This window comes from Toxotes jaculatrix, chromosome 3 (genome assembly GCF_017976425.1).
Source record: "Toxotes jaculatrix isolate fToxJac2 chromosome 3, fToxJac2.pri, whole genome shotgun sequence".
In the NCBI taxonomy this organism is placed as follows: Eukaryota; Metazoa; Chordata; class Actinopteri; family Toxotidae; genus Toxotes; species Toxotes jaculatrix.
Window position 1 is genome coordinate 23,275,892 of NC_054396.1, and position 70,118 is coordinate 23,346,009.

Sequence of the window (70,118 nt, forward strand, 5' to 3'; positions counted from 1 at the left end):
GTGGACACTTTCATACTGCCTCTATCTTTTCTTTGTCTTTCTTTAATCTTAATTGTGCAGCACTTTGTGATGTCTGAACTGGAAAGTTGCTCTATTAATGGAGTTACAGTAATACCAAAGAATCCCCCTGAGAATCATGAATGTCTGTACCAAATTTCATGGCAATCCCTCCATTAGTTCTTGAGATAAACATTTGCGGGGGGTGGTGCTGGAGGAAAAGTCAGGGGGTCACCAAGCCCTTAGAATATAGTTTCTTGGTATTATAAATGTCTGAACAGAATGTTGTACAAATCTATCTTATAAATATTGAGATATTTCCCTGAACAAGTGAAAACTTTGACCTGTTGCTGGCACTACAGGAAAAGTCAGAGAATCTATCTATGGCAAATTTAATGGCAATCCATGTGATCACCAAGGTCATCAGGATTCATCTTCTGGGGACCATAAATGTCTGTACCATAGAGATATTTCAGTCTGAACCAAAGTGGTGAACCAACTGACCAACAGACCAGCATTGTCATCCCTAGAACTATGCCATTAGCATGGCTAAAAAAGAGGGAGCATGCAGTTTGCTTGGCTTAGCAAAATGTACATGAATAGAATTTTAAAGTATTCAAAATATGTGGGAGATTGCAGGTTGCATGCATTTCTCTATACGTGTGTATGTGTGTGTGTTTGTTTGAGTGAGTGAGCGTGTGTGCGTGCGTGCATGTGTGTGTGCATAAGTTTTTGTCCCAAATCCATTTCCATTCTTCACACTTGTGAAAAATGGAAATGGATAATAAATGCCAGCCCAGGAGAAAACAATGAATTGTAGGTGGTGCTCCATTCCATGCTCAGTTTGAAAAGCAATAGAAATTCTCATTGGAGTGAAAAAATGACGGGAACAACATAAAACAACATAACAAAGAGAAATAAAGTATCAAGACTGTCACGAATATGAAGGTACTTTGCAAGTACAAGTTGTTTTAATAACCTCCTGTACTCAGGCCTTTCCTTTCCCAAGCCCTTATACAAAGTCAATAATAGCTCCTCTGGGAGTTTAGGAGAAAGGCTCAACCAGGACTGACCCCTGAGGGGTTCAAAAAGCTCTCCTTCAGGTGGTTGAGGTAAACAATGTCTGTTGTTTAAGTAAACCGGATTTCTTATAGCTGCAACTTCAATATTCAATTGAATAATGCCGATAAATCGGCTAATGCAGGATATCAGCGTCTCAGAGAGCATCTTATCTCTTAGCGTGCAGACATTATTCGATATCCTCTTAGGTCACACATACTATAGGGCCATGAAGTGAATTACTCCAGCCTTGCGTGTGAGCTGAGCACATGACAGAGGGGTGGAGAAAATATGTAGGGGCATGGCACTAAGCCTCCCACAGCCAATAAGAACTTGACTGACCTCAGCATTCAGCACCATGGTATCCAGATCGTCCAGCTGTTTGATCTGGGCACTGAATGAACTCAACTTTTGAACTTAAGTTTAGTCACTGGAAACAGATGAAGTCTGAAGCTGAGGTACCACTGGCAACTTCTGGACTGTCACAGTGGATATAAACCCACAGATTACTTCTGGACTATCTCTATCTGTGAAATATTTGCAGTGATTTTTTAATTATTATTATTATTATTATTTCAGACATTCAGATTCAATGTCTGCAGTGTGTTAATTTGCCTCAGAGACTGCTATTTATTTGCAGAGCTCATCTAGCCTTGTTCGAGAGCTCCTGGCAAGGTAAGATGCTTGACAAAGACACAATGCACATTCAACACATGCCAGACCTCACTTTAAAACTAATAACTCGCACAAGTAGTCTATTTTCAGCTGGGTGTTCATGAAAGATGTATTGCTTTGTTACAATTATAATTATTTGTTACAAGAATAATTATTATGTGAGTGTGCGATTTCCCTGAATAAATATTTAACCCACTAATCTCATCTATAATTAATCAGACAAATTCACTAGATCTAAACTATTCATCTGATAAGTGGCATTAGAAACCTGAGGTCAGACAAGATACAAATAAAAAATCTTTTGCCAGAAGCACAAAAACAAAAATGTTAATTCAACATTATTCCAGCTACTTTTGTTGTGAATCTAACCAACGTATTACTCCAAAATAGATAATAGCTCTATATGACCAGGTGCTGTGCCTCAGTTGCTCCTCTGTTAACCCAACATCAGGGTTTCACTGCTTCACAAACTAAACCCAGGGTCTTGACAGTGCTGTGACTAAGTGACCCATGTTAGTCAAATTAATTCCAAGGAAGATTCAGGCTTGTATTCTCTATGCACTGACTTCAGTTCCTGTTGTCCTTCTGCTAGTGTCCTCTGCTGAGCCCACCTTGCTTTGTGCTGGTATCTGTGTGTTATCAAGTGGCATTTTGAGGCTGCCCACTTTGACTGCTTTATTTAGACCTTTATAGTGTGAGGGGGGTTAGCCTTGATGCCTCTGCCCATTTATCTACTCATTCTCCCACACTTTTTTTACTGAATTGTAATGGCTTTTCTCTCCATTTTAGAACCAAACCGATCCCTATTATGAAATTATCCATTTAATTAATTGTTTCTACTCTTTTGCCATTTTTATCCCATTAGTCCATCCCATTTAGTCCCATCTGTCTTAACTCATTCCTCTGTTTATGATCTTATGTCAACCACAGAATTTTTCATTCTTTAAAAATACTGTCAATGCTGTCTCTGCTGCCAGTACAGAACATTTCCCCAGCAGACTGTCCTATTTGAGAGGCCGCCTTGTGGATGTGTGGTGACTATTTTAAGACAGTGAAAATCTTTCAACCGACCTTTCATGTAATTGTGCAGATCTTCCATTTTGAAAAAAAAAGGGGGTGGCAGGTGTGAAGTGAAATCCAGAACATTCACCCCTTCTATTTATCAAAAGTGGTCACAGTTTCATAACTGTTACACTGAATGTCCACATGACAAAAATCATATTTTTACTTAACAACACTGACATCAAGCAAAGGTAGCAACTGCAAGTTCTCAAGTTCCTCGAATATTCAAGAAAAATATCCTATACTAGACAAAGAATTGCTTTGTCTGTGCATTAAGTATGGAGCGTGGGAGCATGGGAGTATGGGGAAACAGCTTGCTAATTATAGTTCCAGAATACAACTTTAATATCCCATCCTTGTTTACAGGCTAGCTGTTTCTCCATGAATCCAGTCTTTATCCTAGGCTAGGTTAACTACACCAGCCCTGTACATAGTACAGAGTACTAGCTAGTACTGTGTACTAGCTAGTACTCTGTACACAGCTGTAGTACTCTGTACACAGCTTCTCTTTCCATTCTTGGAAAGTTAACAAATAAAGTAGTTATTTTTCCCAAATGCTGAAATGTTCTGTTTGCCATTAATAGGTGTAAATATTGGTCTGAAAACCTCTAAGGAACTCAAGTTGTTCATATGATGCTGTGAGCATCATATGAAGTAATCACCACTGTGTAAGTCTGTTACACCAATAGCACGTTAAGCTCACATACAACTTTATGTGTTACCCATATGCAAATTTAATTTCTTGCACCCAAGTTGTTACTATCTAATTATTCCAAGTGACTCATAATGTCTTAATGAATAAAGAAGAGTCACAAGGTCCATAATTGTCTTCCATAACCTATTGTATCTGTAGAATAATGCAGGAAGTACATTTACAGCTGCATAGCAGCTGCTAAAATCCCAGCTCAATAACAAAAGTTCTTTAACACATTAAATATTCAGTACTCACAGAACACAACTGGCTTATCCAATAAGTTTTCAGAGCACTAAACCAATTCATCAACCAAATCAAGTCCTCCTTGGCTGAAAAACACTATATCATCACCCACTCCCGAGCATAGCCCTGAGCTATTGAACAGTGTAAATTCAACCTGTTTTCACGGTCTGATCGATGTTCTCTCTGGATAGTCTCCCCTGTGTAAACAATACAGTAAGTTGTTTGACTCTGCAGATGGACTCTTATTCATCACTTCTAGAGTGAGACTGTGGAAGATCAGCAGGTGAACTGAGTGAGAACATGCAGAGAGCAATTCAAAACAAAGCAAGACCAGAAATGGTGTCTTTAATCTTAAACTCTGTTATCAAGTAAGGGAAGTATTTTTTTTTTTTTGACAAATATGATCTTTTGAAATACAAATGAGGTGTCAGCAAAGTGCTGTATGTTGCACATCTTGATGGTGAGTTTATACAATGAAATAAAAAAGAAATGAAATAAAAAAGGCCATGAGAGAAAAAGTCAGTGTGCGTAAAGCATTAAGAAAGACAAAGATCAGTACTGTCACACACCAATCAACATAAATACTGTAGGGGTTAAATCATTTCTCAAAAGTTCAGATGTGACAAGCACTTACTGGTTGTTAAAAAGATATAAAACATGGCTATAATTGTATAATTTAAGGGTGAAAAGGGTTGCACTTTTGCGGTTGCAATTTTGTGTTTCTTTTTCTATTGTCTGTTTGACGTGAACACTGTTTCGTCCTCAGCTTTGAAACATTTGACTCCAACGTCTCTGAACAGTTTTGTATCAGATTTGCAAATGAAAACCTTCATCAACAATTACACTGCACCCACATCCTCCCACTTTCCCACCTTCATAAATGATTTAATCAAAATCAGCAACAGAAAACATGTTTGAAAAACAGGTTTCAGAAGAAGCTAAAGGGAAGATTCATGACAATTTACAAATGGCAAAAATGAGCCATATCCGAACCACGTCACAGCCAGAATTCACTATCATTGAAAGTTCAAAGGTGAACATGAAGGTGATTACCAATTGGAGCTCCTGTTATATCCCCAAATAGACAGTAGCCTGTTTAATGATACAGAGTAGGCAAAGGGGGAAGTAAATGGGGAAAAAAACTGATCATAGTTTCATCTGCTCAGACCATATAAAATCATAGTTTTACTTCCTTTTTTGAAACTTTTATAAAATGTCTTGATTTTGTGTTCAAATTGTCATAAAAACCGATACATTTACATTTAATGCACACTTTCACTTTAAATCCTCTTTTCATTGTCCAGTTAGGTCCTGGTCAATGAAATGCCCTAAAACCATTTACATTCCTTACAAAAGTATGCCTTGTTGTACATTCACAAAGGTGATACAAAAATGTTAAGAGATGTTGATGTCAGCTGTTTAAAAGCTGAAAATAAAACCTCAAGTTGAAGTCAAAATGGCCATGAAGGTGAACAGGTGTATAACAAACAGCTGAAAGTTTTATAATTTAATGTATTTATTGATGGATCTTTATATTCATTCAAGTATTTTTCTTTTATCAATCTAACCATTTATTGCACAATTAACTCTCAGTCAATTCACTTTTTTCAACAATAACAACATGTTCTCCAAAGTTCTGCTGGCTCATAAATGGTAACAGAATCTGGAAAAGTCTTATGTACCAACAACTAATTAAGCAATTTTCTGTGCTGCTTTGTTTTCTTCTGAACAGGTCCTCATATTTGTAAAACATCTTGAATTTGAAGAGGAGTTTTCTGAGCAACAATGCCGCCTGCCATCGGTGGTCCTCAAGGCTACACACCACCTGAGGGTGGCTGGGGATGGATGGTGGTGATTGGGGCTTTTATTTCTATCGGCTTCTCTTACGCATTTCCGAAGTCCATCACAGTATTCTTCAAGGAGATTGAGGTGATCTTCAATGTGACCAGCAGCCAGGTGTCCTGGATCTCCTCCATTATGTTAGCAGTCATGTACGGCGGAGGTGAGCTAAGACCCAAAATACAACCTGCCGAGCGTGGGTCTGTTAACACTTGACATTTAGCACATCAAGAAGATTTATAGATTGAATCAATTTCTGCCTCTTAGCGCAACTGTAAAAGATTTATTCCTGCAGTGTTCAGCTAAAAGCCAATCCATTGTTTTTTGCTCTAATACAGACTTGTAGACTGTAGCCTTTCAGCCAGTTTGTCCACAAAGAAGCCACAGATTCTCAGAATTATAGTGCTGCTTAAATCAGACGTTTCATACTGAGATAAAACAATACTGTAGCTCGTCTATTGAAGTGTTGTTTATAAAAATGGAACATTATCTGTCTGTGGAGCACATGAATGGGTTTTAGCCCTGTATACCCCCTGATTGTTTTCCCCCTGTGCTTTGAGAGCGAAAGACCACCAGGGGTTTTGGTTGTGTTCCTGCACTGATGAGATGAATGAGACGCTGGGTGATGTCATACAGGTCTGGCCAGTCCGGTGATGATAAGGCTCTATTCTTGTGCGTGATATTGAACACGGAGAGAACAGAGTTCAAAGGATCTCTTCTCGTCCCTCTGGACCGTCTGCACGGAAATCAAACCACTGCAGTTCTCTTTACTCTAATGTGTGATAAACTGGAAAAATGATGACACAGGCATCTTTTTCTAATCTCAGGGAAGTTTCAGGAAAGTTGCTTTAGTGTGCCAAACTGATGTGAAGTGGAAACTATAACACCATATAAAACACTTGATATTGAATTTTCTGTTATGGCATGAGTGTGACACTTATTTGCAAGATCGGCAAGCAATCTTGCTTGCCGACGATTAAAAAAAAGTGGCTAGCATTGCATCCACTGCATAGTGGTGAACATTTTACATCAAAATTTACCCTTATATTTTTGATACATATATTCTATAAAACCAAGTTGTCAGATATATCCTATTTACTTACAACAGTATTATACGTGAAAGGCAAATGAAACATCCCATCCAAGTTAATCCCTCATTACTGTGCAAGGGAAGTACAGTGTTCCCCATAAAGGAATCAATGCTGTTTATTGTTCAGCAACACATTCCATCAACAAGCAGTTGCAGGGTGACCTGCAATCAGTAGAGGAAATAGTTAAAGGTTACTGGTTACTGAGTTATGCAGTGAATGTTTGTTTATGTGTGTTGTGTTTTGTATTGTGTTATGTAATATTTCTTACCAGAAGCAACACATAATTGATCTAAGCTTGTGTGGGTTTACCACCTTTTTTCACAGCTATAGAAGTGAGACAGGCATCTGTCCTAACAAGCCACAGTAGACTCAATATCTCTCAATGTTCAGGTTTAACATTGTTAATTTATGCAAATGTTTAGATGTAAATATACACAGATGAGAAGAAGCTTTGCACAATAATTAAAAGAAAGAGGTAAAGGGTTTATCAGTGCTGTGAATAGATGACTCTGTTTCTGTCTCTATGTTAAACATTCTGAGCACATCAGCAGGAGAAGTTCATTAACAGCCTACTGTTGCGTACCTCTGTACTCCTTCAATTTTTGATTCATTACATTCATAATATTCTACATTGGTTTGTCTCCAACCTTTTTATCCTAAGCAACTCTCCCTGCAAGGCAGAAGGAAAGAACTCATTGTTAGTGTGGAGACTCCCTGTATTACAATTTAAAAACCCTTTGTCTTGCGCCGTGCTGGCAAATGAGTCTGGACAACCTCTAAACAAAAACTGTCAGTTTTTATTTAGGTTCATTTGGTAGTGCAGAGATTTGGCAGGGAAGCACAAGTGTCTTCCATGTGGATCCTCATACCCATTTGGCCCAGTTGTTATAAGCAGTAGATGGAGATGGTGTTTTGCGACCTGAACCCTCCTTGCATTTTAGGCATTTGTTTACAAGTCATAGTGATTCTCTTGAATTGATGTTGAATCCAAGGTGCATGCATATTAATAAGTTGATTTACTGTTTCCTGATTCAGTCACTCTGTCTTTGGAGCTAGTGTACCAGGTGCCAAAACTGGGGAGAGAAAAAAAAGTAGAAATGAAGATTTCATTTGTTATTTTAACCCCCACCACCACACTGCACTGCACACCACCCCACCTCACCCCTCACCTCACACAAAAAACACACAAACATCCATTAATACTCCCACCCACTTGTCTGAACTGAGGCACTTCCAATAATCATTTCAAATGCGTTTAGAGTCCATTTAAGAAGAATTCACAAACAAATTATTCCTCTGTCAATTTTTAGGAATCTCTGAACCAAATAAATGATTATTTCATTACAGCTTTCATGGTTTTTCTGACAGATCGCATTATTAATGGCACGAGAACATATCTACTGCAGTGCAGCACTGACAAAAATGATTGCAGAAGTTGTTTGAATTTGCTGAGCCACAGCTGTGGCGCCAGAGCCCTCTGGTGGCTAAATGTAGAACTGTACATTGATGATTGGATAGGAAACACCATCTCTCAGCTTTTAATGTGTCTGTGTCTGTTTTTACTCTTTAGGTCCTATCAGCAGCATCCTGGTTAATAAATATGGGAGTCGCCCTGTTATGATAGCAGGGGGATGCCTGTCTGGATTGGGCCTTGTTGCTGCCTCCTTCTGCAACTCTGTTGGGGCACTGTACTTTTGTATTGGTGTGGTGGGAGGTACTTAATTTTAACTATCTATGTTTTAAGTTTGGTCATGACTCACCTATTTTTTCTTGTGCGCTGTTGCCATCTAGTGTTTTTAAAAAATAAAAACACTCTTATATTTAATATTAACACAATTATTTTAAAATTGATTCTTTTAGGTTTGGGATTAGCCTTCAACCTCAACCCGGCCCTCACCATGATTGGAAAGTACTTCTACAAGAAGCGGCCTATTGCTAATGGGATTGCCATGGCTGGAAGCCCTGTCTTTCTCTCCACCCTGGCTCCTTTAAACACCTGGTTCTTTGACAAGTTTGGCTGGAGAGGAAGTTTCCTGATTCTTGGTGGCCTGCTCTTCAACTGCTGTGTCGCTGGTTCCCTCATGAGGCCAATAGGACCAAAACCCAAACCGGTAGAGAAGACCAGAGAGAGGAGAACTGTAGCGCAGACCATTAACAGCTTCATTGACCTCTCTTTGTTCAAGCACCGTGGCTTTTTACTTTATATTGTGGGCAATGTTGTCATGTTTTTTGGCCTCTTTGCACCACTGGTGTTCCTCAGTAATTATGCAAAGAGTAAAGAAATCCCTAAAGAAAAGGCAGCTTTCTTATTGTCTGTGCTGGCTTTTGTTGACATGTTTGCCCGGCCCTCAATGGGCATTGTGGCCAACACCAAATGGGTGCGGCCCAGAATACAGTACTTCTTTGCTGCCTCTGTGCTGTACAATGGCGTGTGCCACGTTCTAGCTCCAATTTCAGTAGACTACAAAGGCTTTGTTATTTACGCCATCTTCTTTGGGTTTGCGTTTGGCTGGCTAAGCTCAGTGCTTTTTGAGACCTTAATGGACCTGGTCGGAGCTCAGCGCTTCTCCAGTGCTGTTGGGCTGGTCACTATTGTGGAGTGTGGTCCTGTATTGTTGGGGCCTCCTTTGCTTGGTAAGTACATCACCTTCCAAGTTGACTGATATTGTTATTAACCTAATTGTGCGTTGTTAACCACAAAATTCTGAAATATGGCTCTTTTTGTCTTCACAGGAAAGTTCAAGGATATCTATCATGATTACAAGTACACGTACCAGGGCTGTGGGATCCTCCTCATTGTCTCCAGCTTCTTCCTGTTTGCAGGGATGGGACTCAACTATCGACTGCTGGACAAAGAGAAAAAGGAGGAGGAGAGGAGGGCCAGGGTGGGAGGTAGAGAACAAAAGTCCAATAGGGACAATGCTGCCAAAGAAATGGCAGAGGCAAGGAACACAGAAGATGCTGTCTAATATTCTGTACTATGTTAAGATACATTCTGTATGGTGGATGTTTGTGAAAAAAAAAAAGATGCATGGGTGAAACAGTACAGGCAAACATTCTTCTGTATCATTTATGACTCCTCTTCTGTTTCACAATGCATTGTTTTTGAAGGCCACTACAGAAATCATACTCTTTTTTGCAATTCCATGCAAAATATTTACACACCTATTAAAGCCCTTTAAACTCTAATGAGCAATCCACATAAAATACCTCTAATATTCTTGTAGGGACTGGTATATGAGTTTGGTAGACTATTCAAGTTTGCTCAGCCTTTTATGGCTCCATATCTTAATAGGATATAATGTTTTTCTTTTTTGTTTTGTTGTTTTTTTAATCTCGGATGGTATCACTATAAATATAGCCCTTTGTCTGTAACTTTGCTGCAGCACATTATATATAGTATATTAACCTTCTAAAATGTGCCATCAGATAATCGATAATTTTTCACCAGGGAACATGTGCAGTGCAGGGTTTATTTTTTAAAAGAGACTGCAAACATTCTCTGTGAAAATGCATATTTATAGTACTCACTACAATTATACTATCCACTTTGCTTGTCACACCATCTCTCAAAAACATTTATAAAGACTTTTCTCTGTGTACCTTACCAAGGACCCGATCGCACCATGCAGTTTGTGAAGGTTTGAAAACACCCTTGGTGCCACTATCACTTTGTATATTCCACAAATATATTCATACTAATTCTTGATTTCTCTTTTAAACATGTTTTCCTGGTCCACTTTTGATGATGGATGCCAGGACTTATCAGTAATTCTGAGGGCAGTAAACTTAGTTGCAGAGCTTTGTGTATTCACATGATAGAAAAATGTGTCACCAACTCCAAGTTGCTATGACACACATATCAGAAAATCAAATAAAATGTCATTTGACAAGAATATAAAAGTTCTTTGTATTCTATGCTTCACTGAAATCTGAGAAAATCTTTACTTCTTTAGAGATGCATTAACACTCTTTTTCTCAGAAGCTACATCCATATTGGAGTACCCTTTATCAAACAGATTGGATGAGGGAACTGCATTATTAGATTTAACAAATAATCTGAGAGTTGCTGTTTTAGACAAATGCCTCCACACCATTGAGTCATGTTATCAAATGATGTCCTTGCCAATGGCTAGACTAACACAATCTCTGATATCATTTTCACTGGTTGAACATTGCAATGTTCAAAACTGTTTATGTGTTGTTGATGTTTTCAAAGATAGAAAACAATGCAATAATCAACTTATCATTAAACTGAATGACATTCAGTCAGCAAAGCCATGGCTCCTTGTACTGAAGACCAGTGTATGAAATAAGTAGCAGCTTTTCAGCATGAATCAGGAGACTTTTTATCTTTCCACATAAATAAGTAAGGTTTTTAGAGAGGGGTAGTAGTGGTAGTACAATCTTCCTTTGGAATGAAATGATGTGAAAGGACCTGAGCGTCATCCTGGAGTTGGTCCTCTGAATCAAAATATCACATCTGCAAGCTAAGCGTTCAAAATTAAATCTGAAACAGTGTTCTATCCAGGAACAGTTTGTTCAGTCGTGCTTTTTTCCATCTCAGAAATTTTCATAAATTAGATCTGTACTGAATTTCAGGGACACAGAGAGGATTGCGCACGTTTTCATTTCATTTTGCCTTGCATAATGCATGTCCTGTTCATATGCCAAGGAAACCCAATGTGTTGAATGAGATCATCTGACTCTGGAGCCTCTACCTCTTTTTCTTTCAAATTTACTTAAGGCTTTATTGATCAGTTTCTACTTGCATGGCCTGACTTTTCCGAACTTAGGATTCCTTAATGAACCTGAATATCTCACAGAGTGGCAGAGGCAGTTGCAATATCTTTTAGTGTACTTAAACTTACAGGACTTATTAAATATTGTGTTTGGAGGTAATGATAAGCCCATATATTTAATCAGTGACCAGCTTCTCAACTCTCAGTGTCTAGGTATGAGTCGCTTGATGAACAGTTATTAGTTATTAGGTGGCCCACAGGTCTAATCTTGGACAAAGTGACTATTTATGGGCATGCGTACCATCTGTTGTTCTGATCCAACAACCACAAACTATTAGTTGTGGGTCTAGGGCTGGAAAAATGAACATCTAGCTAAACAGATGGGGTGAGATTTATATGTCATCCTACTTATATAGCATTATACAGACAGATCTGTAAGAAGGGCTGGAAGAAGTAAGTAAGTAGCAGTAGCAACACCACAATGTAGAAATGCACTGTTACAAGTAAATGTGCATTCAAAAAGTGACAGCAGATAATATATAACAGCAAAGTACATTGTGAATGTCTCCCAGGGAAGCAATAGAGTCTTAACTTATGATAGTACATCATTTATTTAAGTATATTATTTTATTATTACTCTGAATCTACAAATTAACTAAAACTATCATACAAATGAAGTGGAACAAAAAAGAAAAGACGTTCTCCTCTGAACTATGGTGGAGTAGAACTATAAAGCAACAGGAAATGGACACAGTAAGATACAAATGCCTCAAAGCTTGTGTTGACTTGAATATATGATTAAAGTTACTTTCCATCACTGTATGTAAGTATTTCACCGATATCTTCGGTGTTTTGCTGCAAAGAAAAACGTGCATATCGGTGTAAAAACTTTTAATAAGCATCACCTGTGACATTATGCTTCATGTTGTCCGATAATGGATGCAGTATTCCTGATGACCGTTAACAAAATTTTAAATACACTGTTAACGGAGAGTTGTTGCTCGTGCCCGAATACGTCGTTAGACTGAAAAACAGACTGGAAACCGTTAACAGTTAACGTTTATATCCGTCGTGTTAAATATTTGATATTTAACATTATCAGCGGTAGGTAGGTAAGACTCGGCTGTTGTTTGTCAAAAGTCACGTCGTGAAATTTTTTAGTGTTTTGTTTTTGCCTGGTTTCTTTTTTGTTATTGTTTTGTTTGAATTACCGAATGCAGTTAACTAGCTAGCTAAGTAAGCTACCGTAAAATGGCACCGGTTAACTTGTTAGCCCTTACATACTGATCATATTTAATGCCTTCACAATTTTGACCCAGACCAAGAAATTCCCTCATAGTAAGTTTCTATACCAAATTTTAAACTGCAGATCTATTCAGAATGTCTAAATAGCCTATGTCTCATTAATACATGTGTGATTAATCCTTAAGAAATGTTTCAGAGAGCAGGGAGAGTTGTTTTAGGGAGCGATTTTTTTAAGTTTTAAAACATTCGTTTTTGGAGGGAAACATCTACTGTTACACATTATCGTGTCCTGTTTTAGATAAAACATAAAAACATAAAAGTCATAATGATTTAAATATATTTGATTGAATTTGAAAATGGCATGATCATTTTGGAACTGTTGGAATTCATAATATAACCACGTTTGATCATTGCAACTATTAGACGCTGTCTTCACTGCTATATCATAAGAAATCATAATTATCGATATCAAGTCTTAATCATTAATTCTATTTTGTGTCACAAAAGTCATCTAATTTCAGGGTAAAAGAATTACGTTTAGGGTATTTTACTGCTGTCAAAACGGGTCAAATTTGACCTGAACAGTATGTAAGGCTCAGCTAGACTGAGTTAACATTAAAGCTAATTAGTTGAGACCTAGCCAACGGTTAAAGTAATGTCAGGTCATAGAGAGAAGGTGAATCATGATAATAACAGCTGTATGTAACTGTGTTGTCATTTCAGGATGGAGAAAGACCGGCGTTTTAACTTCAAACTGTTGGTGCCCCCCAGGGTGAATACCAGTCAGGTATCTGCCGTTAGACCTCAGGAAATCATTAAGAACTCTGGTGGTTTCATGAATACATTGCAACAGGTAAGTTAAATTAGCCAATAGTTAACCAACAGTATATATTAATGAATAAAGTAAAGGCAAAACACTTAGATGCTAGCTCAGCACTGACAGTCTTTATGCACAATAATTAGCCAGCTTTTTTTTTTTTTTTTTTTAACACACAGTATGTACACTTGTGGACATTTATGAATGGTGGCAGCTGTAGTCTTTAGAGGCATTAATCATTAATGTCCATGATGACTAAGCATAATTGCTGTTTTTCCCAAGGGTTACACTATGGGTTTTGACAAAGAGCGAAACCCACCTTTCCCCAATACAAGCATGGTTACACCAAGTAAACCAACCAGACAAGGTATTTTCTATCAAACAAAACTGGCTACATAATTTCAACACAAAGAGATAGCAAGTATCATACAAGTTATTTTAAATTCATAATTGTCTCTCCTCTAAAGACCTTCCAAAGATGACAGTGGTGCCACCAATGGAAAAAGATGAGGTAATATATTCATTATATAAAAATGTGAAGCTTGAGTGGCATATTCTTGGCTTTGCAATGAGTTTATTCTAAAATACCTCAGTTTACTTCCCATCATTGTGACTGTTCCACAGAATAATTGCAGTCCTGTACGGCTTTATTCCAAGCTGTTTGATGAAGTTGAGAAAATTAAGAGTTGGAAGGTCAACATAGACTCTGACATTGTGCAAAAGGAAAGAAGACTCCAAGATAACAAAAGAACAATAGAAACTCAGCGCAAAGCCATTCAGGAATTACAGGTGTGTGCCTCGGTGACAAGTTTTCTTCTTTCTCTCTCTTTAACCACATGTATGTGGTATTCTCTTTTTTATTAAAACATTATTGATAATCAAGAAACAGCATACTGTCACCCTGTGACATCTATAGTGTTATCTATTTCTGTGTGTTCTGTTTTTACAGTTTGGAAATGAAAGTCTCAGTGTAAAGCTGGAGGAACAGATCAGTGAAAATGAGGATTTGAAAAACAAGTATGGGTTTTGTATGAAAAATTCTCTTGAGACACTAGAAATGCTCTGTGAAATCCAGATGGATGTGACAATCAGATTTTTAAATGTGAATGTTTTGTTTATATAAAATTCTAAATGTAGAAACAACGCAACCAGGAACTTGTGTAATATTCTCAAAGATACTTTTCAGCGGTCATCTGAGAAAATGCATCTGTGTAAGTAAAAAGTGCTTTCAGTTTTTCTGCCCATATTTGTGTCAGCCATATTATTAAGGTGCAGGAAATATTGACACATTGCTGCATATTTTATACTGAACTTTTACATTTTGTAGTTGATTCCGAAAGAGAGGAAACACATCACCTCTTCATGGAAAATAGTGAAAGTATTCAGGTAAAACACCTCTAAATCTGTGAATAAAATTATTTTTATTAATAATTATTTTCTGGACAGGAGCCAGTAGAATGGTAGGACGTGAACTTTGTTAGTTTACAAGTTACCTTTTCTCTGTAGAAACTGATTGCAGCATTTGAAAGCCTACGCATTAGAGTAGAGGCTGATCAACAAGAGATGCAGAAAGGTATATATTTTTTCTGTGCATGTATATTAGGCTTTTCACTACAGTAACATCTTAAGACATTTTAATCCCTCAGAGATACCATAAAGGACTAAATGTACCTTAAATGACATAGTATAAATTATTGATAGATTGACAAGCAATATAACATGTCCACCAGCAAGAGAATTAATCATTTTATCTTTTTCCAGTGAAAGAGGGCTTGCTGCAATTCGAGGAACTAAAAGAGAAATATCATCAAGAATATGACCTGAAGGAGGAAGAGGTTTGTTAAAATAAAAGATCAGTTTGGGAGTTTGGAACATGTAACCACAAATTTTTGAAACAAAATGTAAGGACTGATGCTGCATTCACAGGTTGCAGGGCTTCAGAAAAAACTTAAGAATAAGGATAATGAACTACAAAAAATCGTGCTTGATCTCCTTGAAACCCAAAAGCATTGCAAACAGCTTCAAGAGGCAACAAGTGAGATCATGATTAAATTTCAAGAGGTGTTTGTAGGTGTATTTGTGATTTTGAGGATACCAAAGATTATATCATTTATTTACTACCTACATTTATTTACAGATCAACAGAATGAACTTCTCAAATGCTCAAAAACTGAACAGGACTCCCTTCTTAAAAAGTTGCACATTGCTGAGCAGCACTGTGAAGAAACCCAGGTGAGTATGTTGAGGTTCTTGTCGTTTTCAGTGAAACTAGGCTCTGTTATCTGCTTTGATTGAGACATTATCACTCCTTTGAAGAAAAGCCACAAAGCTATCGCTGCAGCCTTGGAACAAAGTAAAGAAGAACATGCTCAGATCATCCAAAGCAAAGACTTAAGCATACATGAGCTCTCCAGAGCTGGAAATCAACAAGCAGAGAAGCTTCAGACAGCCATTCAGGAGCTACAGAATTCATTAGCCCTAGAGATACAGAGGTATTATTAACTCTTGTAAAACACAGTGTTTTCCAGACCAAATATAAATTTTCTTCATGTCATAACATTCATGTTTTGACTCATTTTCAAGAGCCCAAGAACTTCAGGATAAACTCATGGCAAACAACGAGGAACTTGAAAGGAGAAACACACTTTTACGTAAGCCTCATTATGTGACATATGTGCATATTTTTATTTGATGCTCTGACAAGCTGAAAGAAAATGTTTTATTCAACAGGAGAGACCATCGAGCAGAATGCAAAGAAAGAGGGGCAGATCAAAATCCTTGCAAATGAACTGGTAAAGTGTGTTTTAAATTTGAAGAAGAGCAGCTTTTTAAGCAGTTGTTGTAATCTAAAGCCCACAGGAGACAACCTGAAGACAATCTCACTATGTTGTTGTTGTTGCTAGGACATAAAATCAAAATCCATTGAGTCCATGAAGGGTAAGATTGATATAAGTGAAGTCAGACTGGAGGAACTCACAGCTAAGCTTTCAAGGAAAACTGAAGAAGTCCAGCTATTTAAGGTGAAACAAATAGATACTTCATCTCAAAGGAAAAAGGATGTTTATTTGATAGTCAAATACAGATATTTAAAAAGCAATATATAAATATTTGCCCTTTTTACTGAGGCAGAATGAAGCAGAGATGGCCTCTGCTGAAAATGATCTACTGAAGAAGGCTTGTGAAGCTGCTGAAAAAGCACAAGAAGATTTGAAAGAGAACTATGCTGTGACTGAGGTTTTAACAGGATTTTCATTTTCTTGCTCCACTCCACTTACCCACTGTGGAAATCTTTTTTGGGAGATTTGTTTTTGTAAGGACAAAATATTCAGTGATATGGTGTACGTGTTTTTTATACCTTCAGATCAAAGTGCAGGAGCTAGAGGGAGAATTGTTTAGTGAAATGAGGAAAAATAAAGAAAAGGTTGTGAAGCTGACAAAAGAAATTCAAAGACTCGAAGAAGAAAACCAATGTTTACGGTGAGTTTCCAAGTTAGAGACGAAAAGATCGTTGACATTGTATAGTTTTTGAGGTTTTGATTTATATATTTTTATTAAAAAGAGAGGAAGTAAACTCCATTAAAACGAAAATCCAAGGGAAATGTCATGAAACCGAGACACTGCAGAAGAAAATGGAAGAAAGCGTAAGAATTCCAACTAAACCGATTATTAATAGACGCATGATGTTTCATAAAGATGCCTTTTGTTCCGAAAGTAGTAAACAATAATTTCTTTGTGCATTTTGTGTATAGTGGGAACATCTGCATGAGAAAATTACAGAAAAAGAAAAACTAATCAAATATGTGGAAACAAAGGTAATTTTTTTAAACTAAACTGAAAATTCTGTTATTGTTGACCATTTTCTGGACCTAACAAGAAGTGCTTTGGTTTTCAGCTGTGCAATCTCAGGAAAAAATTTGAAATTAAACTTAAAGCCCAGGAGGAATACCGAAAGGAGGTTCGTGATGACTATGAAACTGTAGATATACAATACTTGCGATGGATTTGCTTTTTATTTATCTGAACAGTTCACCTGTATATTTTCAGAATAAAATACTTAAGAAACAAATAGCAAAGGAGACTGCAAACTCCAGTCAACTTGAAAATGTGGTATTGTGATGTTTTTTTATCTTCCAGTTTGGTGTATTAATATAAAACATTTAAACTACTAAGTGCTACCCTGTTTAATGTAGATGTTGGTTTTTGTCTTTAGATTAGCAGTCTTCACAAGGAGTTCCAGAGCCTTAAAAGACTAAACGAGGAAGGCCATCAGAAACTGCTTAAGGATCTTGAGTACAAATCAACCTTTGCAGCAGAGTGTGAAAATGAGGTTACTTAAATTTAGTTATTTGCCCCATTTTTTACCTCCTCAGAAGAAAAAAATAAATAAAAACATCTTGGTTTACAGGTACAAAAGCTCAGATTAACAGCAGCAGAGGCCATCAAGAACAAGGAGGATGCAGAACTCAAGTGTCAACACAAGATAGCAGATATGGTCGCATTGATGGAGAAACACAAGGTAAGGTCATCATAAAGTAAAATCTTTCTGAAATGAGTCTTGTACAGCACAACTGTCAGTCCAAACACATGTTGCATTGGAAGGAACTTGTCATTACTAGAGCCAGTATGACCGGATGGTTGAAGAAAAGGATGCAGAGCTCGATGAGAACAAGAAGAGAGAGGCAGAAGCTGTTGCCCATACTAAATCACTGGTATGAGGCTAAAAAAAATTATAAATGAACATTTACTTCACTGTTTTATTACAATGAGATAATGAATCAGTTATATCCTAATATTTCCAAAAATGTAATTCCTAAAATCAGGAGTTGGAACTCTTGAAGCACAGGACAGAAAATGATCAGCTAAAGAAACAGCTGAAGACAGAAACAACAAAGATGGTATGCCCAAGTTTAATCAATTACAGTATTTACATTATAAATTTTTACTGTGACAGGATATGCTTTACCTTTTGAGAGACAGTTTTGGAAAAACGCATTTTGTTGCTATTAGGAAAACCTACAGAAGGAGCTAACTGATTTGAAGAAAGAAATGTCATCAATGAAAATCACTCAGGTGTCAGGAGCAGCGAACAAGCAGGTACAAAGTCTGTGCATCAGAAAATATGCTGCCACTCATGATGTGGTTTGTCATCCCTTAACCAAGAAGTAACCTGCCTCAAACTATAAACAGGGAACATGTTCAGAGACTCCAAAAGAGGGTTCTTCAAAGAGACTCATGTTTGACTTCTCAAAGGCCAGGACAACTCCCTCCTACAAATATGGAGGTGCTGCAGCAATGAAGCACACTGTGAGTTTGATCTCCTAAATGTTTTTAGATAGTTGAAACAAATTAGTCTCATTTCACGTACATTATTAATTGTTAAGATGAGTTGGAATCATCAATAAGGTTTTTAATCATCAAGTTTTCATAACTGATTTTCCACTCTTAAGTAATTGTTATGGGGATTTTAATTGGCATTTTCAGTTTCAGGAAAAAATAAGTAAAAGCACTGTGTTTGCTCACCTGTTAGTCATATTCAGACCATCATTACATTTTATGTTTGTTTGTGGTCCAGGAATCTGTCACTGAATCCATCAGAACACCATGTGGAACAACACCAAAGACCAAGGTAGACAACAGTTTAATCTGTTCATCAAGTAAATGCCAACTGGCTGTGATGATAGACAACTATAATATAGTTTAATCTGTCTTTTTTTTTCTTTTTTTTTTTTTATTCAAACTGACATTGACTTTGCATCGTAGGGTGTTTGCAGTGAAGACCTGAAAACCCCAAGAAGTATTACACATAGTTTTGTGGGAACATCAAAGATCAAAGTAATATACAGTATCATTGTGAAATTTTCCAAAATGCATAACAATATCAGTGACTTCTGTTAACATTTACTGTTTGAATTCCCCTACAGTCCTACAGAATAAGGACACCGCCTTCTGGTGAAAAAGTATCACCCTGGGGGAAGGGCACCATTGAGCTTGACCCCAAGTCTGACAGCTCTGATCAAAATGATCTCCTGGTGAGTAGTGTTTTTATTGGTTGATTGTCAGAAACACAAAGCATCATACCAGCTCTGGTGATTTTGTTAAATGTATTTGATTATTTGTGTAAGATCACCGCAAGAGCTGATTTGGACTTCTGTTTGTCTTCTGACAGACCTTTGCAAATGTACCCGCACCCAGTTTTTGTGCTCCACACGGGAAAATCCATGCCTTCAAAAAGGTAACTCACCGCCATAGCGGTGTAATACTGTTTAATGATCATCTTTATGCAGTTTATGCATGAACAAAGATCATTTGTTCATTTTTCAGATCCAGAGCCCTGTCACTCATAAATCACCAGGGAACACCTTGAAACTAGCTGCAATTAAAAGGATGAGAGATGCTGGTTGGACAGCAGTTACTGGCTCTGATAAGAAAAAGAAGAAGAACAATGAGAAGATCTTTGCATAAGTAGGGCTGTTCCAGGTCAGATAGACAGTATTAACAACAATAATTTACAGGTTTTGGTGTTCATATTTCAACTTAACATACATAGATCGTACTGTTCAAATAGACAGTATTAATAATAAAAGGCAAGTTTATTTCTTAACATGCATAGGACGTATTGTTATGGATCAGTTAAACGCTATTGTTGGTGACAAGCTAATTTAGCTTTTCATATTCTAGCTTTTAAGGAAGTTTGTTGGAGATTTGGAGGTAGAGTTTGAGTGGAGTCACCCTCCATGCTTTTAAGTGCTTTGCAAAAAATTCTGTTCTATGAAATAATTTATCTTTGTTGATGTTCAGATGAAATCTTATTTATCTTTCACAAGTTTATACTGGTGGTGTTTGAAAAGTTGTAGCTGATATGTATTACTGTCTTAACATAATTATCTGTCTTAGTATTGATAGTGATATAAGTAAAAGTGATGTTTGAATGTTCATCCCACCATTATTTTCCCTTCCTCTCTGCCATTAGGCTCTCTTGTAGAATTTCAATGTGAAATTTCAGTCTTGAAATTGTATTAATTGGTGAATAAGGAAAATTGGTTGTGTCCATGTCTGTAATGTATCAAACATGACATCTCAAACTGCAGTTAACTGTCTCTCCTCAATGAAGGAATTCAAGGCGAAATTGAGATTGGTCTTCTGGGGCTGTAGGTACATTATCGTAGATGGGATGGCCATCATAAAGTCCTCCAGAGATGATGAGTGTATCATCATCTGCTACGAATGCATCTGTTGAAAATTTAATAGGTATTTGTAACTGCTGATAATAAGTAAAATAGTTTGTATTGATTGTGTCATGAATGTGGAGCTCCTTACCTGTGTTGTTAAGAGGCTGATGCAAGTATTGGATTTTCTGTTTGCATCTGTGAAACATGAATATAACCAGTGCCACGGCAAACACTCCCAGTACAACACTGAAGACAATAGTCATATTCTTTTCTGAAATGTTTAGCCCCAAACCTAGTAACACAGGGAAAAGTGAAGCAGTTTGCCAGAAGTTAGATAAAAACATGAAGTGAGTAATTAAACTATTCATAGAATTCCTCAGTTAAGAACTCTTACCTTGTGTGATTCTGTCCACTGAACCTGAAGTTGTATTGACTGTGTGAGATAAATTTGCAGTTGTGATTACTGTAGTCTCAGGTGTACTTGTGTAACCTTCTGTGGTCTGGATTTCTGGCGTAGTCAGTGTAGTAAATGTTGGAGTGTGAGTGCCAGGTGTGATGGTTGTCAGTGAGGTAATATTTGTTAGAGGAGTCGAGATGGTTGTTGACTGGAATGTCTGGAAGTGACTTGTGGTTTTGTTGACTGTTTCATTGTCCCAGGTTGTGCTGGTAAATGAAGTTGTGTCATCAGTCCCATTTGAGATAAAAGTTACATGTACAGTGGAGTTAGATGACGTTACAAAGGCAGTTGTGTGTGTCACGTTTAAGCCAGGGGTTGTTGTTGTTTGAGTCAAGTTCCCTTTTTCTGTTTTTGCCACAGCAAAAGAAATTGCCAGAAGGCAACAAGCCAGAGTAGGAAAGCTGGTATCCATTGCACTCAAGTCCTGTGCTGGAAAACGAAACATGAGCTGATTAAAACCTTTGTAAACACTGCTCTGATAAAAACATCTTTCACTTAAATTAACAAAATGCAGTTTAAAACCAAAGTCTGAGTTTCCTTTATATGTGTGTCCTTGACAAAGTTATGCAGGGAAAACAATACCTTGAACATGGTGCCTTGTGTACATTAACATAGTTTCAGCAGGAAATGATTGTACACACATGACTTTGTACACTCTTAAGAAAATACACGATAGCCTTCCAACTCTCCCATGGACACATTTTTAATCTCCCTCTCATGCCAAAGCTTGACTAAGTCCAAAAAAAGGAAAACAGGCTCACCTCGTTTTGTTGTTACGACTGAAAACAATAACTTAGTTCACTTCCCTGGCAGTGAGCATGCCTCCATGTCACGGCTGACTCTCCACTTCCTACAAACTTGGAACAGCTAAGGGGTTGATTCGCTGGCATAATGGCAGGTAAAAGTGGGCAGGTCAGTGCTTTGTAAACTTCCTCTATTGTATGTTGCTAAGGAGACAAAGGACACATTTATTACTGAGACCAAAGCTCAATCTTTCTCTCTCTGTTTCTGTCTCTCTCACTCGCTCAGTTCAAATAAATTTTACAGCCTTGAGCAGAACAGAAATTGCATTGCCAAAGCATTAACTACACAGTAAATGTATTTTTATTCATGGTTTTGTATTTTCTCTTACATACATAGAAAGTCATGCACTCAGTGAAGTTTTCTGCACTGAATGTGTTTGCTTGTAGAAATGTTTTCAGTGAGCACAGTTGAACTCTGTACAGAATAATTTGTGACTAATTTGTACAGTTAATTCAAAAAGACCGAACCAATTTCTTATAAAAATAACCAAGCAATAAACAAATATTCTATAAAAAATGGGCAACAGCAATATTCCAGTGTTTCTTTCTGTGTCACCATGAAATGAAGGACGGTGTTCAGGTACAATATAGAGCTAGCAGCTGCTATCAGGGAGAACAATTGAACAAAGGGCAATAAAAGTAAAACAGTTTTGCCACATCACCGCTGAACAGGAAATGAGAGCAGAGCAATCTGGGTGGGGCAAAAGACATGGTGACCTTCAGAACAATCAGGAAAAGTACCCTTTTCCTGATTGTTCTGATAAAGATTACAAATAAAATGTAAAGATAAAATGTAAATGAATTTGTTTAATTAAAGGATTATGCTATAGAACAGAACATTGCAAAACATCTTCCTAATTTTTTTTTTTTTTTTTTTTTTTTTTGCCATTTTGCGCATTAGTTGGGTAGCGACATAAAAGGTTTTAAATTTAAATTACATTATTTACAAACTTTATGTTTTCCGAGTCATTCTTCTTAATACAAAAACTAAATAATTGTGTATTTTTATAAACATGTTTAAAACGTCTCATTCACATCAACATAAATACTCACATACTGGTAAGTATGTGTTTTTTTTGGGGGGGGGGGCAAATCAAATGCACCACATCAGTGTAGCAGCAAAATAATTGTGGTTTGTCATTTATGTGTTTATAAAAAAATAAAACTTAAAATTAAACTGTCTCCACAAGGAACGGAGAATTGTTAGAGCAGTATTACAGTTTGGTGACTTTTTCAACATCTTTGCTCATCACATCAGAGTCTGTGAATGCTGAGTTGTCACCTCCAATGTGAAACTCAGTTGCAGCCTTTTCTTTGACATCCGAAACCTGTAGTGGGTTGAAAATATGAAGTAGCATATCAGTAATATGATAAAATCTTGTAATTTAGTGAGTAATACTGGTATACCCTTCCTTTTTTAATCAGTTTGTTCTCCCTTTGTGCTCACAGACAAAAGAGTCAACATCTTACCCTTGATTTACTGAAGCAGCTGAAGCAGATCAAGTCGCTCTTCCTCACAAACAGGTCAGAGTTCAGCTTCTTTTGTTTGCATCCACCTGAGAACAGATGTGTATTCCCATAACATTTATCATTTACACAATAGCAGTGTTGTTGAGTCTCTGCAGTGGAAGTTTCCTTAGAAAAGGATGTCTCACCTGTGATCACGCTCAACAGCAGGCCAGACACCATCGTGGTCAGTGTGCCCAACAGAGAGAAGTAAAGATAGGACAGAGAGTACCAGGTGTCTGCCAAAGCTGGTCTGACACTGATATACAAAGGAAAATCATTTTAGTAATAAAGTCAAACTTTAACTTTAACTTCTTGGTGATATTAACACCTCAAGATATATAGGTATGATATTACATTATTTCTGCCACCACAATGAATCCTACAACAGCACAGTGAGTCTTGCTATATTAGATCATGTATAGTGACAACTTCATCTTAAGTATTTAGTCTAAGCCACTTTAGACCTTTATAGGATAAGATAAATGGAATATGCACAACTTACAGGTGAAGTATACAGCTGATTTAAGCACTTTGGCTGGTTGTAAGGTCTTGGAAGAAGTTTGTCTTTGTTTAGCTTGTGACTCCTGGAACCTCCTGAACAACACTAGCTTTAATTCTGATGAACCACCTGTTATTCTACACTTGTCACACTGGCACAAGCGCCACCTTTCTGATGTCATAGTTTTATACAGTAATTATGAATTAATGATTAGCTTCACTATCACTTAATCTGTTAATTATTTCCTCAATTCACCATTTACTCAGCTATTAGCTGCAGTATAAACTATATTTTTTTAAAATATGCATCTAGACTGTGTGTTTAGATCTTCTGTTTATGGATTTGGATTTTCACTCTGTCACTGGGCATATCACATGTATTTCAGAATTTATTTTTAAATGTATTTAAAGCCTAGGCAAGTGTTTATTTTTCTGAAATGTAGTCCAGAAAAGCAATGGCAATGAAATTAAGTCTTTTTAGGTATATTTTTTTAAGCCTTGGATAAGTTCTGTCTTCAAGTTTCAGTTTTACCCAACACTTTTTCAGTATGATCACTGTTTGAATATTAAGTCAACATTAATTTTAATAACCACCAGTATTCAAATTTACTGTGACCACATTATGTGCTTGAGTATCATCTGATGTTTTATGTGAAATGACTCACTCAGGCTGCGATGTCAGAGTCACTGGACTGGTCCAGGGAGTTGTAGTTGTGAAGTTCTGGCTCATTGTGCTATTGCAGCCTGCAGTACTGACATGGAGAGGATTTGTCTTCTCATCTGTTGGAGGGTAAAGCTGGCCTCCAATCCCCACCCACAGAGTCAACACTAGACCAATGATCATTCCCAGTAGTCCTCCCTGCAAAGTAAACATGACTGTAGTCAAATATTTCATGGATGCGTCACCTTTGTGTTTTTTTTTTTTTTTTTGTTACTAAGAGTGCGGTGCAGTTGTTCTAGTAAATGCTGCAGTAATAGAAAGTACTCACTATTGAATTTGATGTGCGGAAAAGCATGCCTAACAGGTAAAGACCAAGAAGAGGCCCGCTGATCATGCCAAATATGGACAGTGCTGCCTGAAAACAGAAAACTGTCAGGAGGCTTGTAGTTGTTAATGTTCAGCTCATGGTGGTGCTGTTGAGCAGTAAATGACAGATTTGCAGAAGTGTTAGTGATCTGTGTCGGAAGAGGTATACCTGCAGAACGCTTCCCATCACTGAAGCAACTCCAGCCATCCCAATACACACGGCACCAAAGAATACACCTAGAATAATGTTAAAATCAGCATTATTAAACCAAAAGAAAAGATCTAACTGCAACCTCCAAAGTACAGATTCAAATGTTTGAGGCAGACAAGCTTTTTTGTGCCAAAAAAAGTGCCAAGAAAAATGAAAAATAATGATAAATAACTGAGTTATATCATCCTTATTGGTTTTCTACACATAATTTTGCGAATATGATCGTGACACAGGAATTAAATTGCATTTTGAATCTTGTTCTGGCCATATTGGTCTCTTACTTATATTTTACTTTCACTTACTGTACTGTACCCCTGCTGTTGCTAAATGCAATTTCCCCACTGAGGGACTAGTAAAGGATTTTCTTATCTTATCTTATTCTGTGCGGTCTGACTTTAGCTTGAACCCTGAAGTAACTCGTGCCTTCTGTCTGTTTCCCCAACCTCAAATAGCAACTCTAATCAACACCCACAAGAAACAGGAACATTGTGAAACTGTGTATAAATAGCATACAGATCCACGCTAATCAATGTCTGTGTCAAATAGAGAAACAAGCTGAATTATTTTTCCTGCTGCAGTCTTCTCAGAGAAAATGACACAGCAGAACCACACCCTGATCTTAACCTTTGTAGAAACTACATGTTCCTGCTTGTGCATGTATTTCTCATTAAATCCATCTGATGAAATCTTGCACACTATTGTAACATTAACCACTGTCTGTACTTTACATCCTGTGAAGTCTGCTTGTCTTCACAAATACACTTTATCATAATGGTTTATAATTTTGTTGTTGAATAAGCTAGATTTTGTATCTGTCTATGACACGATTACATGATGTTGTAACTAGTGCATCAGAACTGATAACATGTTTAATTATCAGCTAAGAATAACAAGAAGAGATAATGTTATCTTGGTGGCTTCTGGCATGGGAGTTTGGCCATTGCTGTGATATTCATTAAAAGAATCTACCACAAACACATACTAGATTATAAAGTGTTCACAGATTTTTGTGGAAATTCCCAGAAATGTCTGTGTCTATGACCATGTTCTGAACCGTTTTTTCTTGTAAATCACAAACAAAACAAAAAAAAACCTTTCTATCATGCATGGTCATACTTGAGTTTTTACTACAGAACTTACTCAGGCCCATGTTAATCCAGGTCACTTGTTTCTCTGTGAGGTTTTTGCACACAGGGAGAATAAAATCTTCCACAGTGACAGCAACCAGGGCATTAATGCTGGAAGACACCGTGCTGAAAAATAAGCCACAGTAAACTTTTAGTCACTGAAGAGAACAGTAAGTCCGATGCATTTAAATGGTAGATTGGCTTATAGAAAAGATTAGTCTCAGGTAGCATGCAAAGGCTGGTTTCTCGCATAGTTTAGAAAAATTGACTGGAGAAGTAAATGCAACAATGAGTTGTTTAGTTTTCAGAGGAACAAGGATGTGGACTTTTCCCAGGAAGCAACATGATCCAGGTATTGCTTGCTCATTATTTCCTTTCCTCTGTACCTTATCGACCAGAGTGTTTCCTTATCAATGCTGCATTCCTGATTATGATTTTGTTTGTTTTTCAGGCCTCACCTAAGGGTTCCACTGTATGCAGCAGCCACAAACAAGCCAGGGATGCCAGGGTAGACTGCCAGGATGTCCATTACAAGGTAGGGCAGCATCTGGTTTACAAATATAAACCATTTTTACTGTTTATTAGATAACAAACAGCATGACAGCCTTGTGATGGAGAGGAAAGAGACGATTGCACCTGCAGTTACCTGGTCAGGGGTGCTTATATCACCATTTGAAAGTGGGTCACAGTTTTTGTAAATGGAGTACATGGTTAAGCCAGAAAACACAGCCAGGCTCACTGTTACCCACAAGCCAACCATGTTCACATACAAAGACCTGAGAGGTAAAAGAAGACTTGTCAGTGCATGAACCTTTGCTCACAGCTAATAATATACCGTTGTACTGCTTTGCTGGAATGCTCACATCTTGGCATGTCTCAAGGTTTTGCAGGATATGTAGCGCTGCACCTGGGACTGGTTGATTGAGTAGATAGAAATCCACATCACGCTACCACCGACTATAATGGTCCAGAAAGTGTGTCGCTTCAGAGGATCTGGGTCAAAACTGTGATAAAAAGATCAACAACACAAAAGAATACTGAAAGTAATGTTTGGGGTTATTACAGTTCATGTGGCATGTCGATTTTAAGGCAACAAGAGGTCTTTCAGCCTTGCTGTTCAATTTTCTTGTTTACTGAGTGCAGAACAGTTTCAAGTGAAGTTTCCTTTCTTGGATACAACAGCAATTGAGAGTTACAGGAAATTATGGGATGGTTGATCTAGTTCATTTCCCTCTGGCTGCAGACTTAGAAGACACTAATTCAATAGCTGTAATCCAGGAAGCCCCACCCATCTGGTTTTATAATCAGTTTAAAACAAGCCAAACTCTAACGACAAACACTAGTCAGCTTGTCTACACTTACTCAAACGCCTCTAGCCGGCCTCCTTGGCCGGCATCTTCCCAAATCCTCGTCAGGCCTCCCTGCAGTACAGCTCCTCTTGCTATAACAGCCACAAAGCCTGCCAGCATGATCACCATCTGAAGCACATCTGTCCAGATTACTGCTTTCAGACCCCCCTGAGACAAAATCCATGTTAGGGATAGATTCACATTTCCATGTAAATTCCATGTACCACTTCTATTACTGTTTTTGTTCTGACGCTCTGAAATGGAAACAGACTTCAGTCTGGGTTTGTACACATTGTACACTTCTTGTAAATTGTTTGGTGCACATGTCATTAATTCCATACAGTACATAATATGTTTTTAAATGGAGAGTACGAACCAAAGTGCAGTAGAGGATGCACACCACTCCTGTAGCCACCAGCACTCCCCACAGATCAAGTCCAGTGACTGTGTAATAAGGAAATAAAAGTCCCATCATGATTCATTTATTAAAATTATGTATGTATCCATCCTTTGTGACTTAACGCACAACTTGGGTTTTCCCCTCATTTATAACAACAGGGACACAGTCTTTTTAAGTTTGACTTGTGTATAACAAGTAGGAAAGAAAAAACATCCTCTTTAGCAATGAGTAGCATATGAACCCTGTTTTCTGGACAACTTAGGTGATTGTAAGGAGATTGGACAGAACACTATCTGTAAAGCACTGCAAAAAAAATACTTGTCTGTCCTTGTTTTGTGAGCTTTTGTGTGCTTCAGCTTACTTTGATTTAGTGCAAGAGCTGGAGCATAGATGACCAAACCGGTGTACAGAGCCTGAGGACAGAAGCCACCATTAGTTGATTAGAAAGAAGCACAACAAGCATGTGATTCATAGTCATGGATTCTTGGAATTGGCATCAAGAGTCTATTTTGCATAAAGTCAAAAAAGAAAAAAGGCAGATGCTGTTTACCATGTTAGATTTACCATTTTAATCATGGGCATTTGTTCCATTCTTCATGGAACCTTTGTGGGTTTGTTTTCAGTTATCTAAAAACAAAAGGTAAATGAATGGTCTTCTTTCTTTTTTTTAAAAAAAAAAAGCATTTTTATTTACCGTCTGTGCGATGTACATCGATGTCCCAATTATCCGAATGGGCCGGCTAAAGCGCATCTCCAGGTACTAGAAATAAAAGGGAAATTTAGACCCTCAGACATCACCAAACTGATGGATTGGACCATTCCAACATACTGGCTAAGTACACATATAAAAGGAAAAACTTTAATAGCATTTTAAAGACATGTTGCCAGCTATTGTGGATGAATTAGTAGCCACGTTAACTTTTAAGTCTATTTGTGCAGCCTACCAATAAAGCACGTTTGCTTGATTGATCTTTAAATTTTAAGTTATTACCTGCTGCACCTGTCCAGCCTTTGTACCATCAAAATAATTCAGATGTTTATGACATCTCACCTCATATGCACTGGTGATCCCTAGTCGGTAGAAAAGTGGGACAAAGATCTCAGCAGTGACAGCAGACATGATGGCATAGGAGAAGCCAAAGAGCCAGAACGCAGCTCCAAACCGGTAGGCCTCAGCAGGTGTGCCAATGACTGTGATGCCTGACATGAAGCTGGCGGTGAGCGACATGGCAACCGGCACAGCTGTCATTTGCCGTCCACCCAGCAAGAACTCAGCGCTGCTGGTCTCCTTACGGCCTCGAATGGCCTGGAAGAGACCAATACCAGCTGCCCCCAGAATCGTTCCAGCGAACACCACATAATCCCACACAGAGAAAGTGTCCACTGGACCACCTGTGCCATGAGCCATGGTTAGTTCAGCAAAAAGAAGCTGCGTTGTACACTTTACTTTGAGCTGTAGCTAAGAATGCTTAGATTCAGCAGGATTTCTCTGTTATGCAATCTTGCTAATGGTTAATTTCTTTCCTCTAAATTATCCTGAAAGTGTCCTCAAGTCCAGTTGTTCATATACCACTACCAAAAGCAAAAATACACCCTAAAGACAGCAAAAAAAGCTAAAGAAAAAAAAAAATACTTTCAGAACTTCATCTGTCAACTGACAGACATATTTAAATTGTCTGCATTCATTGTAAAAGTTGCGGCAAAGAAAAAGAAAAATCCAAAGATCTTAAGTTTTAGTCATCTGCTGTTTCTCGCTTTGCCAGTCTGTTAATGGAGTCTTTCCTACTGGCAGTAGAACCCTCAGATACTTCACCTACTCCTGGTGTGGTCCACCCTGATGCGTTCAGCAGACTATAAAGATTTCTTCACTTTAGTTAATAATCCATCAAGGACACATGGTACAGAAGTCAGCCATAATTTCTGTGATAGTAAAAGTTGAAGGATCCTGTGATGTGTCTGAGGTTGTGTTGTTCTGATGGTAAATAAGAGACAAGATGTTTCCTTATGAAATGAAGTGACAAAGTGATATGTCCAGGGGTGTCCTTTTAAAGCTCCAGGTTACTCTGTAGTTTGCATTGATTATGTCAACACTTTGAGGAGGCAGGGCAGGTTAAATCTTTAAGGTTGCGTCACTACTCATGTGGTCACATCATTTTTATGTGATTACCGTTCCTTTGCAGTGCATATTTTTATCTTTGATTCACACTTCTGTGGTGCATAGAGAATCATGTCATTTAAAATTTAGGAACATGTAGGTGTCACAGGAAAAATGTGACGATCACAGTAAAACAGTACTGCAAATGAGGAAAAAAAGTAAAGCTGCTGCCAGCGACATCCATGTTAGTACAACGGATATTAAGTGTGATTACTTTTAACATTAGTAATTTAATGAACACAGGTTTTATGGTTGATTTCATTCAAGTCTCTCTTGATGAGAGTATCAGTTCCAGTCAAATCGTAGAAAGTTAATGTGAAACATACTGTTAATGTTTGTAAAGGTGAGCAGGGGAGAGAAAAAGAGCAGCTCAGCTGGACACTGAACTTACACTGTGCTGTTTATGTTTTCGTTGTGTTGTAATAAGTTTGTGAACGGAATTCCTAGTCACTGATACACTAGGGAATGCCAACACATGTCTGGCAATTAGCCATGTGCATTCAAAAAGATAACCTTTACTAGATGAAATTATAAACAACCACATACTTCACTATTTTGACTTAATGTGTCAGAGAGACTTCGGCTATCTCGACAATCATTAAACGGAAATATAGATAAGAAACTCCCTGCAGTCTGGAAGTGCTGGGTGGAAAATTGTAACTGCGTTGTCACTTTTTAAGTCAAGGTACTGACTTGTGGGTAGTTTTTAGTCTGTATCTAAAAAAATAATGCAGATGCTTTCTGCAGCAGTTTTTATTTTGTACGTACTACGAGAAAAGATTAGATAAACCCTGTCTCAGTGTTTTCTACCCATGTTCAGCATAAGTTTGAACTGTAACAGTTTCCTTATTGACTTGTGCACATTCCTGACCGATCTTTGGTGTCAATTTTTTAACCCACAATGTACAAAGCCTCATTTGTACATGCACTTTCAGAGGTGCACTGAATTATTTTGCATTTAAAGAAGATTCAGTTAATTTTTATACAAATGAGAGGCAGATTAGGTTTGTTTTGGAAAAGAAAGTAAAACTCGGGTTAAAATTAAGATGGCGCTTCATAAAATATTCATTCTTTCCAGCAGAAACTGAGCTTTTGGGCATTGTGTGACATCGTGACATCTAGTGGACACTGTTCTTTGGACAGAATCAGATACAGAGTTGCACAGATGCTTACATCTGGTGCAGAATCCATTGCGTCATTCTTCCTGGTTACTGCATGAACTTTGTCCATGAAAGAAATCATTAATTCATGTCATTCACGTAATGGACAAAAACTTCAGTTATTCATTTTCGTCACAGATATATGATAACAACTGGCTTGGATAAAGATGGATTATATGTTTGCATAAATATTGTTCAGCGGGGACGTTCAGACTCACAGCATCATCGAGTCTGCAGGTGACCACATCTCTCACACTTTCAGAGCAGAACAAGGAATACCATATTTAAGATACCAAACATTTGACCATCTCTGTTATCTGATTGTCAGTTTGTCTTTTTTATCTTTGTTTCCCATGCAGGTCAAAAATTGATTGGAAAAAGAAGCAACATTACTTAACATGGAGACTGCCGTGTTCAACTGCTGGCTCCTTTTTCTGCTGTTCAGCCCAACTGTTCCTATGTGTTTACCCACTGACTTCACCCTGTACGTGGAGAAGCCAGAGTGTGACTTCTGCGTGGCGATCAACACTACCATCTGCATGGGATTTTGCTACTCAAGGGTATGTACTAAAAGTCCTTTGTGTTGAAAGAATAGACTGTTATTAATTCCCCAGGTGGTAAGAATGAATTGCCGGACAGCAAAAAAGAAATTTAAAAAAGACGAGGGATAATTTCTATTTGACATAAAGCCTTATCCCACTCATCATCCACTTATGTAACTTAGAACTTGTTTTGCCTTTACATAAGTACAGCCTGAAGCACATTTATTTAAATGGTTCAATGTTTTGTTTAAAATCAGGTAAGGAAAGGACATTAAAATGAAACGAAGGAAACGTATTACAAGATCCTTCATGTGCTGTTACCTCCATGTTTGTGTATGATGAGCAGGACAGCAACATGAGGGATATACTCGGCCCACGCTTCCTTATCCAGAGAGGCTGTACCTATGACAAGGTGGAGTACCATACAGCCATACTGCCCGGCTGTCCCATAGACTCCGACCCTGTCTTCACCTACCCTGTGGCTCTCAGCTGCCACTGTGGTGCCTGCAGGACTGACAGCGATGAGTGCGCACACAGAGGCAGCGTGGACAGAGCTAAGTGCACCAAACCAGTTAGACGTATCTACCCATACCCTGGCCAGAGCAACTACATGATCCCTTTCTGATTGTTCTGTTTTTGTTCTCATCATGTCTTTTATCATTACAAGTTCTGAGCTTTTAAGAAAAAAAAAAACAAACGTCATCTTTTAGCTTGTGATGGGTACAGTGATATCTGTACTGCTCGTACAGTTACCTATTGTTCCAGCCTGTTTTATTGTGCCTTTGTTGCCCAACATGTCTGTGCTGCAGCTCTGCTTCTCAGTTTACAATGGGGGTTTATCCTGGTGCGTATTTCTGACAGCGTCATTATTCATCCTCTTGTACACTTGTGTGTGTGTGTGACTCCCAGACTTATTATCTTTACTCTGAAAGGGATACTCTGAATGCAACTCAATTAAAGCTGAAGTCTCTAAATAGCTCTTTGACTAAGCTGTGCTTGAGTTAATCACATCCTGTGCTGACTATAGCTTTCTGTTTACTACATAACAAACACAAGGCCATGACGCTTCACAATGTCACCTCATGATACTATATTTGCCTCCACGGTCATTCTGGAAAGCACATGATTGTTGACACACCACTATTTATTAAATGGATTATCAGTGACGGTGTCAAACCATAAAGATTTGGCACAACAAAAAAAATCACCTTTTCATCAGCTTTTACACCGTAAGTTTGTTAACTGCTGTGTAATTTTGTCCCATCTCAACTAGAGTTTATGTGTGTAGTTTCCCATTCACAAGTGGAATTTGGGAGGACAGCTGGAGCTTATTAATAGCTCAAGGAATGAAGCTTCAGAGTAGGAGAATGTATGATAAGTCTATCATGTGAACCTCTGATCACATCACTCTTTCATCTTTTTATATTATACTCTGTCAGGTCTGTAATATTATAGTGTGTCTGTGTGCTGATGAAAAAATTACTTTGTTTTGGGCAGTTACCATATTTGTTTGTTCTGCAGCTCTGACAGTATTTCTAACATTGTTTAGAATAGAGTGAAATACAAAGTAGAAAAGAAACCTAAAGGCCTGAACTAAAGGCTAGAATATCGCAGATCTTTATGGCCAAAGAGAACTGTCCTCTGAGAGAAAGAGAAGGTCTCACTTTCATCGATCAGCAGAGGTGATCACCATTTGCATTACTCCCGATATCAAAAGGCCTTTGTGCCACTAATGCCTAATACAGTTCATAATATAATGACCTTTGAATCAACCTTGGCGCGAGGTGTGTTTTGAGGGCAGAAGTGGAAAAAAGCTAGATGGGGCTCAGTTAACTGTGTGAGGGGAAATGTGGATGGAAAACCAGTTCATAAAATGCTGACACTGGTTCACTTGTTTTCTCAGTCACTTGAGCCTTGAGGAAGCTTGTACAACCTCTGACAACCTGACACTTTGTTTAACCTTGTGAACAGTAACCTGACAAAATGGCAGATCCTCCATTTTTAGTCCATTGCTTTTCATTTGTCCATTTCTTTGTCCTCTGAGTCATTACTTATTTTCCTTATATACATGCAATAAATATATACAATAAAAGGTTAAAACTGGGTTAATTATGCTGTAAGCTTTATATTAACAGTTGACCTGATATGACTCTAAAATCATCAGACTGATGTGGCACAATGGTTTGCATCGCCTGACCAAAATTCCCTGTATAGTGGTGTTTTGAAAACCCTAATACCCTTATGGATAAAGCAGTGGATGAAATGGAATTTGCCTCCATCAGCACTCCAAGGGGACCAGCTATGTGGTGCACATACCGATCACTCTTTCATTCAGACAAACCGTACCGTTTTGTTTGTGTTGTGTTTATTCAACTAGAAAAAATGTGGGAAATTTTTTTGCTCTGCTAGTGTCATGGCTCTAGAGATGCCAGTGTCAGTCTGTCACTTGATTGTTCCGTCCACCTCTTTGGTGTGGAATGAGATATCTCTTCATCACTGTAGTGATCCCCTGATTTTTCCTTTCGTGGCAGCAGCAGGTTGACATTTTTCATTTTTACTGACATGTCTTGACAACTATTGGATGGATTGCCATGAAATATTTGCACAAATTTCCATGGTGCCCAGACCATGTGTCCTGATGACTTTGGTTGACACCCCCTAAGTTTTCTAGATTCACTGCAAAGTAACAAATGGTAGCAAGCCAAAATGCTAAACTGTGTTAGCATTTAGCTCGCAGCACCACAGTGCCTAATTACATCCTGACAGAGCACAAGACAAAGAGTCTAGTGTTATAATAATCTACAAGACCCTGTAACTGAGCATTGGTACGGCTGTAACAAGTTTACATTATGGCCACTGATGGCTCTAATAATTTTGTTTGTTTCAGTTCACTATAATAGCTAGATTAGAGAGACTGCTGATTACAGAGACTGTTGAATACATGCAGTAAGTAAAATCCAACATTCATTGCAACACAAACAGTAGTTCAAATTTTTTGTTTTGCTTTATTAATAAAAATAGACAAAACAAACGAGTGCAAGCGCATACACAGCCTTATGAGTCTTGTAAGTTTTTCTGATGAACAGAACATAGCTTTATATTATGCCAACTTATTGTGAGATCCTGAACAATGACAAAACTGTACAAAACCATTTACGAAAGACACTGTCTGCACAGCCCCTGAAGAATTCATCTGAGTCACTGTTCCTCCTTTGTCGTCAGCAGGGTTTATGATGAATGCTAATGTGAACCTTGATTGTCTGATTCCTGATCGGGCTTTACCTATTCTAAGAAAACTGGATGACTAGATGTTTGGCAATCTGACACACATTCAAATAAAAGGAGCAGTGAACAAAACAGTATAGAATAGTTATGTAACTATGAGATGCCGTCCATACCACAGCTGAATACTTGACTTGCATATCATATGTACCACCCACTGTTACACAAATCTTCAGATTCAGTTATGCATCAGTAGTAAAAGTCAGGCTCCTAATGCCTTGGAATGTGTCTAAAACCAATATCAAACCAGTTTTAATGCTAACAAGAGCTGTCATTTCTTTGTAATTTTCCATACTGTACAACTAATACTTGGTACTGTGAGCACCTGCAACTGAAACCTATTCAGCAGAACTTACCAGATGGTATGACTAAAACCAGGAAAATCTCTGACTAATTCAGTAGGCTACCTTTTGTTTTCGTTTTTTTTTAACCTAGACAAAAGATAGGCCATGCCTTATCACATAAAAAGATATGTATTATTATCTTTATTTGTGTAAGGTGTATTCACCGTGAATGCAGTTTCCTTTTCAGTGAAATGCTTTTTCATATTCATACAGTGGCACACAATCACACTAGTCAGTACCTGCCCAGCAGATCTACAGTTACAGTTCAGAAGTTCAGAATAAGCAGTGACTTGTGCAAGGACACTTTAAATATGAGTAATGAGAGAGTGATACCCAGATACTTATCTTAAATAAAAGTAGCAATAATTTAATAATTTACAATTTAAAAATGCTGCATTTAAAATTGTACTTTAGTAATAGTATGGAATTATTATCAGTATCAAAATTAAAAGTACTCATAATTGACAGTCCCTATGATATATTACCCCTCACATATATTGTAGTTTTTATATTGTTCATGCACAATTTTAACTATGTGGCTACTTTTTGGGGAGAATGTTTTATCGCAGCATCATATACTAAAAACCTATAGGCCTATGTTTTGTAAAATCCTATTCTATAAAGTTACCCAGAAACTACAGCTGTCAGATAAATAAAATGGAATAAAAAGTACAACAGTTCACTCTGAACTACAGTAGTAGCAGTATAACTGTAGTGGAGTAGAGTAGAGTAGAAGTACAAAGTAGTGTACTGCATACACTCATGTGAAGTGCAAGTACCTCAAAATTGTACAGATATATTTAGTAAAGTATTTTGTCACTTTCAGTCACTGGGACCAACTTTTAAGCACCTGAACAGAGAAGAAAAGACTAGAAGAGTAGAACACAACAGAATGATGTCATTCTACTAGTGGAGCCAACGAGCTTACCAGAGTGATCTTAATGCCATGATGATCTTAGCTCACTGACTCACAATGGGACAAAGATCATATTAACCTTAAGATCCTTTTGGTAAACGGTATCCTGGCTCCTTCGCCGACCTTAGACAAAGCTCTTCGAATAAAATCCTAATTTAATTGTCTAACCTAAAACAATGGTATCCATTTACTTAAGCTTAAGCATAATATTTCAAAGAAAGTGCTCGTCGAATATTTTTTTTTTTTCCCTCTTACACACTTCACCATCTTTGTAACTGCAAGGTTGGTCGAACATTTTGATTGACCCGCCTGTTGTCCAATGAAACAAGGGGAAGGTCAAATGTAGCGAATCGTCTCCTGGCACAGACATCCGCTAAATGGTGATTGGTTGTAGTCGCCGGCATTGTGGACATGGGCGTGCCAGCACGCCCACCTAAAACTGAGTGGAAAATTCCCGTCTTTGCACTCATAGATATAATAGCGGGCGTGAACGACAAAGCGGACGGAAACAAAAATTAACGGCTCGCAAAACTCGTGAAGACTGACTACAGGACTATCTTTTGGTAAGTTGAATGATTTGATATATACTTAAATAACTATAGCGTTTTTTTTAACGTCATGAAGTTATTCTCAATAGCTATTTTGTTCACTTTTATGAGGGGCATTGTTCTGAATGGGTATGTTAGCTAAAGCGGCCTGCTAACCTGACCGGCCGTCATCACGAAAGTAAAAGCAACGGCTCTTCACCGTTATGAGGCATCGCTTTACAGAGGTGGTTTTTGCTCTTCTATCAGTTTTTATTTTACTACAATTGATTACACATGATGTATCAGTGCAGGGTATTTAATTTCCAGAAACATAGGGATTTGAAGCCATTTCTTTTTCTTTTGTATTGACGCTATCCTCCAAAAATCCACCTTACAGCATGCACGGTACCGGTAACTGGTTTGAAATTCGGCTCTAGATAAGTATCGAGAATGTATGAAAGGCGGTAATGCCCGTGTATGCTGTTCCGGTATGTGAAGTAGAACACGCCCACGGATTGTACGACTCATATTGCAAGTGGCAGAGCTGCTACTTCGTGGCCTCCTGACTCTGAAGTAGCTAGATAAGCCAAAGCCCCTGTAGTGGGAGGGATCTCTGTACATCTGTGCATATACTCAGTTCTCTGAAGCCTGCCCATATATTCTAAGTAACTGACTCCTACCATTATCTCCCTCCAGGACTCTATTCATTAATTTAACTGAAGGACACTTGGATCTACATCTCTTCATTTCTACATCTGCTTCATTTATCGTCATTTATTTCAAAGTCATCATGTCTCAGCAGCAGATCAGGTAAGTCGCACACCTACCGTTTTCTCCATATATTAAAATTAGACTGGTGTTATCAGTTTTCACTATTGGCACTACAATTGGAATGAGTCCATTTTTAGAAGCATATCCAGCAACTATTTTGACTGTTGTTTCTCTCATTATTCAAGCAAAAATGCCAAACAGTACCTAGATTGATTGAGAAAGATTGATTAATTTTAATTAAAGTCACTCCTTTTTGTCGTCTCCTTTTAGCCTCCCAGCCAAGCTCATTAATGGCGGTATTGCAGGCATTGTTGGGGTTACTTGCGTCTTCCCCATTGACTTGGCAAAGACCAGGTTGCAGAATCAGAGACAAGGTCAGCAGGTCTACAAGAGCATGTGAGTATTTTTAGTTACCGATGTTTTACACGTCATACACGGCAGTACCGTGCCAAATCTCTTGGCATTAAACCTACTACGTCTGTGTATAATCCAGTATTATTCTTTCTAATCTCACAATGACACATGGAGGGCATCAGGATGAATGAATATAATTACAGAAATTCCTGACTTGATGGACCATGATGACTACTCATGCTTCTCATTCCTTTCCAATGTGGTGGTCCATATCCCTTAGACTGTGTTTGGAGGGTGGAAATTTATGGCTCCATTTATCCACTCAGCAGCCACTATTCCCTGGCTCCTGTTAATTATTGCTAAAAATATCTTGAATTCTTTGAATAATAAAGGTTATTATCTTTGGTAGTTACGCTTTTTAAATGTGTTTACATTTTCCTTTTTAGTCAGCCAAGTTAAATGGTCCATACCAATCATATTTCTTTGTTTTCTTGTTCTATAGGATGGACTGCCTTGTCAAGACAGTTCGATCAGAAGGCTACTTTGGCATGTACAGAGGTAAGATATATACACTTCTGAATATTAAGAACCAGTGGGCTAGAACATGTAGACGAAGATTAAATGTAGGTGAGGGTAAGGTCTTTCTGTGCTGAGGTTGAACATTGATATGATTAATACTGGGTACTCTTAACCTTAACTGAGGGTTCAGATATAGTGTATTTTTAGTGCATGGGTTGCTTCATTTACTTAAAAATATGGTTATTAGTTGAAATAGGTTGTAAAAGAGAAGTAGCCAAAGCTGTTCTCATTCAAAGTGGTTTTGTAGATTTGAGCTCTGGTATTTTTTTTTGTTTGTTTGTTTTTAAATAGCATACATGCAGTCAGTAGGAAAACACATTTCCTGTTTTTAATGATCAGTTCACTGATTTTAATGTAGAAAAGGAAAAGTAAACTCTTGTGGACATAGTTTAATATGAGGAAAATGGAGACCTTTAGTCTGGCTCTCTGCTTGTGTGAGGAATGCTGTTTGTTTGCATCTGTGTTTTTCATATTACAGACCTGGGTCCCCTGGGATATTGAAGGCTAGCCGATAAGGCGCAGCCACGCTGGAGGCAAATCATTAAATGGTTCTTACAATATTGCTCTATTTGAAACTATAGGCACAAGTTTTTGTTTTGCCATCTACTTGTTCTGTAATTTGACTACTTGTCAATAACTACTTGGCTGTCTCTTCACTGTCCTGTCAAATTTGTCATGGATCCTCATTTTTCTAGACTATTGATTGTGCCCTTTTTTAAGACTTTGGTTGAACTTGCAAATAGATCTGTGGTAAACTAATAAGATATTTGTTTGAGGTGGTCTCACAGATCAGTTTCTAAGTTTGCCCAAAGTCTGTGCACACAGTACATAGTCTGGGATTCTGTCTGTCCTTTCACTAACATCTTCATTTCTTTTGTCTGTTGCTGTCACTAACCAGTTTACTGACTTGTGTAGACACGTCATTTCTTAAATTGTTCTCTAGTTTTCTGGGTCCTGTTATCATAAACCGACTCACTGTATGTTTTATACCTGATTTTTGCATCTTCCTCTGAAACTCATTTCCCTCCTCATTTCTTTTCCTGTCACATGTTCTGCTTGTTTCTCATTTTCCTTCATAAACTCGTGTTTTTAATGTGATTTCTCTTGACATAATCCCCCTCCATCATTATTACTGAAGCTACTGTAAATTTAGCTTTTGTTTTGCCTATGTGTAGATTATCTATACAGTGGACTAAGTCCATTCTGATATTGTAGTGATAGTGGCGGGGAATGTTTTTGTACATGTGCTAAATAAAAACACGATTGTGACTTCAGTGCTAACTGCGTGTTTGTTTGTCCTCAGGTGCTGCCGTAAATCTGACACTGGTTACCCCCGAGAAAGCAATCAAGCTGGCTGCTAATGACTTGTTTCGCCATCACCTTGCCAAGGATGGGTAAGTAAAAGCATCTAACAAAACAATTTGATGAAAGTACAGTGTTTCATCACTTCTGTTAATGAATATTTCTCTGTCTATTAACAGAAAAGGGCTGACAGTGTTTAAAGAGATGCTGGCAGGTTGTGGTGCTGGCATGTGCCAGGTCATTGTCACCACCCCGATGGAAATGCTCAAGATACAGCTCCAGGACGCAGGCAGACTCAGTAAGAGGACTATAAGTTTCATATTTAATATTACTCATGTTAAGTTTTGATTTATTGGACTCACTGCCAACCTTAACCCTGGTGTCACTGTGTAGATTAATATATGTTTTGTCTTTTGTCCAAAGTGGCCCAGCAGCAAAAACCAGTCATGATGGCTCCCACAAAGCTTGTGGCCACTAACACTATGCTCAGCCGCTCCTACAACTCTGGCACGGTGGTCTCAGCACCGCGAGCTGTGTCGGCCACACAGATTGCAAAAGAACTGCTTCAAACCCAGGGCATCCAGGGGCTCTACAAAGGTCTAGGGGCAACACTGATGAGGTAAAACGCTTCTTCATTCCTGAAGAGGAAGCAGACGTGAACTTGTTTGACCAGTTAATTTGTATGCGAATTTCAGTCTGAAACAACATTTTGTTTGATTTCTTTCAGGGATGTCCCCTTTTCTGTTGTGTACTTCCCATTGTTTGCCAACCTGAACCGCCTGGGAAAACCCAGTCCTGAGGAGTCGTCGCCCTTCTATTGGGCTTTCCTCTCAGGCTGTGTAGCAGGATCTACTGCTGCAGTGGCTGTTAACCCCTGTGATGGTGAGGTTTGAGGAAAAAATGTCATTTATTTGTTGGGCCAGTAGCACCTCTGAAATGTCTCCGCAATGTAATCTCATTCTTATTTTCTCTATCAGTGGTGAAGACCAGATTGCAGTCACTAAACAAAGGGGCCAGTGAGGAGACTTACAATGGAGTTGTGGATTGCGTAAGGTAAGACAGTGGAGTCATTCACTGTTACACAACCACTTTTCTCTTTTCTCTGCTTTGTTCTTATGTATAAATGAACCCCTTCCCTCTGTGTGTCCACAGTAAAATCATGCGAAAGGAGGGACCCTCTGCCTTCCTGAAAGGTGCTGGCTGCCGGGCTCTTGTCATCGCTCCTCTGTTTGGTATTGCACAAGTTATGTACTTTGTTGGTGTAGGAGAATACATCCTGGACAACTCACCTCTGAGCCTCCTGTCTGCGTGAAACCGTATGAGTTTGCTGGCTATGCATAGGACCTCCTGAACATAAATGATGGAACAACTGGCAGCTACTTACCATCAGTTTACAGCAAAAAAAAAAAAAAAAAAAAAAAGACACAAGGCTTGTTTGACAAAGTCAGAAAGGCTTCAGGATTTAAAGACCTAGGGTTTCATCTTCTGTATGACCTGACAGCTGTGTTGCACTTAAACACTTTTATGACTTATTCAGTAGGCTGTGGCCCATGTTTACTCAAGCTGTTAGCCTTACTGTGTTGAGGGACTCAGAGTTGCAGTGTTATTCTGTCTTTGTCCCGAGACAGTCCTGTTCTGTTTCCCTCTGTGAGGGAGGGGAGCTAACTCCATCAGAAAGACAGACCTTGTTTTTTGTGTTTTCTTCCATGCCATCACTTCTCATATTATTTTTTATGTGAGTTACAGTTTTATTTTGAATTGGTGAATGCAGTAGTTTGCAGTACTTTGTACGTTTTTCTTCCTATTCCATTGCTGTCTCATGTTACAGAGCCTTCAAGTTGGAACAAAGGCTTCAAATGGGAGATACAGTGGGGCCCAATTTACACAGTATATTGCAAAGGGATCTTTTTTTTATTTAATTTTTTTAACATTTTAAACAATAGCTGTGAGTGTACATGTTTAATATGACTGATCGTGAACCTTCCTACAGACATGGGACCATACGGTTTGCCAAACCACTAACAGTGTCCTGTCATATACTTGATATTAGCCCTACTGTTGTTTAGTAATCTGTGAACCATAATCTTTGTATTTTACTATCTGCAGAAACTTGAGATGAATTTATGCACATTATATATGTATGTGTTTGTTCACATAACCTCCAAATGCATATCTACCATTTCACTTAAAAGTTAACACTTGGTTTATGCCTTAACAGAACAGATTGGCATTTTCCCTCTGAAGAAACGATGCTCTTGGCCAAGAAAAGCATTATTACAGTTACTGTGATCATGGGGAAAATGACTGTTACCATACTTTGAGTTTGTGATGGCTTTTTTGTACATACTGTGTGTGTGTATATATATATATATACATAAATAATTTGTAAAGTGCTCATTTTTTGTTGTTCACAAATCATTGACTGAATCGACTAACAGGCTTTGCAAATGAAGGGAAGCCATTAGCGCTGCATGAAGTTTTCTTTATTAAACAACTACAAAGGGAGTCATAATCAACATCTACACATTGTGAACTATGTTACATATATAAACAATTATGCCGTTTTGTCAGACACTTTGTTTGAACCTTAAACTGTAGGTAAGATGACAGTGCAGCCCCTGTTAACAGGCTCGAACAAAACATTTAACGTGTAATGGAAAAGAAATGGCAAAGGACCACGATGTCAGTCAGCATTATGCTCTATATGTTTAGTAAGCAATGTAAAAATTTCATTATGGTTAGTGTACTTATGTAGAAATTACGTTTGGAGAGTTGCATATTGAATTGCATACTGAAGTCTGTAATATTTGACCTTTAAAAGGTTCATTGTTGACCTTGAGCAGAAGACACTTGATGAAAAAAAAAATCTTAACACAGGATCCACCTCTCAAACCAATGCCACAATGTTTAAAGAATCCTGAGTTACTGGGCCCTTCCTGATCGCATAAATAGAATTTAATTTCCTGCATTTGCAAGCACTACTTAACTCTGGTTTAGCATTGTGCTGCCATTCAACATGGCTGCCATTTCTTGTCCTGAAGCCTACACAGCGCTGACGTGTTCAGGAAGCTCACCAACCACAAAATTTGCATTCATGAAACAGCACTGCTGTGCTGTCTGTTACCTCTGACACCTTACCAAAAGCACACTTTGCGATTCAGACACTTCAAAAGCGGGAAACAGAAAACAGCCAAACATATCAATAAAAGCACCCAGAGTTGTTTTTTAATTATGTTTAACAGTATGACATAAGCTATATTATTCTATAATTTACATCCCATTGGCACACCAACAAGATTTGCATCCACAAAAATTCACACAAAATGCACATTAGCTCACTGTTAAGTTCACACGTGCTCCAGAAGAGCTAAGGATGTGGTGTCACTCATTATCTCTGACATGAATTTGGAAATTTACAGAGTTGGATTATCATCATCAGACCTTCCTAACCCTTTGGGTTGATATCACATCTACACTTCCCCTATTGTGCTTTAAAGTAGCAATACTTTTAGAGTGGTGGCAGGGAGCAAGCACAGTCTTTATGTACACCCGCACAAAGGGATAGGTAAATAGTACAGAAGCTGGAGGCTTGTATGTGTTATTAAGTAGGCACATAGAGGAAATTTACGCACTGCACAGGTAGGCTAGTCCTCAAAACATTTAAGCACGCAAAGTATTTGTTTGGCATTAGGCCTTTAAATTCCTTAAAAAGGGCTACAACGAGCACACAATAAATAAATGTTAACAGCAGATGCATAAAATAGGTGTCCATATTTACAGAAAATACTCCTCAGTCACAACATTCCTGTGTCAAAGAAGGCTTCATGTACTGTGTTGGAGCTACAGTGCAGTGTAACAAAAGGATGTTAAATGTCACAGAGTCGTGCCAAAAGCGGGAGGATGTGTTAGGGAAAAGAAAAGAGAAACGAATCAGTGTTTCAGTGCTGGTGGAGTTGAGGAGAAGGTGTGAAAGACAACGATCCAGCGTATCGTGTTGAATGGGGCCCGTGGATAATTGGGACAACTGGGATGTGTTGTACTCTCTTTACTTATCATATCCAGTAGACATTCCCACCACATCATTCTGGACTATGAGAAATATCATTGAAATGTAACTTTGGTGTTTCCCTTCCTGCAGATGGGTTGATTATGAAGGGTTCAGTGAGCTTGTAGTGGTCTGGCTGGTGGGGTGGGGTGGATGGGGGCCGGGGGGCAGTCAACTCACCATCTATATAACCTCCCTGCTGTTCCTGATGGCACAACAGAGCACCATACTGAAGATCATTCCAATGATCTGAAATCACACACATTTTTGGGGCATGTTAAAGTATTCATGGTACTTCATGTAGGACTGTATCAAGTACCACAAGCCACTGTAATCAAAAACTTCAAGGTAAATAGTCTAAAATGGTCAAAAGAGTTCGTAAATTCTCACCATTACACCTGCGATACCAATCCCAATGTATCCAATGATATGCAGCTTTTCATTGAAGAAGTCTGTTATTGCAGACAGACAGTCCTAAAAGTAATCAATAAACCATTGATTTTTATAATTAGAGATACTGTACACAATCCTGTGGTGAGTCATTCCGTGGTACACACGAGATACAGCACCACATGGCAGCAAGTCTTGTAATGCTGAAACAATGCTATACTGCCACCATGTGGGTGTACAGTGTTACAACAGGCATTAGGCCTTACCTGGGTGTCTGGTGCAACGTCTGCACACAGGTCATTAGGCACTTCTGACGTGGAACCTCCGCAACAGTTCAACTGTAAACGTAAAAAGTAAAAAGAGTAAAGTCGTGACACTGGTGGCATGAGCTGTGACGACTATATGAAGGAGGTTACTGAACACAAGCCATGTTTTACTCACAGTTCTGTGGTAAATGTCAGCTATTGCAGTGCTGTTTGGATTGCTGACGTCAGAAATGGAGCTACTGTAAAACTTTTGCACTTCCTCAACAATCTGTCATTCAGAAAAGATAACAAATCAGTTACTTGTAGTTTTGAGGATGCATTAACTACGATGTGATTAAATCAAAATGAGTTATTTAAGTCTGTACCTGTTCCTTGTTTATGAATCCAAACACACCAGCGGCAATCTCAGCACCAAAGATTATCAGAAGGCAAGCGAAGAACTGCAGAGCAGAAAAGAAGTTTATTACTGCCGTCTAGCATGAGCTGTCTTTAATGCAAACAGAGCTGACTTCAGTGATTGACCAAGAAGGCAAAACTTAATTTTACGGGTCATTTATTTCCTAATAATTTCCTATATATTGAGATTGAAAGTTCATTGTTGATCTTGAAAACAGCGGTTGACCAAACAGCTTTCCTGGAAAGACTGTTATTTGCAGCTGCTTATAGGGAAAATAGGAATGTCCTTGAAAAAGACAGGTTCCATTTATCCAGGAGCACTAATTTAGAGTGCCAGGTTTACATCATAAAACCAAACAATAACAAAATAAATAAAACCAGCAAATGAAAAGTGACAGTAAACATTACAACATTAGGCAAAAAGTGATGATAAAAGAATCTAAGAGACCCAGTAAAAACAAGAAAATAGTCAAGGACATAGTTGTAATATGAGTAAAAAAATTTATGCCAAAATAAATACTCAGCCATTATTCATTTATTATTTGACACATTATCCTGTCTGCAGACAAATTCAAGTTTTATACTGTTTTCACCTTCTGTGCACTGATTAAAAAACTCTTGGTTCCACTAGTAAATAACTAGAATTAATTTATAGGAAGTGTAGCAGTCAAACTGTATTTCCCCTGTAATTAGTACCTGCAGGGTATTACACAGCTTTTTGCAGGAAACTTGCTGGAGATTATTCAGAAATGACTGACCTATAAAATAAAGTGTAAATATTTCTAGGGACTGTGCTATTTTTATCTTTGAAATGCCAGGAAAGCGAAATCAAAGCACAGTATTATAGAACGTGAATGACTCCACGAGAGGCAGCACTTTAACTCACCGACGCAAGAAGACACTGAGACTCACGTACGGCCCCAAAACAACCAAAGAACCCGACGATCATCATCAACCCTCCTGCACCAAGAAGGATGTACACAGCTGAAAGGAGAAAAAAAGGCAAATAGGTATTTTAAATTGTGTTACTCCGCAGAAATAAATCAGGACATTAACAATCTACCAGTGGTGCAATGTTCCTGAGAATTTATTTACAGCCTTAATGGACTAGAAAACAAGAATCTAATCATAGTGTGTTAGTTCTTTGTCACATGACTGCAGTTCACAGCTTCAACTAAGGATGGCAGCATGATCCAACTGCTTGCATGTCTCTGTTGAAGTGGGATTTCTAAAAGGACTCTTGCTGTGTTCGACTACCAGCAGAAGTGTAGGTGGAAACTTCTTTAGTAGCCTTAAACCTCTGATTTGCCTCCCACATTTTACTCTGATTATCAGCCTACTCCTTCAGAGCAGCCACTTTAGAATTTTAAAGCTTTGATTTGAGATGAAAGAAGTCTAAAAAAGACGCCACCGCCACTTTTTGATGTTTGACTTATTGCTTCTTTGATCACTTGTTGTTGTTATTTTGTGCTCAATTGATGAATTAGTGCTGTTAATCTGTTAGATTAGGATTAGTGTATAAACCCAGGATGATTTCAAGATGGATCGTTGCTGATACCTCTGAAAATAAATACCTGCAGCGGCCGTTCAGCACACCGACAGTCTGTTTCTGTCAGCGTGTTACACAAAACAAGACGCTGGACTCTGTCCTTCCGCATGCGAGCTGCAAATTACTGGAAATCCTACCCATGTATGCATGTCTCAGAGGCATGGGCAGACAGTGGTTAAATCTGAACTAAAGCCGATGGAGCTGGAGAGTCTGTTGAGAAAACAAGCTTCCGGTTTACTCTTTTCATACATTAGTGTTACTTCCAATTACTCAGACTTTGTGCATTCATGGTTCTGCAAGATAAAGCGGTAAAACAGATGCTATCTGTCTGGCAAAAAGGCAAATCAAATTTTCAGCGGTTTGGTTGTTGCAGAATTAGACTACACCCCCCACCCCCACCATCCTAACCCTCTGTGAGTCTGGATGTCGTCACCTGTCGTCTGCTCCCCTACTCCCAGCCCTCACTACTGAGCCCTTTAGTCTGTAACCATACACCCGGCCGGTCCCTGAGGTCCATGCTAAGGGGCCTAATCAGTGACACAGACAGCAACCACTGCAGCAATTTAATTAATCCACATGGGGGGAATGCAAGCTGTTGTTTTGCTGCTGTTGGACAAAAGGGGAGGTAAAGACGAGGCGAATCAGCTGCTGCGCTGATGGGAGCTGGCAGGGAGGGACACACGGCTTTGAAGCAGAGTGTCTGGGTTAGCAATGGAAAATATTATGGGCCAAGACATCTTCTACTGTATATACAAAGTGTCTCCACAGAACTGATCTTGGCTGCTGATGTTTTCCATCACTTTAACATGCACCGTTTTACTGTAACACTTCCTCTCGTTGAAACCACTGATATCTAGCAGACAACTGCCAACTGTACTTCCTGGGAGCCACACACATTAGAGTGTAAACACCTCTTAGTTTCACTGCCTCTATCTTGTATGTGATCATAGTGGCTGTTTACTCGCTGGGACAAGGAGCAACAAAGGTGAGAGAATGGAAAGTGAATCACCCACAGGGAATGCTGCCACTTTGCCTTGTTATGGTATCAGTGTGTTTATTCTCCTTGCTCGAGGTGCATGTAGGCAGCAGCACTCCACCGCTCTGCTCAGGAAGCTCACGATGATATTTATTTTGTTGCTAAGGCTCCTCTGTAAGATGATCGATCCCCTGCTGGATCGTTCAGATACGTATGTTGATAAATTGATCACTTGAACTCCATAATCTCCTGCAGTCTGTTGTTGCCTAGAAATACTCCAGAAGTAAAAGCACACAAGTATTACAAGCAAAAGCTACTTATATGTGAAGTGTAAGTATCCACTGTGCAGACTGGACCCTTTCAGTATTTCATTAGAAATGACTGGATTAATATTACTAATGCATTAATGAGTAAGCAGCATTTTAATGTTGCAGCTGGTCATTGCAGGGATTATACTGACAGCTTTATATACTGTTTGTTAGTTTACATCAATGCATCATTTGTTATGAGGTCATGTGGTTTATAATCACATGTTTTGTATGCAGTCAGTTAGCTTAGCAACAAGACTTCAGGAAGTTACTTCAACAAACAAAAAAGTACAGTATTTGGCTCTGAAGTTGTTGAGGAGTAGAAGTATAAACTGGTATAAAACGGAAAAACACAAACTCAGACGAGGTGCAAAGAGGAGAGACGCTGATATTTGCATGTCAGCTTAAACCAAACTGGAAAAAAAATAATCTTGCATACTGTACTTTGCATAAATAGATAACTGTGAGAATGTAAATATATATGGGCTGAAGTATAAAATTTCTGCTCATCTTCTGCGTAGATTAAACAGCATTAAAGTCCAGTTATTTCTTGCACTGCCTTCTCTGTGAAACATCTTCCTTTTGTGTTTTTTGTTTGTTTTGTTTTTTACAAGGATGAACTGCATGATATAATGACTGTCTTCATGATAGACTCTTGTAACCTGCCCCACCTAACCTGTTACTTGAGTCCTGAGGGAGACAGCCATTTCCATGAAAGAACAGCAGAGAGCTGATGAAGTGAAGTCACCATTTTAGGTCATGGTCTAAATGGGAGTAACAAGAATAGGCTTCATTCTAATCATCTGCTCCTACGCAGAGCGCGACACAGAGAGGGGCCTATTGTATGGAGTCCTGCAACACTACTACACACTGAAGGGTGTTTGTCTTGTCAACTGTATGTTTCAATCGTCCACTGTATGTTTGACTGGGAGCGCTGCGAAGGAGCTCTTCATTCAGTATCAATCAAAAGCTGAGCGCAAAGTGCTTCGAAGATATTTCAGTGACGAGACGGAGCTGTTCATTAATCAGCAAAGGGCTCAGGTCCATTTGTCACCATTTGCGTACGTCTGACTGATCAATTTGTGCTATTCCAGCGGAAGGAAAATCAAATCAGCGTTTGTAAACACGAGCAGTTCTCTCCATACCCCATAAACCAGAGCAATAACGCTAATGGTGCATTTCAATAATCATCTGACATGTCCGTTTTCACTTCCCCTCTGCACGCTGCGCCCTGAGTGCTCACTTGCAGGGCGATGCAACATGTCTGAGGATTTGAAATGGAAAACACTTTCCCATTAAATAGGCCTAATGACGAAAGCCACTCAGAAAAGTGAGTTTCAGTTGTGCATTGTGGCAGAGGAAGCGATACAACATCACGATGCTTTGAAGGCAAACTGAGCCTGTTCATCGTTGTTCAGTAACACCTGTGGCATTTGAAAGGTTCCTCAGTTAAAACGATGGTGAGGTTATATGAAGCTGTCAGATTGTTAGTTTAAACTGCTAGTTTCTGGCTTTGAGAGGAAGTTAATCAGCACCATAGCATTAAATTTAATTTCTGGCCCATAAATGAAATATTTGACTATCTCCTTTCTGATATTAAGCTTTACTTGTATGAAAAATATCTAAAATCCAAGAAAAACCCTTTTAAACTGGCAAAATTGAACTGAAATTATTCATTTCTTTAAATGGGTTTTACTCAGTTATCTTGAGTTGCATTTTATGATGATGTAGATGTAAGGGGAGGTGTGATTGGAAGATGCGCAAATCTGATGACGTACCTATGAAGAAGGTGTCCGGGGCTCCTTTGCCTGTCAAGAGCTCCACTGTCTCTGGGTCAAACCTGAGCCAAAGTCCCACCGCCAGCACCAACAAGCCTGACAGCTGAGGAATGATAAATTATAAAATCAACATTCATGTCACAACTAAACACTTTTTCAGAATAACAATGCACGATTTAAAAACTTTTATTGCAATGCAGGTCATGTTGACACCTTTGATGAGCTCTCAGTGTTGCGGCACGTTTGCCCAGAAGTCACTTCACAGTTAAAAACTCATGCCCATCATGTTTTTGTCTTCGGATCTTCAGTTGATGGAGATTCTTGTCTTTGTCTCGTCAGCAAAGTGGCTATTGATGCTCACTGCTCGTTTTTTTTTCTTCACTTTGTTCTAAACTAACCAGAAAGGTCAAAGCATTTCCTCTTGAGCAACTAAATGTTTTTCAAAAAATCCAACAGTTTCAGACGTGTTTAGACTCTCGAACAGATCACAGGCTGGACAAGTGTGCAGCCAAATATTTCTGTTAAGTCTTTAAAAAGTATCTCCAACTATCTTCACTGTGTAAGACAATATCCCATGTAATAATCTCCTATTTTGTGGCCATATGTTTAAGTAGAGACTAAGCTGAAAAATAGTGAGGTGTGATGTGCCTGATGAATTCGTCACAGCGCTGAGAGGACGTCACTGCTCCCTGGGTAATCTTGACCAGAAATAAACCGATCGATCGAGCCTGAGAAAGTTAATCCTTCTGACCTTCTAAACACACCTAAAACCCATTATTTGGATTAAACCACTGCTGTTATATTTAATTTGAAAGCAGATGATGTTTTAATACTAAATGTGTATAGGTGTGTTTGTGTGTATTGATAAAGGATAATTGTTTGAACAGTTCAACATTTTACACAATAAATCAAAATGTAAACAAATAATTAATAGGGTAAAAATAAAATTACAGTCCTTATTTCTTTATCTGTATCTCATAGCACCAGTGTCATGAGCTTTGGTAAAATCAACTTTTAACTCAGAGCAAAATATAAAATCACATCTATAACCAAGCCAGTCTGTTTGGTCTATGATCCTTTTCCTGGCTTGTTTTCTTTTTCTGTTCACTCCGCCCTGAGAAGGGAAATATCTGCTGCCAGGGAATAAAAACGACTGAAAAAGGAACAGAACACTTTGTAACGGCAGCTCCTGTTTCCATATGGACCATCAAAGTATCATATCTGAACGCCAGCATCACCATCAGCATCAGTGGTCCATCTCCCATGGTGCATTTCAGCCACAGGCCGTGCCAGCCTCACAGTGCCTGGGTGATGTAACTCACACTGGCATTGGCTGCTTGCTTGGCTCCGCACCCCAAAATGACAGCGTACTGTACACCCCTTTTGGCTCCGACCACAACAGCTCTGCTTTCAGTCCCAAAAGTGTTAAACAAAGAGGCCGCTGTCTGTTTGGGTGACACAAGTGATCGTCTTACAGAGCACAAACGAGTCAATGCAGCCACTTAAACCCATAAATACTGTATCGTTTAGCTGTAAAACATGGGCTTCCATCGCCGACAGTTACAAGGGTTTATAGCTGAAGCGATTAGTCAGAAAAATTAATCTGCCACTTTGACAATTGATTAATCGCTCAAGTAATTTTTCAAACTACACTTCCAAACGCTATTTAGCCCCAGGTTGTCAGTGGTGAGGATTTGCTGCTTATATTTGTTTTATGTGGCAGTAAGCTGAAAATCTGTGGGTGGCTGTTGTCGGACAAAACAAGAGATTTGAAGACATCACCTTGGGTTTTCGGAAGTAATGAGGAGCATTTGTCACCTTAACAGCATCTTTTATTTAGTGGTTACACAGGATATGAAATGAAATGTGGCTTTAAACTAACACTGAAGAAACATAAGGAAGCAGTTTTATGAAATGTATATTGATTTTGCAAACCTGTCTACATTTTTTAAACTTCTTTGGGCCAATTCATGTGATTCAAATTGAGCAAACTGAAAATGAAGAATCTTTTTTTTCATTTTTCATCTGTACATGTCCACTGCTTAGGGGCAACCTGTGACAAGAGGTCCCAAAAACTTCAAAACTACTGCTGTGAAAACCACGTTTACCAGATGTATACGACCATCATCTATAAGGATAAAAACAAGACAAGTCACAAACTGAAAGTGGAGCAGCTTCTAGTTTACCTGGAGCCACAGGTTACCCCTGTCTGAGCACATCTGATGCATCATAGCAGACCAAAGCAAAACCTTCCATGATGGACCCATATCAGATGAACCCTGTCTGTAAAAACACCCTGCACACTCCCAGACCTGCAGGAGGAAAGTCCCAGCACAGCGCAAGATCAGGAGAGAGGATCTGAACAGTGGGTGTTTTGGAAAAGTAGCAACACACTGCAGCTCTGTATGTGCTGCAGTGTGTCCATGGTACATTACACTCATATCATCAATCATATCAGTGTAAAAGACTTACAGGCGCTTGATTTACTCATTAATTATTAAAAACATTTCAGAGATAGAGGATGCTTTAAGTGCTGTAATGAGGTATTAGCGCTTTATAGTGGAGTTGATAGTTTAATTCAGGATTGGTTTGATAATTTAGGGAAAGAATAGTGTAAGAGAGAGAGAGAGAGAGAGAGAGAGAGAGAGTAATAAGAAGAGAGCAGGTGGATACAGGCAATCTGCATCCAATCCGGTGAGTAATGAAACCAGGTTAATTAAAAACCATCTATCAATATCAACAGACTGCTAGCCTGCAGTATGTTGAACATGCAAACACTCATATGTAATAAGGTGGAGCACTGAGAGGTTTTCCACACGAAAACAGAGCTGGATAATAATCCCTTAAAATGAATGAATCAACCCAATATCAGCTCCTTTGACCGACATTAAAAATAAAGCTGATCAGATTGTTTAACCATTAAGGTGAAATCAAAACCATGCAAACCGTACGTGGAGCGGACTTACCCAGAAGATGAAGTTGAAAACGAAAAGCAGATATTTCACGCATTTCATCCCACCCTGCACTTTGCTCATGATGGCACCTGATTTGTCGGTATCTCCGATCTAAAGCTCGACGCCCTCTGAACGCTATTATTTTGCAAATCCTCGCTTCTTCCAGCTGGACATCAACCCTATACAATGATGATGCCCTGCACCGCTCTCCACCATCCGAACATCAAAACATGCGCACAAGACGCTGGCTTGCTGTTGCGCGCCGCTTGCGCCGCCCATCTGCGTGTGCGTACGTGTGTGCGCTGAGGTGCTCAAGGTGGGGTTCAGGGACGATCTGGGGAACCCTGAGGGAGGCTTCAAGATGTCCCTAGACAACATGAGGAAGAGGTGTGATTTCGCTGCTCGGGCTTTAGCACGGTGATAATAAGGACATGGCTCCGCAAATGTTAGGAAAAAAAATCCCCCAAACTAGAACCCTGTTTAATCACACTTTGTCTGATAAACCTCAATTTAAAAGGAAAATTGTTTGTGGATATGATCAAATATCAAATTATATAACAGTCTGTGTGGGTGGGAGATGTGAAACCAGTATAGAAAGCTGCCAGCGGCTTGCAGTCCCTGTCTTTTGTGCTACGTTTGATTAAATACAGTGAATTTAATCTGTTTAATTTGTCGAGGACACTCAGGGCCCCCCAGTGAGGACCCTCAGGGGTTTTTTGGAGCCTCTGTAGGACAAGAGTTTATCAACTCAGTGAGCTTTCACTTCTCAGACAGATGCTTTTAAACCTGCCTTCCACCTTGCACCATTCCACTGTTATCAGTGTTTATTATGAAAATATGGGATCTTGTCTACAAACCAAGGACGTGACCTCAGCGTCCTCAATGGTAGCTGCATGGAGCTGTGGCCTAGTTTTAGTAAATATAGGCAGCACACCATCTTGCTTTCGTATATGTATTAGCTGGGGCTGCTAATAACGATTATTTTCACTATCAGTTACCTGTTTTGTCTATAAAATGTCAGAACATTGTGAAAAATACCCTTTATAATTTCCCATATCCCACAGTAATGTGTACAAATGTTTTGCTATGTCTAACCAACAGTCAAAAACCCAGAGACACACAATTTAATATCACGTGTTCATGTGTGACAAAGAAAAGGATCAAATCCTCACATTTGAGAAGCTGAAACCAAAGTTTGGTATTTCAAATGAAATCTTTAATCAATCATCAAAATAGCTAATTAGATGATTAATTCTCTATCAGTCGACTAACTGATTAATCGACTAATCTTTGCAGCTCTAGTCTTAACATACAAGTCATTCTTAGTATGGTACATGAAACCATAGTTATTTGTTAATTTGCCCAATAACCCTTCATTCATCACTATTCGTATAATTTGAATGTGTATGCATGTGTGCATTTGTAGTGTTGCTCTCACACACTGAATTCAAACCAGCTCCTCGAATGAATGAAGGCAGCACATTGGAGCGTCACCAAAGCTCTTCTGTGTCGTCTCTGTGGGCCCGAGGGGGGTCAGCTCGGGTTCACCGGTCTCACATTCAAGCTTCTCATGTTTGTGTGGCCCTTTGTTTCCTGCACAGAAGTGGGAGGGAAACAGCGACCCCCCTGTTTATCTGCCAGAGTATCAGTGAGGATCAGCCCTGGTCGATCATGAGACACATCGCATCGCTGCCTACTTCTTCTATTTTCTATCTGATAACATCTCGAGCCAGAGTCAGGAAAATTATAAAAGGAGTCAGTTGTCACACACAAGATAGATAGACAGATAGATAGACAGATAGATAGACAGATAGATAGATAGATAGATAGATAGATAGATAGATAGATAGAACAATGATTAATAGTTTCCATGTTACCCTGAATAAGATCACTGAACTGCATCAATGTTAACCTAATATCAGTCTGGTCATCCAATGCCGCCATGAATTCAGAGCTGTAATTATGACAGTGGGAAGTACACCCAAACTGAAACCGTATCCTCAGGGCATAATGGAGTCAAAATCCCATTATCCCTCCTCAGCCGCCATCTCCTCGCTCTCCTCTTCTGTGCTTGATATGTAAATCTGGTGCAATAATGTAACCTGATCTCCATATGGTGCAACTGTGAGTCATACTTGTGATCCAAGAGACATCAGAGGTGAGGAAATGGCGTGGTGATACCAAAATAATTACTGTACTGGATATTTTTATGAGGTCAGGTCTGTTAGTCATGGTTTCAGGTGAAGTTCTTTCGGAGTCTAAAAGAACATTTTGGGATAGAACGACAACAACAGACAGGGTTTAACTGGAACCTTCACTGTGACGTGGCAGGTTCTGTTGGTGTTTTTTTCACTTCACTTGATAGCGTGTGTTAACATCTGAAAACTAGCATCATATATTTGTCTGCATCACCAAGAGGCCAAAGTACTATGGAGACCCTCGAAATGAACAGGACTAGACAGACACAAATATTGTGAGGTTGCTTGTTTTGCCATGTCACTGTCTCCATCTAGTGGACAGATCAAGAAATACACATACAATCCGTTGGGCTGATTGCAAACTCTAGTTTTATGCAGGAGAAGAGGAGGTGTGTGTGTGTGTGTGTGTGTGTATTCACTTTTTAAAGTTGACTTTGAATCAATATTTAATAACTGTGTCTAACTTACAAGCTGTATGAAATATTATACTGTGCTTTTTGTTTCATATATTACAGTAGCAACACAAGGCAGTCTGACTTTTCTGCAAAGCTCACCATCACAGCTCTAATGTCAAACCTATGTGCTATGACTGACTTTTTTCTTCTTGTGATAATAAGAAAGGAATTAAAACATATAACCTGTATAAATAAGATGATATAGGACTGGTTTATTGTAGTTTTGTAATCATGAGGTCTTTGTTTTCAGGTAATTGTTTCAATCCCACAACCCCAGGCTTGGTTTTCAAACATTCACTAGGCCACATGTTTTGTATTATTGTTTTGTTTAGAGAGAAAAAAAACAAAAAAACCAAGTTGTCTTTTTTTCTGAATAGACTGACTAAACCCTGAACTCAGCACGACCCACAACTTTATGATTTTTGACAAACCAAATCAATTAATCGAGAAAATAATCAGCAGATTAATCCATAATGAAAATGGTAATTATTTGCAATTTTATATAAAACAGTTAAAATGATCTCCACCTCAGTCAACCACAATGGAAAAATTCTGCATTTACATTAATAATCTAATGATATAACGTATAACAGTAAGTATGACAGAGTATTTCTGCAGTGTGATAGTAGTACTTTTACTAAGTAAAGGATCTGAATACTCCGAGTCCCTCCACCTCTATTAGCAGCAGAGTTGTTATTCTGGACACGTTTTATGTGAAGACTTATTCCAACATTTATCCTGTAGAGGGCAGTGTTGCATTTTGTTTTGAGCAGTTTAGCGTTGAATGAGTTTGAAGTAAACGCAGCCCGTTGTAAACTAAACACACTGGCTGCGACAAATCATATTTACAGACCTACCGTTGACAGGTATACAGGTCTATGGGAATATTTCTCTTAAAACTCTAGTTTTGCAGAAATCTCAGCAGTTGCCCTTTGTCTCTGTTTCAAGTCTGCCTCCAAGCTCACAGAGCTCACATCAGACATTTTAAATGTCAGCTGTGATACAAAATTGGGCTATGAGCCTAAAAAAATCACAACCAATACCGTCTGTATGCCTCGAGTACAATTTGCAGAGCGCTCACGACATTGAAATGCCACTGCCAAAACAAAGAAACTGACGAGCCATGATATTATCAGCCAGGGTTAGATTGATGAATCTTATTTATGTTTATGTCTTTTTCCTTTTGTTTCACATCTACTGTAGAATGAGGACCAGGAGGAAAACACAAAGCAAAGCCAAAAGCAAATTACTGGCAGTAAAATGAAGCCATGTGGGTTTTCTCTTCACTTTTCCATCGAGGCCAAAAAAAAACAAATTTGTTCTTGCGTCAAAACTTAGAGAAACATCAGGCTTAGTATTCGTACAATAAACTTCATAAAACACACAGTGCATGTATGTGAGTGTTTAATAAATAACAATGTCAAAAACAACATTTTAACAAAAGTTTTGCTTATATCAGACCTGGGTCAAATTGTATTACCAAGATTTGTGGGTTGATTTTTTTAGTTTACTTAGAGTGAGTGGGGTGTGCTATAGGAAAAAACTGTAATTATCCTGATTGTGTTGCTGTGCTGCAACCTTTAAGGGCTGTCGTTCTGTGACACTCTCAGCTGTGGTTTCTAGTTTAAGACGTGATGTCAGGTCTCTTATTAAACTCCACACTGCGTCCTCTCAAGCTGCACTTTGAACTACACCCATGGTTCAGTCTAAACCCAGATACTGTGTCCTGTGTCCTGTGTCATCACATCTGAGATTTAAATGAAACCTGCTGCAGAGGCTGAAGGGTGGTTTAAGGTCATGCACTTCAGTATAAATGCCGATTTTTACAGCTCAGAACCACTTTATTAATCTATCAAATTTAAAATATTTCAACTTGCATGATCTCTTCAAAGCAGCAGTGAGGGTGTCACATCTGCCTCAGTTTATTTTTGACAGAAACAGGGTGACTGATTGTGTGACAGATTGGAGCAACATTTAAAATAATGTAGCAGCACAGGTCCAGTGCCTGCAGATATGAGGTCAGTTTGTCAGTAATTAAAGCAGGTGAGAAACCGACAGCAGGTACTATCTGACCCAGGCCTGGTGTATATACATGCAGTCCTGATACTTATATACCAATAATTTACTTTGTGCAGAGAGTGGGAAGTCTGGTGATAATTTATGCAGAAAAAGTCACGAAAGCCTGCATGTTAGTATGTGTATGTACAGCACTTGACTGTGTGTGTGTGTGTGTGTGTGTGTGTGTGTGTGCTGTGCAGGCCAAGTCTTCACTGCCGCCACGACTTGCGGCTGAGCACGCACACGCAGGCCACGTTGATGCGTATGAGCCTCCACGCCACCAGGTTTTTAAACGAAGTCAGCGCTCGTACAAAAGTGTGTGAGTTGGTGCAGTAGGAGTTCCAGTGTTTCGCGTCGATTCCCAAACAGCCTGAGCCGCCTGAGCGCGCGCTGTGACACGTGGTCTCGAAGAAGTACTGCTTCTTGTTGACATTGTTGATGTTCACGTCTGGCAGCACTGTCACCTCGTTGCCCGAGATGTCCGTGGCCTTGGTCTTGTTGCCAACCCAGACGCTGATGCTCTCGCACACTGAGTACACCCCACGGTGCTGAGGCTGCCCTGCTCGCCGGCGGGTCCTTCTGCCGGCACCCTGAGTCGCTGCCGGCTCCGCATCAGGGGGCTGTGAGCTGAAGAGCACCCTGGGTGAGAGGTAGTGGCGCTTGTTGAAGAGTTTGGGGTCCACTGTGGGGATGGGGTTGCGGCTGTCGACTGGATCCTGCTGCTGTGCCGTCGTGGCGGTACACGAGTCCTCTCCAATGGAGGCCACAGCCTGGGCACTGAAGAAGAGGAACAGGACCAGCATGGACGACCTCATGGGCACACAACCTAAGGGTGACAACAAGCACAGATAACACTTCTTGTAACACGTCTTGTACTGTTTACAACTGCATTTGTCACACAGTGTTTCAAACCTGTAGCTAATAACTGAATTTCTGGGCACTTGGGGGCACAGACTTGTTAGGAAGCAGATGTCTATTTACACATCTGGCAGATAGGGAGCAACATTAGTATCCACCCCCTCATTAAATGTAAGTCCAATATTTTCTCCATTTAGCTCCGTCTTTGGTCTCCACCAGCTCCTGTGGGAAATATCTCCCTGAGCTGGTGCTGGGTAAGTAAAGCTGGTGTAGGGTGTTTTCACTGAAATCAGCTGCCTCCACATACCATCCTATTATAGGTGGAGGACAACATGGACAGTATTTTAACACTGAATTACATCTCCAAATACTTGTGAAGCAAAATAACAATAATTGAATTTCAAGTTTTGGGAGCTTTAATTCAATGTGTGGATAATAACAACCACATTTGGATCCATGTAGCATCTCAAATTTAAAGTACGAAAACACACCTTCCCTAACACTAAAGGTGTGGCCTCACTGTGTTTTCTCAAGTACAGTACATAACATATTAAGTGTCTGACATGTTTGCAGCTTAACAGGGCTCTGACAAGACATTCTTGGTCTGCAGCACTTCATTCAAGGCTGTGTGCTGACTGCTCAAGTTCAGGTAGGCAGGATACTGAGGTTTAACAGAGGGCATCAATGCCACCAAATTCATATTTGCGTATGTAAACAGGAAGTGGTTGAAAGTTTCGAATCTGACTTAATGGTTAATAGTGAAATTATTGACTTAGTTATATCCACAGAAAGGACAGTGGAGTCTGTGCAGTATAATCTCCTGCTGTCTATGATAAGATTATGAAGGATGAAGGACATCCACCGAGACAAGATAAGACAACGTGTCACACACACTAAATGGTGTACCCTCTGCTTTATTTCACAGGGGATACGACACTACCACCAGAAAGCGGTAAGGATGTATATTATAATTTCACTTATGCCATTGTTTTTAGTCTGTGGTTTTATTTAATGGATGTTTATTTCTCACGTTCTGTTTTCATCAGTGGTTGATAAGGATGGGAGCATTTCATTTTCATAAATAAATTGAACCTTTAACCTTGAATATCCATCAAGTTTTTAAGTTTTCCTCTTGATTCCAATGATATCCCACGATTTGATCTAAGCTCTGCAAAGCTCTCAGATTAATATAATCTTCAAACTATATTCACAGACATGAAAAGGAATCCACAATTTTGTCTCTGCTTAAGCAAGAAATAAAAATTGAAGTTCCCCAGAAACAGAGTAGAGTTCCCTTTGTGGAATAGAAGAGAAGATGTTGTATATTGTTATCTATGGAAATAGGTATCACATTACCCACAGGAACATAACTGACACTGTTGTGACATCCTGTCAGCTTGAAACCATTTTCTATTCATCACACTTTCCCTCCACTCCTCTCTGCCTTTACTGTTTTGCATAAATTGACAGCCTGTGTCCTGTATTTAACACTAACACAATACAACATGAATTGCAGGCGTGTTAACACCTGCAATGGTGCTGCTTGCAGGCTCTGTCAGGTTGGTTTATTATATGCTATGTTTGCCTCAGGTGTGAGGGTGAGTGCTCCTGAATTCAAAATTGTTGGCACAACAAATCAAAAGAAAAACAGCCTGTACAACAGCGCACTTCTCTGAGCTATGATTACACCAACAAATGCTTTTGAGGTCTGTCCAATTTCCTCCTGTTTAATTGAGTGTCTCTCCTCTCACCTCACCGCTGGGCTCTGTCCACCTGTGTCTGGTGCAAGACCTGGACATTAAAAAATCATTACTGCATCAGTTTTAGGATGGTTAGTATAATTGCTATAAACAGACCAGCTCACAGCAGAGGAGGCTGGACTCTGTTCTCATTTTTACATTGTGTGCCAATTTGTGCAATTGCTAGGGGCACACAGGAAGGTTGCTTTACAGCAGGAAGCTGGAGACATTCATCCAGTAGAAAAAAAAAGAACTCAAACTTTTGGAGTTGAGTGTAAGGCTGATGAAAAGGAAAAAAAAAAACTTTAAATGAGCACAGTTACTCCCTGGTGGCAATATCTCTTTTACAAAATGAATTAAAAGGGTCATGATATTGGGAAACACAAAAAAAGTCACTGCTGACAAAGACAAAGGATAAAAATGATCATGTCCATGGTCTCTTTTTTATGGCTGAGTATACCAAGTTATCAGAAATAAATGAATTAACTATTGAAATGCTACCTGAAGTATGGAACATGCATTATTATATATGAAAAGCAAATGTGTCAGCTGATATAGGGAGCCACTGGAGATGTGGGTCGGTGAAAATGTCTTAGAATAGTCCTTTTTCACGGCAGACATTTTTATAAGTCATTTTAGAAAAACAAAGGCATAAGTGAAAACATTTATGATGGGTGGATTCCATTCACGTGTTTTAGTTCAAGGCCTTTGGTGCAGGCTCCCTGGCTTGGCTTACTGAGACACATAAATGGAATAGAGCCTAAATTCATGTTATTAGTTACACCTGTGTCTTTTCTGTGTTAAAAAACCATCTATATACAAGTGGGATAGACAAAGTTTTGTGAGGATTGGTGAATGCCTGTTTTTATCCAAACAGCTTCAAGGAAAAATTTGGATTCAAGTGGAGGACAAAAGTCAAAATTCTTCACTTTTACACCTGGTTTTACATCTGGATGAGATTAGACTCCAGATGACTGCAGTACAGAAACAGAGGCGAGCACCTTCTGAGACATTAACAATAAGTATAATACAAAATAGGGTGGTCTTAGCCAATCGTTTGCATTGATATTAACATGTGATGGTATGTTACACCGCTTTTCTTTTTTGTTGCATGTGTTAGGGGAGCAAACATGAATGAAGCTCACTTTCCATTAATTTTCATTGCTTCCCCGGAGATATTAACGATTTCATGCATATATAAATTTTACTTTTTGTGCTCTTGTTTCTTTTGTAGACTGTCATTCATCCATCTTCATACCTTTTCAGTGTCTCCACGTGAACTGTAGCACCTCTGAGGCTCCTAGAGGATGTGATTAGAGCTCGCTGTGTTCTGGGCTCCTGCCATCAGGCCCGGCTGTGGCCCCCATCTAGCACACCTCTGCCCTCCTCTGTATCCCCTCTTCGGTGCTGTTGAGAGACAAGCAGAGAAAGTGTCTCAGCCGGCTCATAAACCCACTGTAAACACATTCTTTCTGAGACTGATACAGGAAGAGAAACTTAATATGTTATTCCCGCTCACCAGATCCTCACATACTGAACATACCGAAATAAAAAAGCAGACCTGCATAATGTAGCTTATCTAGAGTGGAAACAATTGAGTTGTGTTTATAAGTGTAAATTCCAAGCATTATATCTGTAAACCTTGTCATTTTAATCTTAATTGTATAAACTAAGCTTATATACTCACAAGATTTGTTACAGCAAAAGAAACATGTAGGGTAGCTTAATATTGACGTAAATTCTGTTAGCATTCCTTAACATATAAGTTTTGACAGATTTGTTGAGGCTTAAACATGTGTGTACCTTCAAAGACAAAGACATTTCAAGTTTATAGATTATTTAGGAACCAGCAGGAAACCAGACCATTTAGGAATTTGGTATTTTGTATATGAAGCCACACATACAAACTGGAGAAGTTAGAAAGGTGACAGCACTTCATAACGTTTTCCTAAATCAGGATATTGCTGTTCATTGTCTCGCTCTGTCTGATTTCCTACATGCAGAATACTATGATTCATTTTTGTACAGCGATGAAACACAGCCACCACTGGAGTGTGATAATCCATCACAGTAAACCAGAAGCCTTAATTTTGTTTTGTCATTTTGTCCTATTGTTTTGTCACTGAGCTCAAGTGTGCCTGAGTTAAGTGTTTTCATTTCAGCAGAGTACGGGTTATGTTACACCTTATTTAGCGTCAGTCACCTGAAACCCAGAGAAGTAAAGTCGCTAAGACCTAAAAAAGATCCAAAATAATTCCATAAAACCTCTTACAAGTATAACTGTAATTTTCATGTATTTTTTTTAAATTTCAGATATCTTTACAAGTAGTTACTTCCAAGTAAGGCAGGCTTAACAGTGATTAGGATATGACACACTTACAGGAATGTATGGCAAAATTACAGGAATGTAAGCTACAGACAGAAGTAAATGGGCTGTAAATCTATATGACACCAGTGTATTCCTGTAAAAATCTACACTGGCACAGGAGGTGTTCTTCCTTTATAACTCCTCAACAATGGTGGTCTCTGACAGACAAGTGATTTAAACCTGTGACCCTTCAACTGCAGAATGGACTGTTTCATATACAAGCCACCCTGATTTTGTACTCTCTGAAAATAAATGAGCCACACTGACCACTGTCCTCACACTAACTCCCTCAACCACAGCGGGTGTCTGCCGTGAAATTTAACTGCAACATGTTGTTCTTCCTTTCTGCAGACCGCAGAGCTGCAAAGCTGGACTAACACTGAGTTTGAATAATTACCAAGTTTCTGGTGATATAAAAGTCTTGCACTAACAGAAAGTCTGCTCCAGTTGTGTAGTCCTTGTGTTTTTTGTGACTGACACTGCTGAAGAATGTTCAAGAAACAAAACTGCTACCATACAAAACAATTTATTTTAAGCATAAACATTCATTGGATCAGTTAATCTATCAATAGTTCTATAACACAAGGTAACTTACTAGCTTTTTTTTTTTTTTTTAGCTTCCAACCCTACCATACAGTCCTTGTCAGTGGATGAAGTTTACTTGGTTGTCATGGAGATGGATTTGTTGATATGTGATCTCAGTAAATATATTTTCAGGAGGAGAAGTCTTAAAAGTGCAATGGATGAACTCATTAACTGCTTCTATGCTTGCATGTCAACAGTTCCATGGAAACATAGAAACTTCATATGCTGTTGAAAACCCTGTGATGTGGTTGAAAGTTCTGGAGAAAACCATGTAAGTGGACCTTGAAAAAAAGCAACTTTACTCATTGAATTTACAATAAGTCTCACAGACCAGGAGCAGAAGTCCACTGAATTAACATATGGGGAAACAACTCACAAATTTCTTCGGTGGATGTTATGGGTTCTTCTTGTACAGCATACCTGTGTTTGTTGGGCTCTAAAAACACTGTGTACAGTATGTGTGCAGTGGACTGTGTACTGATAACATCAGTTTAAATCTTTATTTGATCCTGATCGTAACTCTCGTTGCTTAGTTTCATTATTATTGAAAATCCAGTAACCTTTATACTACTGTACCATCTGAGATTTATTATACCTTGTCTCATTATCTCATGGTTTTGGCCCCTGATTCACAGCTGTAACAGCTACTGTGGTTAAGAAACATGCAGTCAGCAGTCCTGTCCTGTGGTGAGAGGAGAATGGCAACATTCATTCAAACTACTAGGTGGGCTACAAATATGCACATAACATCGGTGTACAACATTAGTGTGCACTGGGGCATCTCACATCGCACTACTCATCGAGCCTTGAAGCAGATGGGCTACAGCAGCACACGTCCACCTGATGACTGAAGAGTGGAAATATGTTGCTTGGTCAGATAGGTGGTGCCACAGTAAAGGACATGGTGTTTCTTGGCACAATTAAGTTCCCTTTGTGTGTAATTATTAAACGCTTTCAGCTGGATAATATGCCATTTCATGGTGCAGTAACTGTGTCATGTTAGTTTTGATATGACTTTAGCTTCCTGAGAAAAAATCCTTAACACTCCACAGACTTAACCCAATGAAATATAGTTGGAATGATGTGGAGCAGGATGTTTGCAGCACAATCGGCCAATGATAACACTGCAGGAAATGCTGTTCAATCAGCATGAACTAGATCCTTGTGGAACATTTCCAAAACCCTGCTTAGGACAATTCAGGCTGTTCTGGGGTCATGCTCTCCCATCTTTATTTGGGACAAAATTTGAGAAGTACAGTAATTGAACAATATTTCATGTTGATTTCATCTTTTCAAGTGCAAATTTTGTATGTAATTATATCTCCCTATCTCCTAGCTTTATCTATAACTGTGTTTAAATACACTTTCCCAGTTAATATTTATGTATGGTGGCTATATTGATCCTGTTATTTTCATTTTTCATGCTTCATATAATAGATGTATGTAGAAGCCTAATCTAGTTGTTTTAACGTTTCTTGTTTATAAATGTCAACAGCAAAATGTACTTGAGCACGAAAGTTCTTGTTCTGCAGAAAAATGTGTACTGTGACTGATATCTGACTCTGTCTGATATTATTAGATAGTCAATACTGATGCATCCATATGTAAGCGAGGGTTGTGACATGATTAATGGGAGAGGGAAGAAGAAAAACAAAGTTCTGATACAAACAGTTGTATTCAGTTTTGGGATCTTTCTCTAATTTCTGTTGTTTTTGCTGTTGGATACTTTTACTTTATTGAGCCTTGAACAGTTATTTAAATGAAACCAGCTGGGAAGTCTGGAGGGGAAATGTCTCTTTGGTGTAAATGATAAGAAACCCAGAACATATGAAACACGACAAGGAGTCGCAGCAGATTTTTTTGTAAGGGGTCACAAGCCAGTACAGGCTAGGAGTCAGTTTAAAACAATGCGATTCTTAAGATTATTATACATTTTTGTGTAAAAAATAAATCTGTTGACTTACAAGTAAGTTAAACAGAGCTTTTAGATAAATGTAGAAAAAAAGTCTAAACGTTTCCCTCTTAAATGCAGTAGAGAAGAAGTACTAAGCAGCAGAAAATGGAAGTACTAGCAACTAAGTACAGCACGAGTAGGCAAAAATGAACAATTACTTTCCATCTTAACGAAACCCATCACTTTACGCAGTGTTGTGAATCTCCTCAGACTGACTTCATCTCCATAGCAACGGCTGCTGAGGCTCATGGGTAGCGTAGTATATAAAGACATTCGGCATAACAAACTGACGGGAAAGGAAACGCCATTTCTTCGAAACAAAGTTGAAATAATTAAAAACTAATCGTCGTAATATAAACATGTATATTGTTAAAATAAACAAGTAACTCAAATATTTCTAAATGAAGGAACATTGAAGCTAATAATCAAAAGAAAACTTTAAAATCAGAATTTACACTATCACCGCGGCTCCACAAACGCACCCTTTAACAGTTAGGCGGGTTATTTAAACTCTCACCACCATGCCCTCAGTTTTCCTCAAAAACTAATTTACAGACTGCTTGGCTTCAGCGACCGTTTGCTAGCGTAACACTTCTTAAGCTAGCTAGTTCACCTGCCCACCGCCATTGTGTCGCTTTAAGGTAGTAAGAAACAATCGCTAAAGTTTGCTGACTTCATTTTGGGCTGTTGGTCTCGTCAGCCGTCGAACAAAACACGGATTGTTAAAGCCAGGTTTGGGGCCTTCTGACAAGCTAATTCCCAACACAGAGAAGCCGAGGATCACCGCTTCACTTCACCAAACCAAGTATGTGCTTATTTTGCTAATGTGCTTATCTGTGAGTGAGTGTTTAACTGTGTTTGTGTGCCTGGCAGTTTTCCTGCTAAAAGGCTTCCCTGGCTGTTTGGTGTTCCGTTCATGTGCTGCTGTCATTTACCTGCATGAGATTTTGCATCATTATTCATTGTGAATTAATTTGTTTTTGTGGCTGAGTATAATTTTCCTTGGTACTTTAATGCTGTTTATTTATGCAACATAAATATTGATGTTTTGGTATTATGGCTTGAAATGGTTTTGCAGCATTTTCTGTTTAGTTGCTGTTGTTCTGGGACATTTCCTGTTGTAAACCAGGTGTGCAGAGATGGTTATATTGTATTTTGAATTTAGAGGTGCCAGACAACACAGACATATGATAATTTGCTCCCATAACCTTCACATTATGCCAACACATTTAATATTCAGCTGGGTCTAACTTCTCTTTACTGTAAACTGCTGAACCCCAGCTCTACACTTCATGCAGTTGTACCTGAAGCTTAATCTTGCTGCTTATTTAACTTCAACTCTATTGTGCCCAAGGGGAATAATAAACATTTAATGTTCAGAGACTGTCTGTTTCAAACCATGTATTTTGATGTTAATATATGAAAGCTGTGGTTGCATCTCAGCCTGTTGCTGTGTATCAGTTCACAGCATTGTTTTTTTTTCTAACCTGTTACTACAGAGAAAACACAGGTGCAAATGATGATATCAATCAGGGTTATGTTCCATTTAAGTGTCCCCAGTAAACCAAACCACCGAGCCAGCATGCAAAATACCAGCGGCCCGGAGTTGGGAAACCTAAATGAAACGCAGACATGAGTGTTATTAGGAACATGTGCTTTCCCTGACATATAAATCTGTCTGCCTTGAAAGTGGTATATTGCTAAGCTTAGATTCATCCATCTCTGTTTACTAGGTACTATATTCCCTGACAGTAGGTGGACGTGCTTTGATGAGTAATAGCCACATTTAGCAGTGGCTGCTAGCATCCCCTCACGTATTGTAGAAGATTCTCAGTGGTTTATTTCCCTCATGAGGTGCCTAGCAGGGAATGTATTCCGTGGCATAGTCTGTTCTTATTCCATATTCCTATATCCCCATTGTAGACTTCACATAATATCTGTTGTCTGTTTCTGGGTGAGGTTTTGGGGCTGAAGTTTACCATTAGTGCTGCTCTGTCAGTCTTGCTGCTCACAGCTCAGTGTGTAGGCAGTGATGAGGTCAGACCTTAAGCACCAAATACCTGCTCTTTACTGTTTCTTTACTGGGGGTGGGGTTGAATGAATATGTTTTAAGCGGCGATAATAACAAACAAAGGTTTTCTGAGTCTATTGTGCTGAAATTATTTTGCCAAAATTCAACTTTAGCTTTTTTTATTAGTTGCTTCATTTATCATTATTAATGATTGATAAAAATTGTGGGGTGGTCGAATGTGAACTGTTTTTTCACTTTCTGAAGGAAGAAGAGGAGGGTATACCAGAAAAAGTTTACCACTAGTTTACTGCAAAATACTGAATCAGTCATATGCTGTAGAGCTGAAATGATTACTTGATTGACCAGTCAACTGAACTATTTTTTTATTTCTGATCGATTGAACCTGTCATGGATTCAGATACGCATTGAAGGCAGACAGGACAGCTCTTCCCTTGTTGGCGTGAATTAACTGAATCAGCAAGCCGGTTGGTTATGTGGTCTGTTAGTTCTGAATGGAGAGGCCACCCACAACCACTGACCTACAACTCATTAGCTCTAATGGACGCAGTTTAATGAACCCCGTCTGGGTTGACTGACACGTAGCCCGCTGTGGCACACAATCCAGTCTGCAGACGAGGAACAATCCACCTCCCTCTGAAAAAAATGGCAGTGGCTTCATTCATATGGTAAAAGTCACACAGTCCCTCTAGTAACTTGATCCACTGAGGCTGGCTCTCATTCAAAGAGGAAGGGAGGTGCAGGTGACTTTATCTGAAAGCCAGCAGTGGGCTTTGAATGACATGCTGCTCATTACGCTGCTGTGGTCATTCGTGCAAAACTGCTCACCAGGCTGAAGTGTAGCTTTGTGTTGTCCTCAAACTCAGTAGTTCCTGAAATGAGGACTGTTGTAAAACCTGGGACATGAATGTATTAACTTTACCCTGATGATAGAAACTAGTAAGCGTTCTTTCTTTCTTTTCCTTCCCCTTTTTCCTTCTTTTTTGATGTTCTTCTTCAAACAGAAATGTACAATATCTTTCAGCCTGGGGCTAGATAACATACACTCAGATAATGGGGCAGTTCTCCAGGTGGTTGTGCTATAGGAAATATTCAAACTTCATAACAAACAAAACAGAAAAAATCCTAACAAAATCGGTCATTTGTGCAATAGCTTTGATGGTTTTACCAAAATTTATCAACAAGCAATGAACAGCAACCAAGTCCATGATTTTGATTCTATAAACAATAAAAACATTTTTCAACAGCTTTGTAATTCATTACAAATCATTCATTCAGATTATCATTTTTATTTTGTCAGAATTAATCAAAATAGAAGACTCACAAAAATGTCTGTAAAATTTGCTGTACATATTTTTCTTTATATTTAAGGCACTATTTATCAAATCTGTGTGAAATAAATTTTGACAGATGACAGGTAGTAGATGTGAACAGTTTCACTTATTTATCTTAAAGTGTTGAATTTTATACCAATTTTGTAAAGGAAAATATTTATAAATAGATTTTTTTTAAAAATTAAACATTGTCAACAGTATTATTACTGTCCAACTAATTTACTTTTATTTTGTTTTATTGAGTTTTCCACAGTCATAATTGAAACTTTACGCCTTTGCAGAATGGTCAGATTTTATCTGCAGGGCAGACCAAATTGTAGAAACAATTTTTAATTTTTTGTTTTGGAAAAACCCTTAATTTGAAAATGAATTGTTTCAGTTGTTTCTCAATCATTTTTCTCCTTTGTGACTAAATTGCTAGACTTCCACCATATTGCTGCGTGCCACTATAATTAGACTTTAGTTACTGGCAAAGCATTTAAGCCGGTGCAGCTGTTACAGTGTGTCCTGTTTCTTGAGCTGTTCACATCATAATTGATGGATGAGAATCCCTCAATTAACCATGCATGCAGCTCTGCTGTGGTGTTTGCATTGAAGATGCAGCAGTGATGGTGTCTAAACATCTCTTAACTTAAATAGTGTTTTTTACCTCAAAGGTAAACGGGGCATAATTTTGTTGCTATGGCAGCTGTACAGTATATTCCTTCCTTAGGCTATTTTTTTTTTTACAAGCCATGTAGATTAGGTACACAGGAGTATGTACTGTTAAAACGGGGGGAAAGAAAAGCATTGAGAGGCATGAAAGAGAGATAGTGGCACATGAAAGTTACGCATAGCTTATGTGCAGCTTATGTTTGGCTTTACTTCAAAATAGAGGAAGGGCTTAAAACACACAACGAGGCCTTTTCCCGGTTAGTGAATTCACTTCTTGATTGTGGCTCAGCACAAAAAGTTGAATGATAGTTCAGCTCTTGTCCTCTCATTGATACTCCCCTCGGAGAAATGATGTTCTCTGAGAATGCAGATCTCGCATCAGGCCGCCCTCTGTGTATTTGATTTGGAGTGTGTTTGACAACGGTCTGAACACACAGCACAGCATCAAGAGCAGCAGGTGATAGCTGGCAGTGGACTAAAGACATTAAGAGAATATAATGAATTTGTGTGAATGATAAACTGCAGAGAGGTCTGTCTGTCACTGAAATGCAGATAGCAGCATTCAGTGAGATCTTCAGGTGTGCTGTTTTAACCTGAATATACTGGAAAACCTGAGTGGAAGGAGGGAAAAAAAAGCTGCATTACTGATTGAAAGTGGTGTAGATAAACTCTACAGCGGACTGCAGCTTTAGTTCAAGAGGAGGTCAGTAAATGTCAGTTAAGATCCATTTTGGAAATTTCCAGTAAACACAATTTCCTCCTTCACATTAAGATACATTTTTGCCATTTTTGAATGATATTAAGAAATATCACTTTTACGCCAGAGCCTCAGACTAACTCAGAGTTATGTGTGATAGGATTTTGCCCATGTTTATTTTCTTCAGTCAACATGTTTAAATAACTGACTGCGGAATGGAAACGGACACAAAACTGTGGAAACAATCAAAAACCATCACAATATGATGTACAGGGTAAATGCAGGTCTTAAAAAGCATTGAATTCACTTCCCTCAAAAACGCCTTAATAGGTACGTAAAAAAATCTTTAAGAAAGGTCTTTAGTGTTTTTTCTTTCTTTTTAATTATAACTTTATTGATGTGGTTGAGGGCTGTAGGGAGATGTTATACATCTGTAAAAAATAGATGTGAAACTGGTGTGACAGGGGATTGTGCATGCAGGAGGTTGTTCATCCATTTCTGTGGAGCTTCGGTCTTTGCTATCAGACGTATTACTAGCACTGTTGCTACTTCTAGCCACAGTAGCTAGGAAGCTAGTCAAC

General features: G+C 38.7%; 8 protein-coding genes across 10 annotated transcripts in view; 4 read left to right on the forward strand and 4 right to left on the reverse strand.

The window, feature by feature from the left end:
- Positions 1-1,493: 1,493 nt before the first annotated feature.
- Positions 1,494-10,453, forward strand: slc16a1a (solute carrier family 16 member 1a). Its single transcript, XM_041034811.1, has 5 exons — positions 1,494-1,731; positions 5,463-5,732; positions 8,231-8,374; positions 8,521-9,294; positions 9,394-10,453. Exons 2-5 carry the CDS (start codon positions 5,516-5,518, stop codon positions 9,627-9,629), a joined length of 1,371 nt encoding a protein of 456 aa, XP_040890745.1. The 5' UTR covers positions 1,494-1,731; positions 5,463-5,515; the 3' UTR covers positions 9,630-10,453.
- A 2,918-nt stretch (positions 10,454-13,371) lies between these two features.
- On the forward strand, positions 13,372-19,926 carry sycp1 (synaptonemal complex protein 1). The gene is given in 32 exon segments (XM_041034810.1): positions 13,372-13,500; positions 13,747-13,831; positions 13,932-13,975; positions 14,089-14,253; positions 14,414-14,481; positions 14,602-14,675; positions 14,792-14,850; positions 14,971-15,037; positions 15,226-15,299; positions 15,391-15,499; positions 15,602-15,696; positions 15,781-15,956; positions 16,048-16,115; positions 16,195-16,256; positions 16,368-16,484; positions 16,594-16,698; positions 16,826-16,941; positions 17,024-17,105; positions 17,214-17,276; positions 17,357-17,419; positions 17,509-17,571; positions 17,675-17,791; positions 17,870-17,980; positions 18,081-18,173; positions 18,285-18,359; positions 18,472-18,558; positions 18,628-18,768; positions 19,037-19,090; positions 19,225-19,296; positions 19,386-19,493; positions 19,631-19,696; positions 19,792-19,926. Coding segments are annotated over 32 exon segments (2,943 nt in total).
- Positions 18,356-21,943, reverse strand: si:ch211-105j21.9 (sialomucin core protein 24-like). Of its 2 annotated transcripts, none has more exons than XM_041034812.1 (4): positions 21,852-21,943; positions 21,028-21,519; positions 20,782-20,925; positions 18,356-20,694 (listed from the first exon to the last, which is right to left on the reverse strand). In XM_041034812.1, the coding sequence occupies exons 2-4, from the start codon at positions 21,500-21,502 to the stop codon at positions 20,567-20,569; spliced, it is 747 nt and encodes a 248-aa protein (XP_040890746.1). In that variant the 5' UTR covers positions 21,503-21,519; positions 21,852-21,943; the 3' UTR covers positions 18,356-20,566. The 2 variants fall into 2 exon arrangements, with proteins under 2 accessions (XP_040890746.1, XP_040890747.1); XM_041034813.1 differs by having other exon boundaries at positions 21,028-21,514; positions 21,852-21,929.
- An 876-nt stretch (positions 21,944-22,819) lies between these two features.
- On the reverse strand, positions 22,820-29,278 carry slc5a8l (solute carrier family 5 member 8, like). The gene is given in 15 exon segments (XM_041033772.1): positions 22,820-23,221; positions 23,364-23,449; positions 23,549-23,704; positions 24,594-24,759; positions 24,890-24,976; positions 25,097-25,164; positions 26,279-26,391; positions 26,724-26,812; positions 26,912-27,041; positions 27,129-27,269; positions 27,628-27,782; positions 27,991-28,058; positions 28,376-28,427; positions 28,709-28,774; positions 29,066-29,278. Coding segments are annotated over 15 exon segments (1,689 nt in total). The 5' UTR covers positions 29,264-29,278; the 3' UTR covers positions 22,820-23,107.
- On the forward strand, positions 23,345-32,815 carry tshba (thyroid stimulating hormone subunit beta a). The gene is made up of 4 exons (XM_041033773.1): positions 23,345-23,417; positions 26,717-26,800; positions 31,689-31,889; positions 32,218-32,815. The coding sequence occupies exons 3-4, from the start codon at positions 31,728-31,730 to the stop codon at positions 32,494-32,496; spliced, it is 441 nt and encodes a 146-aa protein (XP_040889707.1). The 5' UTR covers positions 23,345-23,417; positions 26,717-26,800; positions 31,689-31,727; the 3' UTR covers positions 32,497-32,815.
- A 4,067-nt stretch (positions 32,816-36,882) lies between these two features.
- On the forward strand, positions 36,883-42,339 carry slc25a55a (solute carrier family 25 member 55a). The gene is made up of 10 exons (XM_041033356.1): positions 36,883-36,976; positions 37,637-37,750; positions 37,982-38,107; positions 38,568-38,623; positions 39,948-40,038; positions 40,126-40,244; positions 40,370-40,565; positions 40,674-40,828; positions 40,924-40,999; positions 41,099-42,339. The coding sequence occupies exons 2-10, from the start codon at positions 37,731-37,733 to the stop codon at positions 41,256-41,258; spliced, it is 999 nt and encodes a 332-aa protein (XP_040889290.1). The 5' UTR covers positions 36,883-36,976; positions 37,637-37,730; the 3' UTR covers positions 41,259-42,339.
- Positions 42,340-42,417: 78 nt separating this feature from the next.
- tspan2a (tetraspanin 2a) lies at positions 42,418-52,856 on the reverse strand. 2 transcript variants are annotated; one of them, XM_041033357.1, is made up of 8 exons: positions 52,621-52,854; positions 49,655-49,757; positions 45,930-46,027; positions 45,013-45,087; positions 44,823-44,915; positions 44,648-44,719; positions 44,382-44,465; positions 42,418-44,240 (listed from the first exon to the last, which is right to left on the reverse strand). In XM_041033357.1, exons 1-8 carry the CDS (start codon positions 52,687-52,689, stop codon positions 44,175-44,177), a joined length of 660 nt encoding a protein of 219 aa, XP_040889291.1. In that variant the 5' UTR covers positions 52,690-52,854; the 3' UTR covers positions 42,418-44,174. The 2 variants fall into 2 exon arrangements, with proteins under 2 accessions (XP_040889291.1, XP_040889293.1); XM_041033359.1 differs by lacking the exon at positions 44,382-44,465 and having other exon boundaries at positions 52,621-52,856.
- Positions 52,857-56,172: 3,316 nt separating this feature from the next.
- Positions 56,173-70,118, reverse strand: part of ngfb (nerve growth factor b (beta polypeptide)) — a 21,346-nt gene continuing 7,400 nt past the window's right edge. Inside the window, exons 2-3 of the mRNA XM_041034268.1 lie at positions 61,175-61,323; positions 56,173-58,145 (exon numbers count right to left, since the gene is read on the reverse strand). Of these exons, the coding sequence (XP_040890202.1) occupies positions 57,529-58,134 (606 nt within the window). The 5' untranslated portion in view covers positions 58,135-58,145; positions 61,175-61,323 and the 3' untranslated portion in view covers positions 56,173-57,528. The remainder of the gene's footprint in view (positions 58,146-61,174; positions 61,324-70,118) is intronic.

Bases quoted from the DNA above. Each gene is read 5' to 3' on its own strand.
- slc16a1a (XM_041034811.1), top strand. From the start codon at position 5,516: ATGCCGCCTGCCATCGGTGGTCCTCAAGGCTACACACCACCTGAGGGT. The intron at 5,733-8,230 runs GTGAGCTAAGAC...TTTACTCTTTAG, and splicing joins AGCAGTCATGTACGGCGGAG to GTCCTATCAGCAGCATCCTG. The intron at 9,295-9,393 runs GTAAGTACATCA...TTGTCTTCACAG, and splicing joins GTTGGGGCCTCCTTTGCTTG to GAAAGTTCAAGGATATCTAT.
- si:ch211-105j21.9 (XM_041034812.1), bottom strand. From the start codon at position 21,502: ATGGATACCAGCTTTCCTACTCTGGCTTGTTGCCTTCTGGCAATTTCT. The intron at 20,926-21,027 runs GTAAGAGTTCTT...CTGTGTTACTAG, and splicing joins AGTGGACAGAATCACACAAG to GTTTGGGGCTAAACATTTCA. The intron at 20,695-20,781 runs GTAAGGAGCTCC...AATTTTCAACAG, and splicing joins TCAGCCTCTTAACAACACAG to ATGCATTCGTAGCAGATGAT.
- tshba (XM_041033773.1), top strand. From the start codon at position 31,728: ATGGAGACTGCCGTGTTCAACTGCTGGCTCCTTTTTCTGCTGTTCAGC. The intron at 31,890-32,217 runs GTATGTACTAAA...TATGATGAGCAG, and splicing joins TGGGATTTTGCTACTCAAGG to GACAGCAACATGAGGGATAT.
- slc25a55a (XM_041033356.1), top strand. From the start codon at position 37,731: ATGTCTCAGCAGCAGATCAG. The intron at 37,751-37,981 runs GTAAGTCGCACA...GTCTCCTTTTAG, and splicing joins ATGTCTCAGCAGCAGATCAG to CCTCCCAGCCAAGCTCATTA. The intron at 41,000-41,098 runs GTAAGACAGTGG...GTGTGTCCACAG, and splicing joins GGAGTTGTGGATTGCGTAAG to TAAAATCATGCGAAAGGAGG.
- tspan2a (XM_041033357.1), bottom strand. From the start codon at position 52,689: ATGAGCAAAGTGCAGGGTGGGATGAAATGCGTGAAATATCTGCTTTTC. The intron at 46,028-49,654 runs GTACGTCATCAG...TTCTCCTTTCAG, and splicing joins CCCGGACACCTTCTTCATAG to CTGTGTACATCCTTCTTGGT. The intron at 45,088-45,929 runs GTGAGTTAAAGT...TCTGCTCTGCAG, and splicing joins CTCAGTGTCTTCTTGCGTCG to TTCTTCGCTTGCCTTCTGAT.